The sequence below is a fragment of the Hippoglossus hippoglossus genome, chromosome 6 (genome assembly GCF_009819705.1).
Source record: "Hippoglossus hippoglossus isolate fHipHip1 chromosome 6, fHipHip1.pri, whole genome shotgun sequence".
Taxonomy (NCBI): Eukaryota; Metazoa; Chordata; class Actinopteri; order Pleuronectiformes; family Pleuronectidae; genus Hippoglossus; species Hippoglossus hippoglossus.
In genome coordinates, this window is record NC_047156.1 from 2,967,153 (window position 1) to 3,038,710 (window position 71,558).

The window sequence follows — 71,558 nt, forward strand, 5'->3', positions numbered from 1 at the left end:
AAACAAACAACACAGACCACACTTGACTCCTGCAGCCACAGTTTTTGCATCGACCAAATTCAGAGCAACTCCTTCTCATTGCTGAATATGGTCGACGTGGTGGATTATGTTGAAGTGAAATAATGCAGCTCGTACGTACACGGGTTAGGAGACGTATACTTGTATCTAGTAAGAATTACATTTTATCTGTTGATCGAACGATGAAAATTCTTAGATTTATATGCGATTCAACAGTATTGATATTGTCTGTAAACTGTTGACTGGATTGCTCAGGTTGGTTGTAGAGCAATATTTGAAGTATTTTTCATAAACGATGGGTTGTTATTATGTTGAGTAACAACTGCTGTCGTCCTTCGATTGTGCAAATGTTCACGTGTTCACTGTTTTTCTTTTCTTTATTTTCTATTTCTATGTTTGTTATATTGGGAAATTCTGGATTCACACTCGTGTGGAAAATAATAAAAGAAATCTGACATTTGTTTGAATAACTTAAAACTTAAGTCGTTATTATTTTTCAACTAAAGATTGGCAATACTACACAAATACTGTTGACGTGTTGCAGGTAAATGTGTGTAATGTTGACAGAGAGAACTTTACCACTAGAGGCTGCCATTGTCCTGCTGGTTGTGTTGAACAAAGAGGGATGTGATCAGCTGTTGACAGAGCAGAGAAAAATGGTTTCAAATGTATAAACCTACAGATGTGGGTCAATAAAAGAGACAGAGAGATAAACCTTACACGATGAGTTCATCAGTATTTACTGTTACTCCCCATAGAGACTATACAGGATGTTATTGTAAATTCTAAGAACAAGCTAATGTGCTATCATTTCACTGTATATATGTTCACACTGTACATATTCTGTTTACACAGTTTATATTAGATTTTACTTAGTTTATATTAGATTTTTCTTATATCTCCTTTCACTTACTACTTATGAGTACTTGCCTGGTGTTTAATCCTGACTGGCCTCATGTTGCTGTAACCTGAGGGACTATTGTCTTATCTTATCTTGTTTTTCCTTATCCAAACTTATCTTATCTTGTTTTTATCTTATATAATGTTGACTGACAGAGATGTGGCCACCAGGAGGCGCCATTATCCTGCTGGTTGTTGTGTTTACACGGAACAAAGAGGGATGAGATCAGCTGGCGACAGAGCACAGAAGAACTGACAATTCTAAGAACCTGCAGATCACAACCACATGAATGAGTTTATGAATGAATAAATGCACATGGAATTATCTGACATCCTGTATTTCTCCATAGAAACCGCGCAGGATGTTCATCTAGATTCTGAGGATAATAAAAGGAAACAACTTTTTCAGGTCACTTCCTCCGTGGATGACGGAGCGTGTTATGAATGAAGGTCTCAGCTGATCCTGTTCAATCGGACATTTTGAACAGAAATCGCTCAGTTGTATAATTTCTTGGATCGGGCTCCTCTCGGGGAGGCTCGCGGCCGCGGGCTGCCGGAGCCTCGGGAGCGAGTCGGGAATGTATTGACGTCACAAGGAGGCCGGACACACGCTCTCTGTAGGGGGCGTGCACGCAGCCCTGTACCAAGTGTGTGTGTGTGTGTGTGTGTGTGTGTGTGTGCGCGCGCTCATAAAGCTCGAGCCCGGGGGGGGGCGGGGATGGATGTGGAGAGAGGTGCCGTGCGTCCTCGTGGAGCCGCGCAGTGAGGCGGCGCAAGTCTGTGCGTCCTCGTGGAGCAGCGGACTCTCCTGTGCGCGTGCGAGCCGCGACGCCGAAGTGCGACAGTCCCGCGCAACAGCTATGGTAAGTTAGCGCCGATCTGTCCTGCGGTTCCACTGCGGTGCGTCCGCCTGTCAGCGGCCGTGTCCCGCAGGTCCGTGTGTGCGGGGTTGTTTTGGAGCTGCAGCCCGGAGGACGGTGCGTGCGTGTGCGTGTGTGTGCGTGTGTGTGCCAACTGGAGTCCGGGACTGCAGCCGAGGGGTGAAGCCTGAAGTGTGGAGCCGCGGGATGTGATGCGGCTGCAGAGTGGGGGGGGGGGGGGTTACGCAGTGTTTGGGGATGTGGTGAGAAGTGAACCGTGCGGCCTGCTGGAGTCCGGCCGGCCCGGTGGAGCTGTCAGCCGGGATTCGAACGTGTCGGAGGAGGCTGTGGTGAAAACAACAGCGGGCCTACGTGATAACTGTTTGAATGGGGACCGTGGCGATGGAGCTGAACTCGTTAAAACTCACCTGTGCAGACTGGCACTTCGATTTCTTATAGTTTTGAATGTTGTTCTGCTGAGTATCTGGGTTTCCTCTGGTGTGCAGATGCACTCACATGCACGCAGGCAGTGTGGGTGTGTGTTGGGTTATGATTTTTTTCTATACACATGCACTGACCCCCTGAGCAACACAAGTTCAAAACAAAGCAAGTCTCCAGACAGCAACACAGAGAATGACAGCTTCAGAGCAGCAGGTAAAGTCTGAGCTCTGAACAAAAACCATATCCTGTGTTGATCAGGTCAATTCAGCTCTGGACAGAATTCAGAGACCATCTCAGATTAGTCATGAATCTGCATCTCTGTGTGTGTGGCAGCCATTTCATCCCAGTGTCTGTTGAGCTTGGGAGAAATGTTGTCAGTAGTTTTAAAGAATAGAACAGATAAAACCAGAGAAACTGATAATCTTGCAGTGGTCTCTTGCATTTTCCTCTCTGATTTGCTAACCTTGCAATTATATAAACAATTTTCACCGTGTAACTCAGCAATTAATCACTCAATCAAATGTGCATATATATACACACACACACACACACACACACACACACATATATATATTTACATCTTCTGCCCTTAACCTTCAGCAAGAGAGAAAAACTATCAATAAACCCCCAAATCTTTTAACAACATTGATGAGACAAAAGACGGCGTCCAACATGAACTGAGAGGTGAATCAATATTTAAAGTATCAATACAAAAGAAAAGGTCGGACAGCGACAGAGGAGCAGTATTGACAGTTGTAATGAGATATCGTCAGTAATGGTAGAGTAATGGAGTATGTGAGGAGGCATATTGTTTATCTAAGAAATCTGGTTGTGATCATAATCCACGATTTGAAAGGTGCTGCAGAAATAAGTTTATTATTATTATTATTGTTATTATTAAAGTTACTCTGGGGAAAATCTCATGGTGACATCACCCGGTCTAATGACACCTTTTGACCCTCTTAGCAAAACTAATGACACACACACACTTACACACACACTCTCACACACTCACACGTACATTAAGGTTTCCTGTTACAGTATTGATTAGAGGAGCCATTTGTGCTGCATGCATGTTATTTGAGATAGAGACAAACACAGCCCCTCGGACAGTGAAAGAATATTTTACCCTCTGTTGCTTTCACGGAACGATAATCTTACACATTTTAATCTGTTCGTACTTGAGAGTTAAACCTCTTTCTCGTCTGTCTTGTGAAACATCGGTAATGAGGCATTAGCAGCAGCTGACCTCACCTACAGTGAAGACCTTTTTCCTTTTGATTCCAAGGCCAAAGTTTTGTGGATCACAGTGTTGCCTCTTTGTTGTCTCAACAGACGTCTCTCCACACCTCAGCACCTTCACCGGACTCTTCTCCACCTCCTCTTTCCCTCTGCACCTCTGTGTAAGCCCTCCAGCTCTGTACCCACCTCCCGTCCAAATCCACGCTACGTGTCAAACATGGACTCCTCCGGGGAGGTGGCCGCCGGGCAGGACGGACACCTCGACCTCAGGAGCAGCCCCGGTCGCTCTGACCTCAGCGGACTGTACCACCTGGGTCGGACGTTGGGCAGAGGCCACTTTGCGGTGGTCAAACTGGCTCGTCACTTCAACACTGGCCAACTGGTGGCCGTCAAGATGATCGACAAGACGAAACTCGACGTCATGGCAACAAGCCACCTCTTACAGGAAGTGAGGTACGCACAGAAAAGATTGTGGTCAGAATCTTCAACTTACTTACTTAAATTCTTTTCACCACCATCATGATGATATATTTTTTTTTAGGTGCATGAGGCTGGTGCAGCATCCCAACGTGGTTCGACTCTACGAGGTCATCGACACGCCCACCACCCTGTACCTGATCATGGAGCTGGCTGAGGGCGGCGACCTCTACGACTACATCCTCCGCCACGAGGCAGGCGTGGCCGAGGGCACCGCCAAGCGCCACTTCGCCCAGATAGTGCGCGCCGTGGCCTACTGCCACCAGCTCCACGTGGTGCACCGGGACTTGAAGCCCGAGAACGTGGTGTTCTTTCCGCAGCAGGGCGCCGTGAAGCTGACAGACTTTGGATTCAGCAACTTGTTCCAACCAGGGACGATGCTGGCGACGAGCTGTGGGTCGCTGGCGTACTCCGCTCCGGAGATTCTGCTGGGAGAAGAGTACGATGCTCCGGCTGTAGGTAAGAAACCACACGGCTGCTGCAATGTTGCACTTTTGGCGACATTTGGAGCCAGAATTTGTGCAGTTGTGATCGTGGTGTCAAGGTTTCACCGTTTCATGGGCTCCACCAATCAGGAATCAGTCTCAGCTGTCATGGTGCTTTTATAGCCTCGAATAACGAATTAAACTCATCTGAAAAACGAACGCTTGAACAAATATCTGTTATATATAAATATGTAATAAGAATGACAGAAACCATCTTTGAGAAAAATCCGACGTGTAATATAAGTTTGGTCCATGTCCCATCTGCTAACATGGAGGAGGCAGGATTATGACCTTTACTGCAACCAGCCACCAGCGGGAGATCTAGATTATTTGGCTTCACTTTTAGGAGGCTTTCATGTCGTCCATCTTTATTTGGGTCTACAGTTTAACTACGTTCGTCAGGACTGCGATGATTCATTCAATGTCAGACAAAATTCTTGAGTCCCTAAATAACAACGTGAAACCAAAACTAACCAGATCAAATGGAAAACGACCTGAGAATTCTTATTGTTGACGAAGAGGTTTCACTTTGAGGTCCATTTAGTAGCAATTCTGGAGCTTTTGATCATCCTACAGGTTTTTAAGCAACATTTCATGTTCATGTTCAAGCCAAGGAAGATGTTTTTGTACAAAATAGTCATGTGATCATGTTTGGTAAGACTACAACAGATTGCTAACATGCCAAATAGTCCATATGCCAAATTCAGATGGACGGGTTTATTGTTTGTATTTATGCCAGGTGTGTGCGTATGTGTGTGTTTGTGTTTGCAGATTCATCCCCTTAGATCTATATGTTGAGAATCCGTGTGGCCATGTTTGTCCCTGTGACCCTGTGTATGTATTTCTGTGTTTTCTTGCATCTGTGTGTGAATGTACGTGTGTGTTCCTGCTCAGTGTGCATTCGCTGTTTGTGCCTTTTGTGTCTCTGTGTCCGTATAGGATTAGTGTGTGTGTGTGTGTGCGTGTGTATCTGGGTCAGTCTGATCAAGCCAGCCAGTCCTGAGCCAACTGGGCACGTTCTGCAGAGGAACCAAACGCTGCAGCTCAACACCACCGGGCTCCGACACTGCATAGCAAGCATTGTGTGTGTGTGTGTGTGTGTGTGTGTGTGTGTGTGTGTGTGTGTGTGTGTGTGTGTGTGTGTGTGTGTGTGTGTGTGTGTGTGTGTGTGTGTGTGTGTGTGTGTGTGTGTGTGTGTGTGTGTGTGTGTGTGTGTGTGTGTGTGTGTGACAAAGACAGATAGCAGAAAGAGAAAGTACCCTGCTTCCTTGTTTATCCACAGTGGAGCGGTTGGTCCTCAGGGGATTATCAGACATTAGGAGGTGAGGTTGTGGGATTTGACGATATGGAAACAGGGATTTTGGTCTCGTGAGACACAACATGTCCGATTCGGGTGGGGGGGGGGGGGGGTCGGTGGTATTTTGGCAAAACACTATTTATTCCGCTGACTGCAAAAGCATCTGCTGAATACAAATGTATCCCGGCGGCAATTAGTGGCTGTTCTTCTTCTTGTGAAAAACACATCCACAGTATTTGTTTCTGTTCAGAGGAAACTGCTGCCTGTGGATCAAAGCCAAGTTTCAACCCGTCGTCACCCGTCGGTTTGCGAGCTGCCATTTTAAAGCCTCAAGTTTGGCGTTGTGTCCGGCGCCATCTTGGATTTTTGAAACCAGAAGTAACCATATTTGGAGGAGCAGGGGGTGGAGCCTGACTCAGAGCTGGAGGACACTGCCCACCCACCTACACCTGGGACCTGCACACATAACAGGCTTCAAATACAGAGACTTGACTTCTTTAGATAAAGATGGACGACATGACAGCTCCCCAAAAATACAGCGTCTCTATCACCCCCTGTTGGCTAGCTGCAGGTAATAAACCCCGCCTCCTCTGAGTTAGCGGACGGGACATGGACCAAAATGAAAAGTCAAATACAGGTTTTTTTGAAGATGGTTTCTGGGATTTTATGTTTGTTCAAGTGTTTCTCATCAGTTTTGTTTTAATTAGTTATTTGATGATTCTGGGAGAAACATGATTGACAGCTGAGATGACTCCGGTCATCATGGCGTCAATTCTGCGTGGACTCATGCAGAAGATGGCAGCTTTTAGTGTGTTGCGCTTCATTTCTGGATATTGGGAGGAAGTGGAGACACGTCATCCATCTTTATTTACAGTCTATGTTGAAACCAGTAGAGTCGCCCTCTGCTGGTCATTTGAGAGAACACATGTTTACATCTACGAGAAACTAAATACCTTGAATCATCTCATTTTCATATCAAACATAGTATAAAATGTAACTTTGGCCACTAGGGCTCTCTCAATCGAAACAATTACAAAAGATGTAGTGTGATGACGTTGTGAAGCAGCGTGGGATCATGGGAGTTGTTGTCTTCACCACCGTTGCTGATGAAAATCTACCTGACGTGACTCAGGTGCAAATTCCTGGATCAGGTCATGTTTTGAGGTTTTATTTATGTCACGCAGGGAACTGACAATGAATAATCGCGAATGTGACCAATGGAAACAGTGGAAGGGAAACAAACCCGACTGGCTAGCTGGCTAGCAGCGTGTTTTCCCATCGTCATACGTCGTTTGCCCCGGAAGTTAAAGCACAGACAGACAAAGCCTCGGGTAAAGATCATATTATGCGATTTAAGAAGCAGACAAAATGAAACGCACAGTTATTCTGTATAAAATGTGGATTTTCTCTGGGTTTGAACATTGTTTGAGACATTTCAGATAATGTACAGTAAGAACACAAGTCAACACAATATATAAGTGTAGTTGTTTTTAGACATTTCAATAAAGAAAGGTGTCTTTAAACAGCAGCTGCGATGAAGAAACACGGGTCACATGCGTCCTCAACATGACTCACGAGTTGCGTTAGTTCCTGCTTCTAAAAGCGTCCGTGGGAAGGGGCGTCCATTTAAATCCATCTGTGAGTTATTTTTGCCTTTTTGACTCAAATGCACTTCTCTGTTCTTTTCCACTCAACCTGTGGACGTCGTGCTGATTATGTCACTCTGATAGACACGCACACTTCCATCACCCCCCCACACAGACATGAATATTTATGTGTGTGTGTGTGTGATAATCTTGAGCTGTACAGAGGAAGAGATGTCCCTTAGTGATCTCAGCTTAGTAAGGTGACTCATAAACCCATCTCCAAACACACACACACACACACACACACACACACACACACACACACACACACACACACCTAGGAACACACACACACACCCACACCCACACACACACAAACTGCTCTCTGTGTCTTTTCTATTTCTGTCTTGTACTAACTGGCTGCTGTTTAATTCACTGTGGTTCCTTCACTTCTGGGAGTCGTGCAGCGTATGTGTGCTCTGTTTGTTCGAGTGTGTGTGTGTGTGTGTGTGTGTGTGTGTGTGTGTGTGTGTGTGTGTGTGTGTGTGTGTGTGTGTGTGTGTGTGTGTGTGTGTGTGTGTGTGTGTGTGTGTGTGTGTGTGTGTGTGTGTGTGTGTGTGTGTGTGTGTGTGTGTGTGTGTGTGTGTGTGTGTGTGTGTGTGTTGATGAAAGTCATATGATGTGGAGGAGAGGCAGGAAGGTCCACAGGGTCTCTTGCCTTTTGAGATAGATAAACGTGGCCTCTGCCTTCAATTACATAATATCATCCTGTGACTGTGTGTACATGTGTGTACATGTGTGTTCAGTGTGTGTGTTGCATCCCCCCCCTGCTGCTGTTCCAACCTGCTCGTGGTAAACGCTTGTACTTTTCCCTTTTCTTGCCAAAATAGTTTTGTTTTGTTTGTCCACAGAACTCCGTGAACCAGGTCTAGGCCACAAAATGTAAAGTCTGTCAGTTTGTGTGAATGTGCTCCGCCTGAGGAAATTCTAAATATGACACTGATTGGGGAGTTCTGACAGAGAAGCTCTTCTGGCCAACACGTTACGTAAAAAAAGGGAAGATGAGAAGGGAGGGAGGCCTGAATCTGTTGGGTGTGTTTGGTGAGAACTCGACAGATCCTGTGAGATTCTCTGGACGTCAGCTGCACACATGTTCACCATGAGCTGTGAAAGACGTGGTCGTGATAGAAACTTTCACCCTCAACCTCATTAAGGTTGTTTTAAAAAAAACAGCTTAAGTTGACTTTCTGAGTTCGATTCCGGTGTTATTCTGTCGTCTTATTGAATTATTTGATTCCATAACTGAGCAAAGCACATATTGTAATATAACTTTTTATACTTTAATTTATTTTTAATGCAGCAAAAATCTAATGAGACAGGAGGACAATCTGCTTTTCCAAAACTTTACAACTTACTTTATAAGTTGAGTAGATCACAACAGTCCCTTAAATTTAATACTCACAGATATCAGTCCCCTGAATTTTCTCATCAAGATCCATGAATTATTTACAGAGAGTTTTGAAAAATACAATGTTCTCACAATGTTAAAGAAAGAGACGGTTTTAACATTTAGAGTCTTGGCCCATGTCCCCTCCTTCCACTGAGTTTTTAATTGAAATCTGTAAGTAAGACGTCAAAAGACGATCTCTCTCTCGCTGTGAGAAAGACGATCCCTGATCCCCTGATCACGACTCTTCCCTGACTCAGTCTCCATCCTTCCACCGGGAGCATCGACTGGATCTGAGACCCAGAGTGAGTTCTGCACAGCCATGAACTCTGGGGTCGGGTTGTGTTAAATCCCTCTGACTCCGCTAGATGTGATTCATTCAACCACAGCAAATAGCTTCATTCAGAATAATGACTTTTCCGTCCTTCCACCGCTTCACGCACTCGGCTCTCATCTCCGCTCGGGGGCGGATGGTTGATCGGAGCCGCGAATCCAACGTCCCCCATAAACATCCCGTTTTAGATCAGAGCTGCATAACCAGAGAGCTTTTCCAGACAAAAGCCCTTTGTCAGTGTTTTCATTCCGACCTGAAGGCTGCAGGACAGTTTATATAAACACAGACTGTTCCAAGCCTAAGGAGCTCAAATCTAACGCACCAACACTGTATGTAGGAAATTAAAGAACAAATCTTCTCTCCTAGCAACGAAATCCAAAAACAAGACGACTCACTTTGGGGATAAAGTTCAACACTTTATATAAATGAGCTTCTTATGCACAATGTGTGACATGAAAATATTCACCTCATAGATTCTGACTTCAGAGTTTAAATGTTTTAGCTCCAAATGATTTCTCTTGGTTCAAGCACATGTTACATTCAATGTTCAGGTTCAACTCATATTCATCTAGTTTCACACATGACTGATATGACTCCTCTTGTGAAAGCAAAACAATAATCGTATTCATCAAGATCCATGAATCATTTCCTGTGAAAACGTCCTGGATCTGGATCAAACTTTATTGGCTTCTTCTCTGACCCTTTCCACGTCTTTCCACCAAGTTTCTAGAAAATCTTTTTTTAGTTGTTTTTGTGTAATCTTGCTCACAAACAAACAAACAAACTGATAAATAGATAAGGGTGAAACATAACCTCCTTGGTGCCGGTAACAACAACTGAGGTCATCAGCGTTTTCTCTAAAATATGAATGCAAACCTTTACATTTGTAACTGGAGGCATTTACTTTGAAAATCGTGGAGTAGAAGACACAGACGAGGATCAACGGGCCGATGCCGAATAATCAAGTTGCGCTGACGACAGGAGACTCCGACAATCTCCTGCTTCTTCATATGTGAAAGTCCAGAAAATGCCAGGACACAATTATCTGGACATTTTCCAGATTTCATGTCTGTTTATGAGTTGATGACATAAAGTCATAGAATAGTGACAACGGTGCCTCTGTGTCGCCTGCAGCCACAGTCCAGCTTTGTCTGGATCAGTAATCATATCGGAGTAATGACATTTGTCAAGATCCTGAGAAAAATGGCTTCGTAACAGTTTATCATCAGTGACTGTTTATCATAAGTGACGGCCGCGTCTCCGTTCTCCAAATGTAGGCAAAACAAAGGGCTGCATGCTTTGTCTGAACTTGGAAGACCCTTTGGAACGGGGCCGCATTGTTGACCCTCAGTGACGCATTTGGTCTTGAAATGTGGACTTCACAGGAGGCGGAGCCTAAACGAGGGCCACAGGTGGCCCCCAAACCCAAAACCACCCCCCCACCCACCCTTCTTCTAAACTCTGAACTTTCATATCTCCAAACTTTTACAGTTGAATGTCTTTGCAATTTTAGATTTAGCTCGTATGCATCTAGACTCCTTTGAAGGGTCAGAGTATGAATTAGGTGTGTGTATGTGTCTTGTGTTGTGTTGTGTTGTGTGCACTCTAAGCACTGCAGTGTGGTGAGAATGTGTGATATTCCCCAGCGAGCAGAGAGAAGCTCTCTCCCCGTCGTCAGCGGCTTCTCCTCCCTGTTGCATAACGCTCCTCCGGACGGAGACGAGCGCGCCCCGAGAGCGTGCACGTGAATTTTCCATTGTATGGCGAGAACTGAGGGCCGTTGTTTGGACCATCATGAGTGTGATGTGGGACAGGAGCTGAATGTTCATCACACATGGGACCGGTACGTGTGAGAATCTCCAGATGGACGTGGGTCTGAGAGGTCTGAAGGACTTTATTGACACATCAGGCGTTTGACAAACCCGCGTCTGCTGTCGACCGACAATATTTAAAAAAAAACTCAACAACCGATATGAAATCTTGTTGTGTTTCGAGCCGCAGGGCCTCCGTCTTTCACTGCCTCCTGAAACAGACGAGATCTCAGCAGAGGCAGCGTTTCTTTATGTGATATCTGTTCTTTTTCTGGTTGTTTTACGTCAGCGTCGACACACAATGCGACACACAGCGAGCAGTGTTCTGGTCTCCAGTGTTTGGGTGAAACACAAGGAGACAACGTAAAAAGGAAAAGAAAGATCGTTCTCAGAATAGAACGGCAACACAACAAGGCCTCTGTTTGTCACGGCCCTCAGCTCCCTGTGTGTGTGTGTGTGTGTGTGTGTCCTCGCCTGGTTCAGGCTGTTCTCACATGGTTACCCCTCTCGCTGCGTCCGAGTACAAGACAGAGGAGGGAGGGTGGAGGGGAAGGAAAGGGAGGAGACAGGAAAAGAACACACTGTCAGCATGCCTGTGTGTATGCGTGCGTGCACTAAGCCCGGCCGTCTGCAGCTTTAGCCCTCACGCTTTAAACTTGTAAAACCGGACATCCATCTGTTACTCCTGCACATTTCCTCTTTAATTTTTCCTCCCAGTTCACTGAGGACTAATCTAACGTGACCTCGAGGCCTCGGCGAGGAGACCACTCCCTCCCCGACCCCTGACCTCTCTGTCCAGGCGCCAGGAGAATTTATTTCCCTTAATAACGCCGTCATTTTGACCTCGATCCGCAGCTGATCCCTTGATGTAGATTTGTTGGACAGAATCCAACATTTTCACCCTCATCTCTCGGCCGCTTCAGAAAATAACCTCTGGTTGTTTTTAGAGTCATTTTAAAAAGGGCAGAATATTTTTGAATGTCCGTCATGAACGATGAAGCTCACAGAATTCCAAATAAGATCAGAGTGCAGAGGGATGGTGCTCGGCTATTTTAAGGCCTGAGATGATTTGCTATTTAAGGCTAATTTTTGTGTCTCTCTGTGCGTGTGTGTGTGTGTGTGTGTGTCTGTGTGTGTGTCTGTGTGTGTGTGTGCGTGTGTGTTCCAGATATCTGGTCTCTGGGGGTGATCCTGTACATGTTGGTGTGTGGAGTTCCTCCCTTTCAGGAAACCAACGACAGCGAGACTCTGGTCATGATCCTGGACTGTCGCTACTCCATCCCCGAGCGAGTTTCAGGCGACTGCAGAGAGTGAGTACCGAGGAACGATCACACGCTTCACTTACAACATGTCTGACCACAGTGTGTCTGACCACAGCGTCAGGGCGGACATGTGAAGATCCACAAAAATGTTACACATCTTTCTATCTCACAATTAATGAATAAATGCAACTGCTAACTTTGTGTGTAGCTCAGACGCTGCACAGTTTAACTTGGTGCAGCACAATCGTCCCTAAAGTCTTTCCTGTCTTGACCTCATAGCTTCAGCTGCAGTTGTGTGACAACCTGCAAGTGGCATCAGTACAGTTCCTTCTCTCACATGAGAAAGTGTCTGTCGCTCGGGATCTGTCGTGTGTGTGTGAGAGGGACGTTCGTGCGCGTGCACGTGCACTGAATTCTGTGGGAAATGCTGCAGCGAAAGGAAAATATTAGTCTTGGATCCACCCATTTATTTGGGTCCTCTCTAAATTTAAATGGGTTGTTTCCTGATCTTTTCCTGCTGCATCCTTCCACCAAGTTTCATGGGAATTCATCCTGTGGGTTTTATTTTAATGTTGATGAAAACAGACAAATAAACACACAAAGGAAATCTCCTCGGCGAAGGTAAAAACACACACAGCAGCTTGACTGTCTTTTTCTTCTTGACTAAGTAGATTCTCCATGTGAAGACTCACTCTGACTGTTTCAGACTTGGTGGGCAGCGCCGTCTTAACGAGTTACTGACCGTAACATCATCTCATTAACGTACATTTCACTGGATCATTTGAGTGCCCTACTTTTCTCAGACGCCGCTTTCAACTGCTGCAAATACAGAGAACATGAAACAGTGTGTGTGTGTGCGTGTGTCCATCTGTTAAATACTGATGTTGTTTTAAACCAAACCTTAAACAGTCAAAGACACAGACACACTCTTTATACATCTCTCACACACACACACACACACACACACTGTCCTCAGGTCACAGGACAACCGGGTAAACTGGGACACAGAGAAATGCTGACTGTTTCTCCAGCTCGCTGTCGACTTAACGGAGGAATAGTCACAACAGGAAGAAGAAGCCAAAGTATCGTCTGTGGATACAAAGCACAACGTTGCTTATTCCCTGGTGCCGCAGTCAAAGATAACAAAACAGTACAGATTGCACAATAAAGAAAGTTGCACGTGTGAAACAACCGTATCTTTGTGCAGTTCTTGCATAAATAACCTAAATTTAGTGTTTTGTGGATAATCTGAACCCCAACATCTGAGCCAGCGCTCGTCAGATGACTCGGTCACCTGACGCTGCTTTGAGAAAATGTGCAGCGGGGAACAGAACAAGCTTCTGGTCATTAGACATTATGGGTTTCAAGCTATTTTGGTTCATAGTTAAGTGTTGAGCTGAACGAGCTCTGAATCAGGTCATTGACTCTGGTGATCACCTCATGTCCTCTTTACAAAACAAGTAATCCTTCTGTCTTTCCTCTCAGTCTGATCTCCAGGATGCTCCAGAAGGATCCGTGTCGTCGAGCCTCGCTTGAGGAGATCCAGGCTCACGACTGGCTGCAGGGTCTGGATAACGTGCTGCTCAGCCCCGAGGCCCCGCCACACTGGCTCTCAGGGGCCCTGTCCCTCAGCTCTCCCCGCTCAGGAGTCCCCGAGTGCGGGGACCTGCTGGCTGCGAGGCCCCCACCTCAGCAGGCTTTCCCCGGGCCCTGGCAGCCGAGCCTCACCCTCACCCTCCGTCCACCTCCCGCCGAGGAGCCTCCGGTTACCAAGAACCTGCCTGCACTGCAGCAGATCTGTGAGGAGGAGGAGGAAGAGGAGGAGGAGGAGGGAGAACGTTTGGCGTCTCTGTTAATGACAGAACCAGTGACAGAAGCTGAGCAGATGCTTGATGACGCAGATCACGTCATGGGAGAGGAAGAGTCAGGAAGCTCAGCAGAGACAATAGAGGAGGAAGAGGAGGAGAAAGCAGACGTGAAGATGGAAATAGAGAGAAAAGACAGTGGTTGTGTTATTTCAGACCAACCCGTCAGTCATGGAGACAAGTCGGTCAGTGAAACTCCTGAAGGCCCATCGTGGTCTCTGCCTGGGTTGGTGGTCCCGTGTTGTCAGGGGCAACCAGACTCCACTGCAGAGGATGGCGAGGAGGAGGCGGAGCCTAACAACAACACCAACAAACTGCCTCCCTCCGTCCCTGCATCCTCCGCCAGCCTCGACTGCAAAGAGGCGTCAAAGGCAGCGAGAGAGGGAGAGGAAAAAACCGAGGACGGGGCACGAGACGACCTGTTGACGGACAGATCGCAACCCCACAATGCACTGGGGGAGGCGGCTCCGCGGGTGGAGCAGGGGAAGCGACACAGCTTGAAGCTGCGTGAGAGACTCTTTCAGTTCCCTCTGTGTGAGAAGGCTCTGGCCCTCAACATGCCGGCACACAACAAGCCCAAGATCCTGCCGCTGGCTCAGTACAACTGCTGCCATGTGCTGTGAGTGTAAACCAGCCGGGGCGCGACCTGGGATGTGCCGCTCGACCACTGGGGACACGCCGGCTGTTTGGCATTCGGCAGGTGGTCGACTGCGGAGCACGAACCCTGGGAAGCGGCTGCTGAGCTCCCTGCTGAGCCCCTCTGCTGCAGAGACCTTGAGGCGTGAGAGCCGAGGCCGTGTGCGGCTTCATACTAACACTCGCTCTGTAGCGTCACGCTCACGTGCTCACGGTCAGACCTATATCGTTTCAGACATGGACTGATAGAGGTCTGGACGTTTTCCAGAGTTTGTCTTTCACATGTGCAGAAGCAGCAGGAGTTTGAAGAGGGGCGGGGCCTGTGTAGAGCAGCAGGAGGCAGGACGTGGCGTTTGAAGTCTGCTGCGGAAATCACAGTGATTGAGAATTTCTGCGTCGGCCCCTTCTCGTCAAAAGCTCTCGAACCTCGTTGTCTTTTCAAGTTGGCGTCTCCGTCAGCGTCTTCTACGCGTGACGCCTCTTTCGTCTTCAGGGAGACGCACGCTCCACGTGTCCCACAGCGAACATTCCACAAGTCTTTGGGTTGAAACTCAATGCAGGTTTTGATAGTTTGCTGACCATCGATACCGTTGAGACGCTACTCGGGAGTTTTAATGTCCCTCGCTGGGCAACAGCAGTAAGGGCGGGATGAGCTGGTTCAACATCCGTTAGCTGTTCGCTTGAGTTGAAGCCTGATACTCAAACATCGGACGTCTCATCGCTCGCCGGCGCCATCGAATCTTTGAAAAACGGTTTGTTTCTGGGATGAAAGCTGTGACACAGTCGGTCCTTAAATGCAACATCTGGATCGAGACCCCGCTCTAGATATTTGTGTTCTTCCAGTTTGGCGTCCACTGTGTGATTATAAACGTCACCAACTCCCTCACTCGCTGAGAAGTTTCCTGCTTTTCGTTCCTGCTGTATTCTTCACATTGGCTCACACACTTGGGGGGGGGCTGGCAGGAGAAGTTCCAGAAAATATCCGGAGCGACTGACCCGGACGTTTGTGTTCTCACGTGCAACCGCTCCGGATGATTTGTGGAACAAAATGCTCCGCTGTCAGTGCATGTCTGAAATCAGCTTCAGTAGAACCTCATCCATTTGCTGCTGTGCACCGGAGCAGCCGCAGAACGACCGAGTCGACGGAAACTGAAAACGACGCCGAAGAAAGACGACGAGAAAGAGACGGACGCCTGCAACTGTTTGTACTGAATAAGCTATCGTCTGTCGTTCGTTCTCGAGGTGCCTACAATGATAATTTTGGATCCGACTGCAAGGAGCCGTGGAAAGGTCGAAATGTTCTCGCACGTGCACTTAGTAGAACCATGATTTCATATTTTATAACGCATTAGAATAAACGTTGAGAGACGTTTCCTCTTCCCTTTGCACAACCTGCGTCTCGTGTTGCTTTAAAAGCTTTTAATATAAACTTCATACAGACTGAGACTGTTAGATATATATATATGAGATATGATGCACAGACTGTGAATAAAGATGGACGACAAAAGTGAAGCCAAATCATCTCGTTCGCCCCCTGGTGGCTGGCTGCAATATAGGTCAAAAACACCTCCATGTTAGCAGATGGGACATGGACCAAACCAAAATAAACATGAAGAAATATTCTCAAAGATTGTTTCTGTCACTTTAGGTATTTGTTATGACACTGATGTTTCAGATAAGTTTGTTTTTCATTAGTTATCTGATGATATAACAACAGGGTGAAACATCATGATTGACAGCTGAGGCTGACTCGTGATTGGACGAGTGTGTGTACGGGTGTTTTTTTTTTTTTCTCTCTTAACTCACGAGCGTGGTTTTTCACTTTGAGAGCAGGATTTATTGATTTCACGTTCAGATTTTGTAATTCTTTCACGTCGTTGGTATTTTACTGATATTTTGGCTTCACGTCGTCGTCCATCTTTAATACACAGTCTATAATATGATATATGATGTTATATATGCTGAAGCCTGAGATGATATAATTTTCTCTTATTGATATATTGACTCGTCCTAACATATGTATGATACTGTTTATTGGACCATTGATACGGATGCAGGTCTTCCACCGTATTTGAACCTGTAGTTTTTAAAGACACTGAACATAGATGATAACAGTTTTATTTTGGATGTGCAGACATGATGTTCCTCTATTTGTTTTTTTTTTTATAAATGTGACAGAGATATTAATTAACCGAAGAGATAATGTGACTTTGTGCATGTTATTACTGTTATTTATCACAAAATACCTCCGTGTGTCTTGGGTCTGACGGGACGTCGTCCTGGTGTAACTGTACCTTCAGGTGCTTTCTACAGGCACAGACAGTAGAAACACAGTGTTGTGTAGCTGAGGAGTCCGTGTGTGGTGTTATTTTACCGCCGTGTGTTTCCGTCTGCTCGACCTCGGACGTGAGGTTTGCAGAGCAACAGAAGGCCAAAGCTGTACAGTAAGCTACATTCTCTCTTACACTTAAACTGAGATTATTCCCGTCGGTCACTGCAGCTTTGTGGGTTCGAACAAATTGGATTTTTAACTTGTGACCCGTGGTGGGTCGGTCGCTGTCTATATAAAGTGCGGACGTCACGTGAAATCTGATTATTTATTCGCATTTCATCATCTGTGGAAGCATCAAATGTGTGCAGACGAGGGATGAAATCCCATTACTCCTGTGTGACTGCAGCCGGCCTCTCCTCCGCGCGGCTGCTGACCTGAATTAGAACCAGGACCACGTCTCTTATGGAGCCATGAACCTATTTTTCTGTATTTATTTATTAAAAATGGATTAAATAAATAAAAACGATTTGTGAAGCGTGTTTATTTCACACAGACACTAGAAAGAAAAGCAACAACAAACCAGCAGCTGGATTAAAGTGAGTCTGATGTTTAAGTGAGTCAGAAAGTTTAAAGTTTAAATACACGTTTAGAAATGTAAAATTATTCAAATATTTCACACACGAAAAGAAAAACATAAATTCAACAGATTTTTCTCACCATTTGGACGAATGAAACTTTTATCCACTTGAAGTAGTGTTTTAAAAGCAGTGAGTTTATTTACTGCAGTATATTGTGGTAGTACTTCTCAGTACTTCACTACAGTGGGATAATCCTTCATTCTCTGCTTCAAGGTTAAAGAGCAGGATGTTCACGTGATCGTATAAAAATCTTAATTATTTTCATTATCAATTAATCTATCGATTTGTTTTCTCAAATTATTGAATGTTTGCTGTGTTGGGAAACTGTGTGAAATTCTCATTATGCTTTTTTTATTTTGAAAAAAATGACACAACAACTGACCATTTACCTTTTGTGTATTTATTTTAGCACAACCAGCAAACACCTGATTCTGACCTGCAATCCTGATCCTATATCCTCATTTACACACACACACACACACACACACACACACACACACACACACACACACACACACACACACGTTTACGATTAGTGCCACTAGTGGAAATATACGACTGTAGCCGACTGAGTGCATCTCACCATCACTCTGCATCTTTGCTGAATCAGTGTCTCTGCAGCCACCAGGGCTGGTGGGATGTTGCATGTTAAATACAATTAAAGGTGCACAGCGTCCCCTGGTGGCTGGAGGGGGAATACTGACTCCTAACAACAATAACTTAGACAATACAATGAACAACACAGCACTGTTCAGCAAGTATGGAAGTAATGGTGCCACGTCCCCCAGTGGCTTCATTTGCACACTCGTAATAATTCAAATGTGAAGAGTAAACGACACCAAGTGTTCAGCTGCAGGATGTGATTAGTGACCGCAGCACAGTGACGTCAGAGGCACAGCAGTGAGTACAAACTAAAATCCACACGTGTAAAAAATTATATATTTCTAATAACAAAGCAGGTGAAGGTTCTTTGGTTGCTCCGCCATCGAGTTCAAGGCAAATCTTAAATCTTGGCACGTAATCGGCTGTGTTGGCTTTAATTTACAGATTATATTGGATGTTAAGCTTGTTCCTATTGTCACAGCTCGTGTGATTAGTTCAGGAAATATAATAAGAGAAGGACAGTTTCATCAATGGGAGAAGAATTCATGATAAAATAAAATATGATTGTTTGGAGTCAAATTAGGACAATTTGTATTTATACATATTAAATTGCACAATACCCATAATATAAATTAAAAGCATTTATATTATTTGTACTGTAAAATACAGTCTACACGTTTAAAGATTACATTATACAGACTTTTAATTAACCGTGCCTTGGGACGCTGTTTTCTTGAATATTTTTCTATATATCTAGTTCTCTATTTGTGTGACATTTAATTTATATGACCCATATTAATACAGACTTGTATTTACATATCTAGAAGGTTTGTTCTCCAGTGACGATGCTGTCCTCTGATTATAGATCCTGAGCACTAGCTGCATTTCATCACGAGGTGGAAGCACTGAGCAAACAAAGGAACATTTTGTCAAGTACAGTCACATTAAATACTATTTCCTGTCCGGCCCTAAATATTGACATGGCGATTTTCAGATCTCTCTCATTCAATCTGAACAAACCCTCCTGTATCCTCACGTCGTCTTTCTAGAGGGCACATGTTCAAACCACCACTACATTCCACTTGCTGTGTAATATCGGGGGGGAAATACTTTAAACAGCTGTTTTTAATTGCACTTGCAGTCTGTGTGTAGAGTAAATAAAGGTGCATTCCAAAGTGTGTGGGCTGCAGAAGCACTCTGCTCATTAGAAAGCACAGGGAGTTTAAAGTTTACACAGGGAGTATCAGGCTACAGCTGCTTGTATTGTTGTCCCTGCAGGAGAGGTCAACTCAACACTGAGGAGTCGGACTGTATCTTGTGGCTGAAGCACAAAGCAGCGACTGGACACTGAGACACAATCATCGCTCCTCAGACTGCAGCTTCTGGAAGAGGAGACACAAACATGGTCAGGTGAAGGAGGACAGAGCGAAGGAGGGAGACACAGAAGCTGCAGCACGTTTACACCTCCTGCTGGGTCGATACTGTGAAGATGATATTTCAGAGTGATGACGTCTTGTCATTGAAACCATATGATGACTAATGATTGGTTGTTATGTCTCGTATCTTATTGGATTCAGAAGTCAATGCATTACTGCACAATATGACGTCATTTTCTGACTTCATGGTGATGTCATGATGACATCATTCCGACGATATGTTGTTTCTGGATCACTGGGTGATGTCGATACTTCTAAAGGAAGCAGAGATACCTGGAAAATGCATTTTTGAACAATGCATGATGTCATTTTCTTACTTCTTTGTGACTTTGTTTCAAGTATCAAGTTTATTTCTGTGATTCCACCGTGTCAGTAAAACACAGAGTGGACCAGTGTGCGCAGACTAACAGTTAAAAGACGCCAGCAGCGCTAATCTCAAAGTGAAATCAAGTTAAAATCTTTTTTAAATAATAAAAACATAATAACAGGCATAATAAATACTGTGGTTTAAAAGTAAAAGTAGCTTATTTTGACTGTAGGGGTTAAGTCTTTTGTCCTGTGGGAAGAAACTGTTGAAAATTGGCTGCTTTTGCTCTTTCATCACTTATCATATGACATCACATGATCAGATATACTTTTTGGATCAACATCTCTTCATTGTTTGCAGAGATTTCTATGAAAATGTGTTTTTTAGACCATATTCTCTTGACCTTGACTTTTAACCTCTGATCAATCAGCTCCAAAAGTTAAACATCTGGAGATAAACTGGTGAATATCTGTCCCGTGCATTTTGCAGAAAGTGTTTCCAGTGCGCAGGGTGATGATGTAACTTATGGGAGGATCGGGCTGACCTGCTGTTTCAGAGCCTCCATGGATGTGAACTCGATGTGCTCCCTCTTCCTTCGGATCCAGTCCGGTTCATCTGGGATCAGAACCGACATGACGAGCTTCACCAGGATCAGCAGATGCTGCAGGGACACAAAGAGATGGAACATGTTGAGAGAACGCACTCGTGTGTGTGATTATTCGATTTCTCCGTCGTCCTTCTCACCTCGACCAAAACAGCCAACAGCAGAATGTTCGTGGTGCTCAGCCCCCCCTCCTGTAACAGCTGCTGTAACCGTGGCGACAGCAGCAGCAGCCAGCAGTTGGACACGACGGAGACAAAACTCAGGACCTCGAAAGCGACCTGCAGCAGCAGAGGACAGAGACGTCAGCCGTTCGCTCATTAACTGAAAGACGTGGTGGAGTGTGTCGTGTGTTTCTGCCGACCTGCCACACGCCCATGCACGCCACAGGCGGGGAGAAGGGCTTGCGGAAGAGCTTGCAGATCTTGTAGGCGTCCGACCGGATCTCCGTCAGGTTGTTGATGAGCAGCAGCACGGCGGTCAGAGGGTACACACAGGAGAAGAGGCTCAGATACCCAAACTGCACCAGGAGCTCGATGTACTCTGCAAACAGGCCCTGCAGCAACACAACAGGCTCGATGTCACGAGGATCTTTGTGTTGACCGGCAGATTTAAGGAATTCTCAATACTGAATACACACAGGGAAAACAGGAAGGGTGCTTTGTTTCCGGAATTTGTCCTCCTGAGGGTCGTCTTCGTTGTCTGCCCTGTGGGGGGCGCTGATGAAGCGGTCCACCAGGAAGGGTATCACCACCTCGGTCACCTGGTTAAGGAGCTGGGTCACGATCAGCAAAGACGCCAGACGCTGAAGACACACGGACGAAGACAACATGGGATTTAAAGCATTTCTATAACCTTTGATGACTTTTCTTTAAATCTCGTCTTTAAATCATTCTGAAGATTAGCTTGTTCATAAAGAGCGTCGCTACAGCGCGGTTTCAGACCTTTAACAACAATAGATTTATTTAAGCTACGTACCAAACTACATACATGACAAAACAATTCCAAAAAGTGAGGACTAGATTAGCGTAGCTTTACAAATTGTTGTGAGTAGAACAGAAATAAAATACGTTAAATAAGGATCAAAATTACGTAATACTTTGATCTTTACGACAAATATACGGATCAAAATGCTGATTTAGTTAATCGGGCTGTTAAAACAATTATATAAAGTTTTATGTCTCTGAGGAATTTCTCAACCTGGAAATTTCTCCCTTTTCAGCTCGGAAACCTTTAGTTTTAAAGACAGTTTATGGGAGTTCAGTGTGATTCATTGTTTTCACTACACGTTAAGAATATTTCAGGCTTTGCTGCATTTATTTGCATTATTTCTTTATATGTGTGGTGTCATGTAAAGTTGAATAAAGTGCAGTATTGTTGGAGTACCACCTTTAGGAGCTGCAGTTACCTTACGGAGCAAAGGCACATCCTGCTTGAAGAAGGCGATGTGGAAGAGCACAGCGAAGTAGTTGAAGAAGGTGAACTACGGGGAGAAGAGAGAAGAGTGAACGAGTGTGTTTGGGTTCTTACTCATGAGATAACTGCCGATTAGGAGATTAGAACTGGAACCAACCACCAACACTTTGGACGTCAGATGCTTCTGGAAGGACGACTCCTCTCTGTGGTTCTCTAACAGGACACGAGAACACGTCACATCAGGCACTTGTAATTTAATGGATGGTATAATTATAAGAATTATGATAATATTAATAATCTACTCTCTCATGTCTTCCTCCTGACTGCGTCTGTGCCGCAGACTGAATGTAAAGATGGACGACATGACAGACAGGTACATAAAACCCACCTCCTCCATGTTAGCAGATGGGACATGCAATATTTTTCTGAAAAGGTAGTTTTATTTAGTTTTCTGGACTTTGAAACAACGATGCAGCACAGACGACTCAATATTTAAATACATTTAATGAGCTGTACCACATTTACCAAAGTGCTAACCATTGATTTATCATCATATTCAAAATACGTGTTATCCAAACTCCCCCTCTGACCAACCCCCCGCCTCCTCACTCACCATATTCAGTCAGTTTCTGTGCCGCCTTCTTGTAAGCACTCCCCAGCATGTTCGTATAGAGGATGTGAAGCACCGAGGGCACGTAGAGCAAAGTCTGGGACAGCATGGAGTCCCAGTCGCTGTTCAGCTGCTGCACCTGAGCTTCTGCCCAGTAGAAACAGAGCATCCCCAGAACCACCAGCCCTGCAGGAGGAGACGTGACGGTGCAGCAGAGGTGAGGAGGAAAGAGGAGGCTCTGATGTTTTCAAAGAACGAAGCAATTCACTGCATCAAAGTGCTTTTACTTGAGGCCTTTAAGCAGCTGATCGGTATCTTGTTGCCTTTCAGCTCAGCAACAAGCATCAATCAATTCAAAATGAGATTCTTACCCAGAAACAGCCCGACCACTGGCAGTGACACCAGTGCAATGCGCAGGTCTCTCTGCCATTCGGGAAAGAGGGGCTCCACGCGCCCCGTCACCGGGTTGACCCCGAGGTCACCGTGGAAACCAGGCCGGGGCTCCGCGAAGCGCTCGGCGAGGTGCAGCGTCCCCCAGCGGTAGGAGAGCGAGGAGCTCCTGCGTTTCCACATCTCCATGAAAACCGTGGACCAGAGCATGCTGAACACCGCCTGGATCATGTGACTGCTGGGTTCCGAGTCTTCGCCTTCGTCCGCGACCTGTGACCCGGGGGCCGATTCCACCGTCTCCTTCTGAACCTCACCTGCGATGGGCAAGAGGAGCTGTGAGGCCAGTTACTTTGTTTTTCAGGTTCGCAGCATCATTCCGCCCGGATTCTCAAGCAGGGCTGAGCCGAAACCGTCGTCTAGAACCGTGACATCAACATAAACGATGAATCCACACACCTACCTGAGAAGTACGTGATGGTCAGGCCCAGTATCGCTGGTGGGAGCAGAGACCAGGTGTAGAAATCCAGGAAGCTGAAGTAGAACGCCACAGAGCTTCCGAAGTACGCATTCACCGAATCTGGATGAACCAAAAGAGCAGCTGTCGCACAACAAGTCATCCATTGTGTGTGTGTCTGTGTGTGTGTGTGTGATGCATCTTTAAACCTACCCAAAGGCTGAACCAGCTGATTACCAGTGTACCAGGCTTGGCTGAGATCCTTCAGCTGCTCTGGGTTGTGAAGGGGAAACGTGTCTATGATCACACCGGCCGACCCGAGCTTCTGCCCTGCAACAGTTTCACAAACACAACAGCAACACAACACTTGACTTGAGAACATGGACGAAACGAAGGAGCGGCACTTTTCTAACAAAGCAATAATTAATTCATAATCATAGTCGTTTTAATGTTATTTGTTGACAGTGAGTAAAAGCTTGAATAAAACCAGCTCTATCTTTTTTAAAGTGGTGATCTTCAGCTTCACATTATTCCACTGACGAGTGATCCAATTATTTCAGTTTTTCCAGTGTGCACTGATCTGAGATCTGAAGACACACTCACAGATGTTGTCTCTGTTCTGCAGCGTGCAGGAGTCCATCAGACCCGGGACCCTCAGGTCTCTCTGCGCTCGCAGACCGTCCAGCTCATACTTCACGATGTAGTGTCGCTCCGCCAGCGTCAGGAACACTTCCATGTTGTCTGTCACGCACATGAACACACACGGATGTTAGTGTAGACAGTGATGCATGGCGACAAACACAGACAAATACAAAATACAAGAGAAGTATCTGAAGAGCGCTCCCCTCCTCACGCAGGCCCTGGTTCCCTTACTGTCAGTTTACTGTCAGTTTAATGACGTATCTATGATGATCCAATTATTAGTATTTTTTACAACACTTCATGTACAAAAGAAAATGTATCCACGCCACACATTTCACCACAGTACCAACGTTTAACCAAACCTAACATCTGGCACATGGACGATGCTTGTGCCGAACTGCAGCACTCCAGTAACACAGTTGGGATTTATATACGTTTCTTAAAACCCAGATATATGAGCAGCTGCTAAAGTTAATATTGTACTAAAGGTTCAGTGTGTAGGATTTAGTGACATCTAGTGGTGAGGTATCATGTTGCAGCTGAACACCCCTCACCTCACCTGGGCTACTGTAATAAACATGGCGGCCTCCGTAGAGAGGATCCGCTCCTGATGTAAATATAAAGTATTTAAATATAAAGTATTTAAATATAAAGGCCCCATTCTAGGGTCAAGAAAACAACAATTAGTACAATTTAGATGAAACACACTAGTGGAAACATCACTAGGATTTTTCTATATTCAATTTCTGCCATTAGATCCTTTCACCTGAATCGTACACACTGAACCTTTAAGTGTATTTGTGAATCCACTCCTCTGCTGTACCTAAATCCTTGAAGTTGTGTCTGTCGTTGTAGGAGAAGGCCTCCATGTCCCCGCTGTCGTAACGTTTACACAGACCCAGCTCCTCAGTGGCTCGTAGCAACGTACAGCGAGGGGCGGAGACCACGATGATGTCACCAGCGGCGTCCTCCCCTGGGTGGGCCAGTAACCCAGCACCTGGGGGCGGGGTGATAAAGTGCTGACTTCAGTGAGGAACTGAATTAGCCCCTTAGCTTAATTAAGTTTTTGGTCGTGCTAATTTAAGTTATCATCATCATTACATGAGTTTGCAGGACACCGTCAGATAGAATCATGTCTGAACTCTATGCAGAAATTGTCTCTTTCTTTATATTTACATGGAATCATTTCACTATCAACTCTCTGCATTGCTAACGGGCTTGCAAATGCAAATGCAATCAAATGCTGGAGACCTTCTGGTCAATGAATTTCTCTGCACGGTTGCAATCGATGGAGAGAGAGTAAACTGATCCCTGGATCAACGCTGCAGCACGTTCAAGCCCTCACCGCCATCTTTCTGAGAAGATCCGATCAGTCTGATGAGCCACCTCTTCGTCTCCGGCCGAACCTTTTCTCCGAGCTTCACCAGCACCAGCGGCTCGACTCGCTCCGACATGCAGCAGGGGCAGCCGACCTTGGTCCACCCCGGTCCGGTGGTGGCAGCGCTCAGTTTGCCCGGGACCTTTCCCTCGGGAGTCTCGTCCTCCGGCTGCTGGGCCTTTTCACTGCTGCTGCCACCAGCTCCTCGACCTTCATCACCTCCTGCCTTGCTCATGGTGACACTGGGAAGACACGTTCACAACAACAGCTGAAGTGTGCGGCTCATGTTCAACGTGGACAACAAGAGGAGTGCGAGGGGAAGTTCCCTTCTTCTATCGTACTGTTATTTCCTTGTCAAGGCTCCACTGATGGAAACGTACAGACATTATTATTCCCAGTGGATTCAGGCCAGACACTTATCAATCAATCAATCAATCAATCAATCAATCAATCAATCAATCAATCAATCAAACGTTATCAATAGTACCTTTTATACACAGCATTACATTAGTGCACTGATGATCGCAGACTTTTGTCTTTCCCAAGTCGGAGATTGACATTTTCATCTTTTGGTGAAATATGGTCAAATATCAATGGTGACCAGAGGATGAATCCCCTTTGAGCTCTAGCGCCACCAGCAGGTCAACTTTTCCTCTACCACCACGATTTGCAATGTTTGGTGAGATGTCTTGATTTTGAGACAGATTTTTTTAAACGATTCCTACAAAGTCAATAGAAATTCATGGTTCCCAGAGGATAACTTCAGCAGAACCCCGAAACCTAAACTGTGATTTAACGCTAACCACTTGCTAAATATGAGCATGTTAGCGTCCTGACTTCAGCGTTCACCCCGAGGCACTGCAGCCGCCTCACAGAGCTGCTGGCTCGGCTGTGAGGTCGAGGTCTCACACCTTTTCTACATCTAAAAACATGAAACAAGATGGAACCTAAAACCCTAGATCAGTGTCATGACTCGTCTATAATCATTTACCAAGCAGAACGAAGCTGTGAAGTTATGAGAAACGTGTTTTGAAAGGAAGATGTCAGAGCAGTTTAAGGTTAGTGTGTCACCAACCACCACATTATCACCTTCTCCCTTGTTGTGCACTGGACTTGTCATATTTACATATTTGAGTGCGGTGACACGGCTGCTGCTTTTATTCTTTGCATTTGCATTACCAGCTATTAAGTTAGATACAGAGGTTTATGGAGCTTTTGCATTTGCATGTGAGACTGAACTCGCAAACATATCTGGCATCACTTTCCAGTGATCTGCATCCTGTAGTTTGTCGCTCGCACTCGGGCAGTTAGTTCCTCTCTGAACCCCCGAAGATGTGAACTGACACTAGATGGTTGTCAGGGGAGGAAACATCCGTTGTTTCTGACCACAGACGAGACAGAATAAAACGACTCCCTCTGACTTGGCTGCATGTCAACAGGGTTTGAACTGAGCTACAGACGCACTCATGGAGGAGTGCGTCTGTAGCTCAGTTGACAGGACGAGACAGAAAGACTGAAAACAGAAAGTGGCTCTTCCTGTTGTGATCTGGAGGCTGTTTGAAACCTCGTGAGGGTAAAGAGAGGATGAGAATCCAGATTCAATACCTGGCAGGACGTTGATGATGAGGTTCCTACAGCGGCCCACACCCCCTCCAAACTCCTGTGGGAACACACACACACACACAACACAACACAACATCTATTCAGTCGTGCTGGAGAGAAACCAGGAAGGAACCGGACATTGTGAGTCTGCAGACACTTACCCAGCCTCAGTGTGTGGTTCCTCCCAGATCTCTGCCTGTGTTCATGTGTGTGTGAGTGTGTGAGTGTGTGAGTGTGAGTGTGTATGGCAGGAATGCGGAGGAACTTCCCAGTCACTGCAGGGTGTGGAGGGTTGTTTGGTTTCCATTCAGACTCCTCCCTCCACGCCTGCTCGCTGCCTTTACTGCTGCCTGTGCACCTCAGGGTCCTACTGCACCACCCGGCCGAGCTGCCCCCGTGACGCAGAGGCAGGAACTCACTGGTCTGAATGAAAGAGAGAAGAGGATGACGAGGTGTCGACAGCGCAGCTACAGTTTGGTCTGAGAAACACAGGGAATCTGCAACTTCAACAACATGTCAGGGGAATCAGATTTCCCCCCCGGTGACCTTTAATGTGCACACAGGGAATCTGCGAGGCTTCAGTTCAGTGACTCTGCACCGACGCTCTGACCTGCTGATAGTGTTTGCTCTGTTCTGAGTTAGTTCAAATACAGTGTCAGAGCTGTAGAGGGATAAAAACTCAAAAGAGCAAAATGCAACAGAAACGTGCTTAAAGGTCCAGTGTGTAAGAATTAGGTGAATTTGATCTATTGGCAGAAACTGAATACGAAATAATCCCAGTGATGTTCTCACTTGTTTGTTTCATCTAAATTGTACAAATTATTGTTTTCCTTACCTTTGAATGGGGCTTTTATATTAAGATACTTTATATTTAAATACTTTATATTCACATCAGGAGCGGGTCCTCTCTACAGAGGCAGCCATGTTTGTTTTACAGTAGCCCAAACTGGACAAACTAAACCTTTTGAGTTTTTTATGACAACTGAAGTCTACCACAGGTTCTCTGTCATGTTTGGAGGGGGAGGGGGAGGTGGAGGGGTGTTCAGCTGCAACATGACACTTCACCACTAGATGTCACTAAATCTCACACACTGAACCTTTAACAGTGTAGAAAGGTTCAGATTCATCAACACCATGTTCTGTGCTTATACACGCAAAGACAGCAGTTACTAACTTAAGGATGAGGAACCCGACAAGGGTATATATATATATATATATATATATATATATATATAGTTCCATTAGAGTAGATTTCATCTTTACAAACACCTCTCTGTTCGTATCGGTGACGTCAGCCTCCACGAGACACTTCGCTGCATCACTATTGATCCTTCAGACGTTAATTCAACTACTTTAACTTTCCCTCGGCTCCGAGTGTCGTTTATGCAATCAGCATCAGTAGAATGTTAGTGTGGACATTTGTATTTTTTTAATTTCAATTCTGATATATAACTGATAAAATAAAAATATATAAATATATATATATATAATAGACATGTTCGCTATGTTTATTTACTTAATTAACTTTTTCTAAGATTTGCTCTTTTCTTATAAAAAAGTGTATCTGTGTATTCTTATCAATATTCAAGTTAGGGTCTAAATAATTTTGAATGAAGTTATTACTAAATACCAGCATTACGTTTACTTTGTGCAAGTCAGCAAACATTAGCTAACACACTCAACTTAGAGAATAGTGGTGAACATTAACATATATTATATTATATATTATTTATTCCCGGCTAAACATGTACATTTCTACATTGGTAACAGAGTTATCATGTTTGGCACTGACACCTCACACCAAGAAGATTTTCCGTTTGAATCTCGTCTGCTTGTGTGTTTTTCTCTGGAAACTACGGCTGGATTTGAAAATACAAGGTCCTACATTTCCCACAATGCAACTTGAGAGCAGCTTTCAAACTCCATGTCCAGTTCGTAAAAAGTACACAGCTTTGAGAAAGTACAACACACACAGTACAGACCAGAGAACATCAGAAATATACAGACATTTATTTACAAATACGTTTGCATTTGCATAGAGGTTTACAATTCCAACAGGTTTTAGGATATTATAGTAAACAGATTTAGGAAACATTATTTTGTGCAGCATAATTTAGCACAAGGGAAAAACTTGTCACGATCAAAGATTACAAGTTGTTGTTTTAATCTTTGTCATCTTTATCATATAAATATACATAAGTAAGAATAAAGATCTGTGCCAAGCAGCCATCATGATCAATATGTGTTATTAGACTCATCTTCATCATCATCATCATCACCTTCATTAGGTTTGGTTCCTTCTGAAACGTCCTTGTGGTAGAAAGTTTCACATTTCATTAAAAGTTACACTTCATTAACCGACGTGTGTGTTGTTGTAGAAAACACGACACACTTTGTTGATAAAAATCAGTCGCAGCTCGACACTGGAAACCCGAGAGAAAACTGATAACACAACCCGCATACGAGTGACCTGACGACTTCACTATCGCTGCACTGTTTAGAAAACTGAAATCACTCAACTGTAATATTGAATTTTCGTCAAAAATGGTTATAATTTTCTATAAAAATTGGTTATTGCATGTTATCTGTGTTACATTTAACATATGTGCACTTAATATTCAATTAAGTCTCTTTTTCTTCCAAACTAGAAAAGTTGATAAATTATTTTCTGCCCTCGTAAGAATATCTTCACTGTTCTCTATTATTCTGTTGAAACAGTTTTGAATTAACTTTGTTCTGCTTCAGTTATCGGTGTTGCTGTCGGGCGTTGAGAGAAGACGTGTGCGAGGATCCGCCAGCCGCTGTCAGACCGTCCCGCCGCCGCAGTCAGAAGGGTCCTCGTCATCCTGCAGAGATCTGCAGGGTCAAACACCCCAGAGGCTCCGGATGGAAGGAGCGAGACCTAAGAGCTTTAACGTCGCCTGTCCGACGACCAAGAGACTAAAACCTTGGTCGCCTCGCTTCCCCCCCCCCCCCCACGTGACCTTTGACCCTGAGATCCCCAGCAGGAAGTCTGACAAAGCTGGCCTCATGCCTTCAGCTCCGCCCCTCCGTCCCCGTGACAACACTCTACATCCACACACATTGGGTATCCACGCACGGACGCATTCACCGTCCTCTCTAAAAAAAAAAAAAATCGTGCGACCCCTTCGACAACATAGAGCTGGTGCGATCAGAGAATCTCCTCTTCTGTACAAAGCATCTTATAAAATATCTTGTTTTACATCTTTGTTGTATCATTAATGACAAAAATAAAGAAAATGACACAGAGGAAATATTACATTAGACTTGCAAAAATACATCTCCACAGTGGCTTCAAACATGTAGAACTGTGCTTTCACACGACCTTAACAGCGCGTCACACACGAATGCACCTCACTGTCGCCTCCATTCTGCAGCTCGGGCTGATAATTAATAAGTTAAATCTTTACCGTCAACTGTCAGCATGTTCGAATATCTGAAACCAAATGTTTTCTGAGAGTAAAAAAACAACCTGTGAGAGCAAACGCAGAGCGGGGGAAGTTGTGTCGACTGTTACAGACGTGTAACGGCGAGCAGCAGCGAGCAGCAGCGAGCAGCAGCGTCCCGCACACACTCACAGACACCGAGGACAAGACGAGGAATATTAAAGCTGCAGATAAAGCAAAAGAGAGATAAAGAAATATGATGTTTTTCCTGAGTTAGTCGATTTGGGGCTTTTCTCTCAATCACAGTCTTCACGTACACTTTCTGTCACTTTTTCCTCCCCTCTCTTCTGTCCGTCGTCCACATTCACGCTCTCCATCTATCACTTCCTTCTCCCTCTCTCTCTCTCTCCGTCTCTGAGGGAAACCAGGAGAGTGCACGAGTGTGTGTGTGTGTGTGTGTGTGTGTGTGTGTGTGTTTCCATTTGTGCTATGATGTTGGCAAATGTCTAGAAATCAGAAAAAGCAGCTGGTGTTTAAGATAAAAAATAAGTTTCTAAATATATACGATTTTGACAAAGATCCACAGCTAAACCTGGAAAATGAAACCTGACACCACAACAATGAAAAAGACAAAGATGCGCACGTTTGCATTGTGTGTCTGTTTATGTGTGTGTATTGTGTGTCCCTCACTTTCTCTATGGCTGAATATGACAAAGTGGTGACTGGCGATCCGGTGGCGTCGTGGCAGGTCGGTGCAGTGAGAGCGCAGCAGTGACAGGTTTGGATTTAGTTATTAAAAAACAGAGAGGCCTTACAACTGAAGAGGTAATTGTCGTGCAGACTGGACGAGACACACACACACACACACAGAAGCAGAAGTAAATTGCGTTGATGGCTGAATTTTGAAAAAGGGCCGATATGTGTGATCGTGTGCAGGGACGGATTAGTTGTGGGAGTCTTCCGACGTGGATCTTCCTCCCCGGTGGGGGAAGCTGCGGCTGCAGAGGCTGAACTAGCGTCAGGGTGGATTGTAGCATGTGAGCTGGTTACTAAAGAAGGTGGGGGACAAGTCCTGTGGCCCTTCACAAGAGCCGGGTCTGCGTTAGAACTTCTCATCGGGGATGACTGTGTTGAAGGGGTGGTCCCAGAACGTGGAGGTGATTCCAAAACCTGGAGGAAAAATAAAGGGTTTATTAGATACGTTCTTTCTTCTATCCACTAATTCCAGAAATCTGTGTGTGTCTGTGTTCGATTTCCAGTGCTCACCTGCCCTCTGGTGTTCAAAGTGGTGCTTGACGTGGTACGCCTTCAGGCCGTACATGTACGAGCCTCTCTTCGGCGAGCCGTAGTGAAGGTAGTAGTGGATCATGTCGTACACCACGTAGCCGCAGAGTCCTCCGACGAACACGGACGTCCCGAGGATCTCTGGGAGCGTGTGCTGCAGGAGGACGTAGAAACTTCCCACCATCAAGGAGGCCAGGCCGGGGGGGAAGACCAGCCGAGAGCCGTCAAACGGAGACTGTGGGGAGAGGAACAGTGTGTCGAGCACAGAGAGGAAGGAATCAAGAAGCTTTCCTCGTCCAGCATTCACACAAATCAGACAAATAAAAGAAAAAACGGAAATAACCAATATAAACATAAGAGAAGACACTTCCTTATTGTTAAAACATGTAAGGTCCTGTTGGATTTATCTTTTTATCATCAAATATGACCATTTCTATTTGACATTTCAAACACTTTGATTTTACAGAATAAAAAAATGCAAATTTGTATGCAGAAAATGTTTATTCTGACTAATACAGGTTCTATATATTTGGGTTTTCTTTTCATTTATAGTTATTTATGATAAACTTTATGCTTAAACTGTAAAATATCAAACCTTTGTCATTAGGGCTCAATAACAACATCTTAGGAATCATTGACATTTTCTTAAACATATTACTCGGCTAATTTATCAGTATTTTTATTCTATATATTGTTCTGTAATGCTGATAGTTGCTGAGGTAAAAGTTTTGATGTTTTTAAATGTTTAAAATGTGACATGTGACATGTGACATAGTGAAAGAGTTAGAAAACTTTCACTGTGTGCGAAAAAGGAAATCCGCTGTTTATTACCTGCAATATGAGATGAATTATTAACAGGTGTTTTGTGCCACAAAGCAGAACATAATAAAACACACGTGTGTTTTATTAGCAGGTTTTATGATCGGCAGCGTGTTTGTACCTTGTGGTGCTGTCCGTGCAGGAGGAAGTGTAACGTGATGAGGTAGTAGTTATGGGCCGGCGGTTTCATGTGAAACACAAAGCGATGGATGCAGTACTCGATGAATGACCACATGAACCAGCCCATCAAAAAGAGCAGCGGGAAAATGGACTTATGGATCGAGAGAGAGACGTCTTCACACACACACACACACACACAGACACACAACAACTGGAGGTGAACATGATGCAAACAAAGTACATTGTGTTGTACGTCGGTGAGAGTATGTGAACGAGTAAATGAAGAGTCTTGTATATTGTGTATTGTAATATAAACATGCATGTTGTGGGGCATCGGTGTGTGTGTTACCTGAAGTGAGGACTATCCGTGTGGTGCCCTGTGCCAGGGTTGTGTAGCAGTACCAACTGAGATAAAACACAATAGGGAGCCACACCACTGGTACCCAATACCTGTGGACAGAAAACAGACCGACTCTTTACACAACACAACACAACACAACACAACAGTCTCAGTCTCCATCCTCTGATTTAAAATCTTTACTGCCTCCTTTAACAGAAGGAATCTGAGATGTAAGAGGAGCAGACGCCTCAGATGTGATGAGACAGAAGAGACAGGCAGCCCTGGTTTGTTTATCTCATGCATGTGCACAGGTGATGTAACAAACTAATCCACTGATCTAGAGGAGGAGGAGGCAACAGCTCAAGTTGTGCTGCAAAGCATCAACAGAGACGAGGAGGAGGAAGAGTTGCTCGTATTCGTGGATGAAAACAATGCTTGAGGTAAAAATCAGCGTTGAAAATTATTCACAAGGAAAGAAATGCACATTTAATGGACCTTGAGTATATAATCTTTCCTCATCTTGTCATATTCTCATCGGTATATTTAAATATTCCCCGTCTTACCAGGACGTCTTGGTGCCGGCCTCCAGTAAGGGGTTTCCAAACAGTCTGATTGGTCGGTCGACTGGCTGGTGAACCCAGGCGTCATATTTCTCTCCGAGGTGGCCCACCTGCCAGGCCAGGGGCTTCCTCCAGTCCACCAAGTCCTGTGGAGAAACACAGCAGGAGAGATCTGTAAGAAGTGTTTATATCCAGGTGATAATCTGAGGGAGGACGCACAGAGGAAGAGAGCAGGAGTCTCCAGGAGGCGGCAGCAGAGAGTTAAGAAACAGTTGACCTGCTCAGGGACTGGTCAGACCAGGAAGTGACTGCATGTTGTGTGTGTTTGTGTGTGTGTGTGTGTGTCTACGTGTGACTCTGCAGGTTTACTTGAGAAGCTGCCAGCGCTGAATCTGTTGTTCCGAGTCCAAAGACCAGAAACCTTTACGATCTTTTTTACGGGCTCCTCACACTCGATGCTCCACGTGAGAAGAGAAACTTTGCCGCGAGGGTCAACTCTGAACATGCAGCCCAGTCGTGTGTCTGATCTGTGGTCGTCAGACACGACACTCGTCACTTTGGTCAACATCTCATCTCCATTTCTTCAGAAGCACCTAACTGACGCTGATTATTACCTCAGATTTCCATAAAGCTTAGAAGGGATGGAACATGGGGCCCAGAAATAACAGCATTAACTGAACAGGACTTTATTTCTTCAACATTGTAAGACGGGACATTATCAGACGTTTTCACAAGTTTCTCAGAGAATAAATTATGGATCTTGACGAATGGAATCATTCATATTTAGACGACTCGTATCTATGAGTGTTTGGTGCAGCTTGACTGAATTTATTGGACTGTTGGCAGATGTGAGCTGCACTGAGTGACGTTAGAGTTCGGTAAGAGATGATTGTTGCCCAGGTGACGGCGTCTCCCCGCTTATGATGCCCCGCTGAGGATACTGGTATCAGGCACGGACTGACACAGTCACAGAACAGGTCCCCGCCCAGCTGATAACGTGTTTATCACACACACACACTGATTTAGCCACAAAGACCAGTAGAGACGCTGGTTTCTCTAAATCCTGCAGCACAATAAGTAGATTTTATGTGTTTAAATGAATTCAGTCACCTCAGGGTCACATCACCTCAGGGTGATTAACCAAAGAGCACGCCGCCGTGTGAGTCATGACACTGATTTCCATCTTTATTACAACGTCATTAAAACTCTTCAGTCGGCTTTGGTGCTGACAGGGACAAGAAAAACTGGAGCAACACTCCAGTAGAAGCTCATAACTCCACCAAGGCCGAACCACCATACACAGGATTCTTACAAGAAGAAGAAGTGAAGTGGTCTGATAACCTGAATGAGTCATTTGTCAAAGAACATTGTTAAAGACGGTGGATCCTCTCCTTCATCTGCATCCACAACCAAATGATAATCGGTTCTTCCCAGGCCCCTTCACCAAGTTTGTTAAAAATCAGTTCTGAGGTAGTTTATCAGATTTCAAACATCTTCCTCTGTACGTGTGCAACCTGTGGAGTACAATATGATGTGAAGTGAATCCATCTGTCTGATTTGACTTTGCATGTATTGTTAACAAAATACATTTTCATGTAAAGTGGAATACTTACACCCCGAGGTGTCGTGTGGTGGTGGAGCAGTAAAGACAAACTGTGAATGATGCGTCTGAATAAAGGTTTGATGTCTGCACAATCACAGTCATAAGAATAAAAGAGTGTTGCAACAACAGCTAAACGCACAAGTACAATCCACCGGCAGCTGTCGTGTGAAAACAGAGAAGTGAAACTCCCTCTCACATGGTTTGTTACACTTTCACCTGCACTGAACTTAAGACACAAGTTCGACGGCGTAAACATTACCGTCACTTCACAGACGAATATCACACAGATCGTAGCTCTAAACTCTAACATGTCAAACTAATATCAAAAATAGATCAATTCCACCCGAGCAAAAATAAACTAAAGAAAACACAAAAGAAGAGAAACATTGTGGAAGCTGCTGTTAAATAAATCACAATCACACCGACGTCGGCTGATCAGACTTTTAAAAGTCAGTGAATCGTCAGCCTGATGTTTCTTACCCCCAATTCTGATCATAACAACAAAGACACGCTGCTGGTTTCTGGGTCTGAAATTACCAGGTGACAAAAGACACAAGAAACTGGGTCATGTGCATTCCTGCGATGACACACACCCCCACACACACACACACACACACACCCACACACACCCACACACACACACGCAGGTGAGTATCTAAAAACAGCCTCAGCACAGTCTGTCCACACTAAATGGACCGTGACAGTGACACATTAAACTTTATAAAATAAAGGTTTAACAGAACAATGAGGTTTCGTCACATGAAGCAACACGTTAAACACCCCCCCCCCCCCCCCCCCCCCACCCCCCCACCCCACGTTAGAGAATAATAACAAAATATCGAGATACTTTCGTTGATCAATTTCTATCCTCCACCCTTTACAAATCAAATTATACCAGTTTACAGCTTATTATTATCATTATTACTTTAGTTTCGAGACTAAATCCCGTGTAATTTGCTCATGGGTTTGGTCACTGAGATCCAACCACAGTGCAGAACCGTGTGGTCGGATCAATACACTGACGTCTGGCTGGCAGAGCAAACTAGAAGGACTGGTTGACTCTGTTCTTCACACGGAGCTGTGGCCCGGTACGAAGACACAAGTGCAGCTTGAGGGAGAAACGTGAATTTGCTCGATCACGTGAGTCTGATTGAAATTAATTTTGGGGGATTTTGAGACACAGGAAACTCACATTCTTTGTGACTGTTGATGTTGTGCATTGGTTCAGTGTTAAGGTCAAAGGATCAGATGTGCACGTGAAGGTGAACGTCATTATTATAACATGTCTGTGTATTTGTGCAGGTTGCTTTGTGCAGCAGTGTGAGAACTTCGGAGCGAACTAAAAAACAACAAGGACATTTTAGGAGGTGAACGACCTGTCGAACGTTCACTCTTCATCTACCCACATTACACACAAACACACAAACACACACTCTGTCTTTCTGGAGTTGTGAGGGAACCCATTGATATCACACAGTCCACAGATGTGAGAGCCAGACAAAATGTCGTCATAATTTTTGCGCAGCACACGTGTGTTTTTTTGAGCTGGAAACTAAATAATATCACATTTATACCCACATTTTTAATAGAATCTACATTTAGGGGTTGAAGAAAATAGTGTTTTGCCTCATTAAGACCGGTCTTTGGTACAAGTACACACAGTTTGGTCCACGCAAAGAGATACTGGCATGTAGAAGTACACACTATCCTTGTCATCACATACCAGTTAACGCCAAACACACGGGCCAACGCACCTTATCCAGGTCTACAGGGCTGCAGCGGTTGTATGCGCCGCTCTGATCCTCCTCCTCCTCCTCTTCTTCATCTTCGTCTTCTTTCTTGTCCGTCGTCTTTTCTGCCTTCGTTCCTTCTGTCTGCTCGGCGGCGTTTCTCCTTTCTCTCAGGGTCTGAAGAAAACAAGATGAAAACGGACACGGTGAACAAACAGAAAAGGATTACATTACATTACATTTTATTATATTACATATTAGTGTGTTTTTAGGTCCAATATGATGATGAGCTACGTCAAAGTTAAAAAATAATTGTCTGGTCATATAAGAAAGGTTGTGCTAACAAGACACAATATATTAGGGACAGTAAACTTTGTTTGTCAAGGCTATGATATATTCTGGTTGAGAGGAAATTCCCTTTTCCTCAAACTATCATTTACAAAAGATAAACGTGTGTGTGTGTGTGTGTGTGTGTGTGTGTGTGTGTGTGTGTGTGTGTGTGTGTGTGTATGTGTGTTTGTGTCTCAGTCCATTATTTACAGGATTTGAACACGACCGCGTTCAACAACCGACCGATCACTGACATGTTTGGTTTCATTAAAGTGATTCTGACTTTAACATGTAAATTAATACTATTGAAGCTGTGTTGTATGTGTTAATAAAAGTGAAGAATTTCACTGTTACTGAGGTGAATTTTTCTATTTCTTCAAGTTCTATTCAAGTTTGAATATGAAGTTTTCATCTCACGTTCGAATGCATTTCTGAAAATCCAATAAAAAGTCATGCACTAGGTCTGTGACTTTTTATTTGCGTGCACACACTGAGGAGAAGTATTACACTGTTTGTAAAGTGCAGCAATTTACATAAACCATGAAGTGAAGTCAAGTTTATTTAACACATTCAAAACGGAGTTGAGCAAAGTGTTGAACAATAAAAACATGAAAAGAAGGAAAAGAATAGAAGCAAATAATAAAATAGGAATAAAAAGAGAATAAAACCAAATTAAACCAAGCAAACTGGCTGCAAACGCACCGTCACGTTTATTTCTCGACCAATAAACAGCGAGGATCACAGACCTGGGGCAAAGGAGCAGAGAAGCTCAGCGGTGTTTCTGGCAGCTGGGACATTGAACTTGCCTCGAGAGCACATATCTCCAACGAGGCTCATCGTGCTTATTTATCCTGATCCGCTCCAAATTCTAGTTTGATGAGTTCTCCCTCGAGTCCCACCTTCTCCACAATATGATTACAATTGGTTCAGTAGTTTTTGAAAAATAAAAACAGATAAAACAGATATCCAGCTGCTGTAACAGGCTTCATTCAGAGCCTCCTCTCCGTTCCATAAACAGCAAATCGTGGAGGAGTTTCTCTAACGTTATCTGGATCCCCATAAAGTCAGTGTTATAAAAGACGTGATGCAGCTGCTCATCTTTTCAGTCTGCAACCGGCTGTAAGATCCCGTCCGTCAAGTCAAATATTTATCAGCTGGCTTCAGACACAGCTACACATGGAATTAATGTAACACACGCACACACACACACACACACGCACACACAGGTCCCTTATGGTTTGTTACTAACATCACCGTGGCAATTCTACACCTCCAGAGGCAACGCTACACCCCCCCCCATTATCATTGTGCTAAAACAAAACATAGGAGCCACTCATCTGTAAAGAATGTGATGCAACTCTGACGTCTGGTAATGATCTTTTATTACCACGAGACCACAAGAACTTTGTCCAGTATATGTAAGAATAAAAATTATACAAAAACCACTACAGACAATAATACTAATTATAATGCCAACAATTATCATGAGCTCATTATCTGTTATAGCCTCGAGTTAGACCAATCAGCAAGCTCACCCTCAGATGGCCCCGCCCATCCGCCCTGAATCTGCTCGGACCAATCACCAACATTTATCTGCAATGAGTCGGGTTTGATTGATCAATTTTAAGGCCTTGCATCCAAAAACCTTTCAGAATTATCGACCTGGTAAGTTCCCTCTCGACCGTTGTGAGTTCTACCTGTTTGAAACCAACATTAGAAGGTAAACACTGTTTTTTAAACCTGAATAACCCCCCCCCCCCCAAAACCACTGATCAACATCACAAACGCACCTAAAACCAAGGCGCTCATTGGCTGTCTCGCCAAATTAGCGTGATCACCAGGGTGGCTCCGCCCCATCGCTGCCGATCGGAGCCAATTAAAACCTGTGTCGACTGCGGAGGCATCTGAGTCTGATTATATCTGACTTCTACTTTCATGAAGCGCTTCAGTAAAAACAATAATCACACACGTGTTACTGAAGTTAAAACCAGTATCAGTTTAGTGTTGCTGTGGATGATACTGGACGTCTTGTCACACACACACACACACACACACACACACACACACACACACACACACACACACACACAGAGAGAGCAGACACACCCTCTGAATCAACAGCAGCTCGGCCTACGTGAGCCTGTGAGTAACGTGTGATGGTGATGTTTTAAGTTTCTGGAGCGATCAATGAAACCTGCAGGTGCGTTCAGGGAGGAGCGGCTTGCGTCCGGAGTGAGAACCTCCCCCCCGGGTGGAGAGAGGAGGAGCCTGTTGAAAACAAGGTGATCCTGAATCCTGTTTGGAAACAGCTCTGACAGCTTCACTGTGTTTCTGGAGGATTACAGAGTTTGTTTAGGCCAAAAGGAAAAACTTCTGTGAAAATACTGTAAACTCACTGTCGACATTCTGCACCACAGCAACGTGGTCACGTCTAAAGGCTGCACTTATTGTTTTTGAAGTAGAACTCGACCAATTTATCAGTTGGCCGCTAAAAATCGTCTGATATGAGCCTTTCACAGAAATATCAGTATCAGCGTTTATGTTTTCCCACATTAAAACTTTTATTTTACACCTAACATAAAGAAAATTATGCTTATTTTCAAATATACTGTATATTGGTATCTTAATTAATACCAAGTAATTCTTAAGTAATTCTTAATATATATATTTGGATGTTTTCCTTTCATTTTGTTATTTATGATAAAGTTTATAGTTAAGCTGTAAAATATCCATTATTTTAAACGTATACATTTGCCGACATCATTGTATTGTTAAATCTTTAAACCCTTATATCGTTATCAGTGTTGTAATTAGTATTTAAAATCCGTCTGTAGTTGTTTTTCAGTGTTTTACATAGAACAGCAGGCTTTTGTGTACACGTGTTGTATTTTGACTTTGTTAAAACTAACGCAATTCTGTGAACTATTGCATTTTATGGCAAGAAATTTATGAAATCGAGTGCTGCTGTGAATAGAGAGTAAAATTATTTCTAAATTAATTTCAAAACAGCTATGAAACATAAACACATAAATTAGTGTCATATAGAGTTTTACTGTTAAAATCTTATAGAAATAAAGGATGTGACATAATCCACAGTAGAAATCAACATCTTCTCAGATTCACCATGGCAACCGCCCTGGTTACACAGCTTCACAGCCAATGAGCCGATATCTGCCCAACATTTCAATCTACTGACACACGCTTCACGTTCAATGACTGACAAAGACAGCTGATGCTAATCCCAACGATTCTGCCTCTTCAAATATGTGCAAACTTCAACAAACAACTTTCCAGTCAGGTTCCCCCCCCCACACACACACACACATACACATGCACCTTTCTTTAGCATAAAAAACTCACAAAGACAATGTGTTGCGCAGCGGGGACAGAGCTTTGCTCTCCAGGGAGCTGACAATGGAAACAAAGAGGTAAATAGGATCTGCAATCATCCCGGCTCACGAAGACCCGTCACGACAGCACGACGGAAAAACACCACTATTAGTTTGCATCAGTCACGATCCAGATCAGGTTGTAGGTTATTCACTGAAGAAGAAGAAGAAGAACAAAGCTGATCCCCGAGTGGTTCATGTTCCTTCTGGTTTGTCAACATGACGTGACAATCATCTGTGGCCGCGCAGGAACATAAGTCATTTCATGTTATATTTCAGAGGTGAGTCCAACGCTCAGGTTATCAGTAATTAATATTACCCACAACCCAATTAGAGCTTTCTTACACATGCTTTTAACACTAATTGGAAAAGCAATCAGTGAAATTACAGCAGTGATGTGAAGATGAAGATGAAGGCGTGAGCCGGTTCAGAGAGAAAGATCTGAGAAATGATTATTCAGATTTAATACAACTGAAGAAACAAGAAGGACGTCAACCTGTTGAAGATACTTTATGTGAATCTGACGTTTTGTATGTGTCCCTCAAATCTAAAGAAGCGTTAGAGGGACACGACACGACCGGCGCTCTGAAGCAGCCGCGGCTGAGATTCACCAACGCAGGTGACTTCGTCCATTACGACAACAGCGACACCTGATTCTCCAGTCGAACTTCCAAACCTGAAGAGATAAGACAACTTCCCTGGAAGACACAGGGGGGACGGGCTGATTAAATGGAGCCAGAAGTACAGAGCTGCAGGAGCGATAACGAGGGTTAATGAGTGTAGACATGGAGGAACTGGAGAGGAATATTACAGGAGTGAGAAAGACGAGTGACACAGTGACGGCAGAGTAAAGAGAGAAGGAGCCACAAGAGGTTTTCCTTCACATTACGAGTTCGGCAGAGGAAGAGGAAGAGGAAGGTGTGTGAGTGCATGAAGCTGATGAGGAGGATTTCAGTGGTTGGATCTGTCACTCGACCAGACTGAGAGTATCGCTTGTGATCTAGTGTGTTTGTGTGTTTATTTATGAACTACATATTTCAGTGATACACGTTAACAATATTTTACAACCAGTTACAGTGGAAAGGTCATAATGCAAAAGGCATAAACCTGCTGATAAGACTCTCTGGAGTGTTTTGTGCAGAGAACATCACTGTGTTGTCGGATGGTGGTGGAAACATTTATTCATATTCACGTGACTTGAGTCTCGGCCAGGAAAACTTTTATTTTATAGAATAAATCCTGCAGAAAAGATGTGCATTTGTTAAATTTAATGTAAAAATAACCTTCAATGTTCAATTTGTTTGCTTGTATTTGTGCTAGTTGTCTATAACAGTGAAGTAATAAGGGAAGAGAATGTGTCGGCAGGTTCGGAGAAGAGCGAAACCGAAAAACTAAACAAATCAGCTGAGTTTACAAGAAAACATGTGTTAATAAAGTCTAAAAATGGAAAAGTGAAAGCAGAACTTCGAAATGTGGGTCATTCCCCGATGATCTGCTGATTCTGTGTAGGAGGGTCATTCAGAACATTACAGACACAGTCAGCACTGACATTCTGTCAGTTGACAATCTTGTGACAGCAAAGTGGGAACTGCACACACACTGAAAAATGAAACCGAAGCATCACGCTGATGAAAACAAGTTAAAGTCGTACATTAAAAGTCTTATTTAGATAAAAAAAAGAACAAGTTGTGCAGTAGAAAGAAAGAATAATTAGTTGTTGCCCTAATTAGAAATGAGGGGATTTATAATCGATGATCTAACCAGCGTCTTACGAGGTTTTCTATTATCCATTAAACTGCAGCTGCCTTCAGTTGTTATCACCATGTGACCAAGAACATGAGGAAGAGCTTCGACCTTTGATCGCCAGAATAAAAGACCCATCGTATCAAACACAAATCTGGGACTGAGCCGAACAGGACGACTGAGAAACCAACGAGGAACAAAGTCACGAGTAAACTATGAGAGTTTGTGTTTGTTGACGCAGATAGAAAATGAACAACACATATTTAAGTTAAAAACTTATAAAATCTAATAAATGTATTGTGAGTTTAACACAAACCACGTTATTCAGAGCCGGAGCAATTTAATGTTTGGCCGTTAAAAAAAAGAGGAATCGTCTGTTATGAGCCTTTCACGAATATATCGGTACCTGTGAAATACATAGTTGGTGGGAATTGTGTTTTCTTTGTATTTATAGTTATATATCGTATAAGTTTATGGATGTACTGTAAAATATCAAGCGTCAACTACATGTCTTTATTATAAGGCTTTGGTAACGACATCTTAGAAATCATAGAGTCAGCTCTAAATCATAAAGTAATTACCTTATGTTGGTGTTAAATGATTATGATTTCTATTAGATCTGGTTAAAGGAAACACTGTGGTTGTTCCTGAGTTTTAAAAGAAGGATTAAAAGTTAAAGTTGAAAGAAGAAGGAAGTATAAGATGCATTGGTGGATATTTCTCTTCATATGGCTCCTGACATCTAAACACCGATGTCGTAACTCAGGTGAGGCGTTGCCAGGGCAACAGATCAACAGTATCCAAGGGACGTGAGGACTTTTAGGTGTCACACACCCCCCCCCCCCCCCCCCCACACACCTCCACAGCCCTTTTCCTCTCTGACTCACACTTCTCTCCGTCCTAGTCTCCTCCAGCTCCGACTCTTTTTTTCGACGTTATGTGCAGAGAACATCACTGTGTTGACGTCATGTTCTGGTTGGTAGGTAAACACTGGAGGCGGGAGGCGGGAGCTCAGGAGTTACCTGTTGGCCTTCATGTGTGTTTCTGTCGATCCAGGAATGTGTACACTCCTCGGGCCGGAGCCGAGACAATGGACGCTGCTGTTGACATTACTCTCACTTCACGTTCGGCTCATTGTCACGTTGAGAATGACTCCAATGTCCTGCGTTGCACTGAAGAGGGTAAAGACCCATTCATTATTCTAGGGCTGGGTCGTATCGGCAAATATGTTAATAAGATAACAATTTTCTTATCAGTCAATATCAATAATTATCACAATACAATTATTATATCACGTTATTAGCTTAAAGGCAGATTTTTTGCTCTATTCGAGTGAAGGTTGTGGCTTTAAACTCTTCTTTATAGACAGAGGACGACAAACAGTTTGGAAACAGCAAAACATTTTACAACTCCGAGGTGGAACTGCGGTGAGTTTTCACACCTGAGAGTCTGAAACAAGTGTTTTATATGTTAGTTTTGGTTTCACATTGTAATTTAGGAAGAGGTTTGAATGAGTGTACGACCTTTTCGTGATCACCTTCGTCGACTGCGTCTACTTATACTTGATATTGGGCGAATATGTGGAGACAGACAACCATTCACACTCACTACAACGTTTAGAAATCACGACGAAATGAAAACGCATCAGATTGAGGAGACGATTCAGAGATGCTAAAGGACGGCAGGGTAACGGAATTACTTCACCACACAAGAGGCCACTGTCCCTGCAGGACAGTAAAAATACAAGAATGAGAGACAAAAAACAAAGGAGATGGTGAGAGGAGGGCGGCAGCGTGCCCTGGTACCATCACAACACACAAACCACAGAGGAGGAGGAGGAGGAGGAGGAGGAGGAGGAGGAGGGCAGAGGAGTTAAATAAATGTTGTGAAGGAGAAGAAAACAACATTTTTGGTTGTGATCCCTTTCAGAGATTTGAATGTCACTCAGAAGAGCTCAGACCTCCACCAAGGTCCAACAGTCCCCTTATGAAACCAGATTTACAGTCACTAGATCCAGATTTGTATTTGGATCTGAACTGAACGGCAAACACTCAGATAATCATTCTCTGAGAAATCAACAAAAATGTCAAAAAAACGCCCTCAGATTAAATCCTGCTTTCTGCCTTTTAAGTGGTATTTTAATTCTTCCGTAACACAGATATCGTAGACGACCGTTTCGCCGTGTGTCGAGTTTCACAGCATCACTTTAAAATCCCATCTGGGTAAATGGGTGAACAGGGAAACATCTTGACAGTGGGGCTTACCCTGTAACACACACACTACACACTACACACACACTACACACTACACACACACACACACACACAGATTCCAGTTTCTCTGCATATTTGCAGATGTTTACCGGAGTATCAGGTTGAGTTGAGCGGTTACAGTACAATTGATGATAGCATATTTCAACATGTGTCAGCAATTTTAATTATTATAAAGCTCCTTGTGCCCAATTTACAAAAGAAAAAAACCCCAGCTTATTTAATCAAACTATTTACCGTTTGGAGGAATCCTGTTTGAGGAGCGAGGAGTCGCTTCACCTGCTAAGTTCCTCACTGAGGTATTGTTGTTACCTCTGATTTAATATCTCTATCCCTGCACGTTAAAGCTCCTGCATGAGGAAGTGAATCTTTCTTTCTGTAAAAACTCCTCTTCTTTTGTCAAGTGAGGACAAAACCACCTCACAGGAGGATTGTGAATCCATTATTCTTTCTGAACAATGACCTGCATCTGTTCAAAACCTTTTATAAGTATTGGAACTGGTCACACATTTGTATTTTCTCATTTTTCATTTTACTCCCAAAACCATATGGGATATAAATTTAGGAGCAGTTGAATTATTAATTCCACTTGCACAATGAAGTCTTCAGGAGGTGTGTGTGTGTGTGTGTGTGTGTGTGTGTGTGTGTGTGTGTGTGTGTGTGTGTTTCCATCATTGCTCTTTATGGCTGGGGATAGTGCTTTGGACAAAGGGTGGAGGAACGGTGTGTGGGGCAAAGGTTGAGTTGGGCTGCCACTGTGCAAGCAGGCTTGGTCACGGCTGGTTTGTGCAGTTGAGATTGACAATGACGACCGCAGCACATAGGTTGAACCGCTGCGGTCGTTCAACTCTTCCCTGAAATCAAACAATCGTAATCATTTTGAAAAGAAAAACACACCTCACAGGGAGACACTAATTGTGGCCCAGTCTCAAACTCTACGCCCTCCCGAAGGCAACATTTCCACTTCTACTGCCACTAAATTGTTGCCAGAATTTTGCATTCTGCATTTTCCAATTAATTGCCAGTCTCTATAACATTGTATGATTCCTGCTGGGTTTGTTAAACATAGACCAGGACATGAAAGCAGCGGCAGGTGAGCCTGGAGCTAGGAAAGCTTTCCTAACCCTCCGGACCTCCGGTGACACAGCAGATGATCAGGGTCAGTCCACCTGTGGAGCTGGTTTATTACCAAGCTCCTGATATGACAGTTTTGTAAGAATGACACAAGCAACTCCCAGAGCACAACATGCAGAACGTTCAGTCTTATATATGCACCAAGTGTTGCATATGCGTTCACTGTGACGGGGTCAGGTGCTGCAAACAATCTGTGGTAATCAGTTTCACTAGTTTCAGGTTTCTTATTCGCTGCTCTTCTTTCACGTCGGGTCGGTCTGACAGAAATACACTTCATTATAAATAAGAAAATACACTTTGTTTTCATATATAATGCAAACAGCTTTTATTGCATTGTTTATATCCTTAAAGTAAAAGCTTTCATATTGATGCAAAAGCTCATAAAGGATGATTTTCATCAGCCAACCAGTTGACGTGATTTTAAATTGAGACTTTAATATGTGGCGTTACTGAACTTTCATATAATTATATTTTTCCTACCGATGCATATCCGCAAAAAGAAACGTCCCAATACTGATGTGTCTGTGAAAGGCTCATATCGGCTGAAGTCTATTGTCAAACCAATAAATTGATTGAGCTCTAGTTTAAAAAATGTTTTAACATAAACCACAAGTGTCAGTGGTTTAATTAAAAATGAACAATTATTTAAATTAAACAAGTATTATATAATTATACTCCTGCTAAATTATACTCGTGTATTGCAACCTGGCACAAACCTGGTTTTGTAAGGACTGTGCGTGTGTGTGTGTGTGTGCGTGTGTGTGTGTGTGTGTGTTTGTGTGTGATTGTGAGGGTGTGTCAGCATGAATACATGTGGAAACAGCTGGGTTAAAGTTCAGTAACACTGTGGAGAGCTCAATAATGCCCGTGAGGCCGTGAGCTCTGGATACTGTCGCTCACGTGTTGCCCCGGCGACCAGCGACTGACTCACGTCTGTTGATCTCAATGCAATTATTTGACTAATTAATCAAATAAAACCACATCTGAAAATATTAAGAGGGCTTCATCAACCAGAGGAGAACCAATCAGTCTTATCAGCTCTTATTTAACACTGACGGCCACACACACACACACACACACACACACACACACACACACACACACACACACACACACACACACACACACACACACACACACACACACACACACACACACACACACACACACACACACACACACACAAGGTTGTGATTTATTACACAATCATACGTCTGTCGTGCAGATTTGATAACGATGACACTGGTGTCAGCAGGAACGTCACATGACGGTTTGTAAAGGTTGAACCCTCTCGTGCTTCACACTGAGACGAGGGGAAGATAGAAACACACACATCCCTCCTCTCCCTTTCTTTAGATATCAGCCACGGACATAATCATATCTGTACCTGGTTTTTATTTTAGTTGCTGTTCAGTAACAAATATCTATAATGATCAGGATAAATGTCAGATTATTGTTTTTATTATCTAAAGGGGATCAATTAGGTGTTATACCTCTTCACTGTGCTTACAGAAGGTATAAATAAGAATTATAACGATACTGGATCCTTGTTATATTGCTATTGATTGATGATAATTATATTCATTAATTATTGATTCTTATATTTCCCAGCCCTACTGTGAACTATATCAGAGCATGGATTATTTAGTCTGTGTTTAAAATGAGCAACAAACTGTCCGTCTCTCCCAAATAAAAGCAAACATGGTTTCAGCTCGGTGTTCGTCTGCTTTTCCCTGGCCTGACAGGTTGGTAATGGCTGATCTAGCTGGCAAAGTTCATGTGCAAACATTTCTGTCGTCCCTCTCTGGTGCAGAGTAAATGACAGACTGTAAACAACAGTCCAAAGAAGACAGACAAGACGACACAACAAATCCACGTGGTGTCACAGGGGTGCTGCTCTTTGACTGCCAGTGCTTTTCAATCTAATGCTGCACCGATCTGAAATCAGGAGAAGCGAGTCCAAGCAGACAGAACTGCTCCACAACAGACGTAACCACAGGATACGTCCACATTGATATGTTTTAAAATGCATCACTTCTGCGACTGTATGTTCACACCTGGCGTCCACATTGCTCCGGAGTTTTCAAGATCCTTAAAACGGACACATCTGGAAACACTGACGGCCCCTTTTTCTGTTTGAAAACGCTAGGGTCGTGTTTTAATCTGGACGAGCACAAACAGAGGCTTCTGGGAAACAATGATCGTTGTCTGTCCAATCAAAACATCCCTGGTCTTACTGTGCTTCATCATTTCTTTTCAATTAGGCAACGAAGAGCAGACCATCTGCTCCGGCACGTGAACGACCAGCGAATGGTCATGTGATATGGGTTTTCAGGCACGTTCTAATCCCTGTGGACGTAGCTGAAGGAATCAGGCTGGAAAAGATGGTTGAGGGAGATGAATGTGTGTGTGTGTGTGTGTGTGTGTGTGTGTGTGTGTGTGTGTGTGTGTGTGTGTACAACAAGATATCCTTCATCTCCCTCAACCTAAAAGAACCAGTCAAACCTGAATGACCAGGACTCAGGATTAAACCCTGTATCTCTCTCTCTCTCTGGGATATCAGTGTGTGTGTGTGTGTGTGTGTGTGTGTGTGTGTGTGTGTGTGTGTGTGTGTGTGTGTGTGTGTGTACGCAGGAATCAGAGGCTTCTTGTAACTACCCAGTTTGTGCCGAAGGTGTCTTGTTACCATACAGACAGTAACTAGCGAGCTCAGCACCATATAAACAACCACCCTCGTAAAGCTGCTGTATTCTGACGTCAGGCCACAGGGATTTTTTTTTTTAATCTAATAAATCATCTACAACACACACGAGTCTGTGGAAAGGTCAGCAGTAGTTGTTTCAAAACACGTCGTCATTGAAACACATCATCATATATTTGCTATATTCAGCCATAATTAACAGAGAAATCAAAATGTCTCTGACTCTCTACGTCTCCACAGTATGAACAGTGAAGGTGATGAACATTGAAGACACGCCTCTACCAGTGTTTACATTGTAGGACTAACTTTACTCCACTAATTGTATTATAATCCAGCTGTATGAACGGACACTGCGCAGTCTGATCAAACAGTGTAACGTGTAAGGGAGGCTTGTATTGTGCGTGATGCCTGTGTGTGTGTGTGTGTGTGTGTGTGTGTGTGTGTGTGTGTGTGTGTGTGTGTGTGTGTGTGTGTGTGTGTGTGTGTGGAGTCGTGCACGTGTGTGGGCAGTGCACTGTTTCAGGAGACAAGTGGCATCGCTGCTGATTCAAATGCAAATTGTGTTCAATTAAACGCTGCCAATATAAAAGAGATTAAAACATGTTAAGTGTTCACGTTCTTTCATATACTACATTTAAAAAGATAAAGCTTTATTTAGTGTATTTCCACAGATATATTTCCACCTGTGGTATGTACGAGCCCAAAGGTCGCTCTCACATGTAACAGATTCCCGAGTGACAGGTGAACAGACTAAAGGTTGAAAGACATGTTCTTGCACGAGAGAGATAACTGTGTTACATGTCATTTGTGGGAATGAGCGCAACTGAAACTGTGAGGACGGTAAAAACGTTACGGACCATAGTGAGTAAGTGAGTAAGTGGCATACAGGTGTAAAATGCAGCAACAGAGCAAACCATCAACTTTCACGTGTCATTATGAGAAGTGTAAACTGTGGTGGGACAAATTAGAATATGGTGGGATGCCGCAGTCTGGAGAATTAATGGGAAACGCCGGCTTTACATAAAGACGTCAGCCAGAGTCTGACCAGCGGGTCGGTCCAACTGTATGTAAAACCTCCACATGGAAACACTGTCCCTGTCCTGCGAGCACCACGACACCACGACTGAACTCCTTCAGGCTCCCATCACCTACGTGCCCTCCTCCCTCCTCTGGGTGTGTCTGAGAACCTCGTCTGTTACTCATCACACCTTCCAAACGTTTGTTTTTCTGCATTAACACACCTCAAAGTGTGTGTGTGTGTCTGTGTGTTACTGTGTGTGTTTGTTTCCCCCTGGGCTTTGAGCCAAACTGTCTACACTGTATACACTCGGCCCCACCGAGACCCACCTGCCCTGAGGATCCCCTCTCCGTCATTATGTAAATGTCCAGAGGCATAATGGAATAAAGACGGGCTGAAGCCATTCTGAAGCAAAGAGCCAGAAACCAGACATCCACATCTCGAATCACTTTACACGATGATGGAACTGCAATAACCAATCATCTGCACCATAACGTGCAAATATCTGCATTGATGAGAAAATGACACACAAAGACAAAAAACGAAAAAACTAATTTTAAAGTCGGATGAGCGATATGACTTCAAATCACGACCACGATCTTTTCAAACTTTTACCTCGAGTACAAATTGGCCAACACTATTTTAAAGGCATGACGGAAGTAGCATTAAATGAGTGTTAACATCATTAAGAACGTCCTAAACATATTGAACATGCTAAAGTTCAGATGATTGAATTTTAGACTTTTTTAGACCTTGAGTATTACCCATGTAAATCACACTCTTATTATTTGATTTAAAGTTAGTGAGGCCAAGCTGTATATTTTGTTTATATCATCTTCCAACTCAATGTGTCACGATCAAGCGATCATCACACCTTCAGTCAAATTTAAGTTTGTTCATTCAGCTCAAAATGGAACTTGACTTACACCATCTTTCATGATTAGTTTTAGTTTAACACTATTTTATTTTCTATTTAGTTTGGTAAATGAGAACTTACAATCAAAATGTAATGAAAGTAAATGTAGCAGTTAAAGCCTAACCCTATGTCATAATATTTGGGGAAAGTAAGTTAACACCTCAGGACTCCAAACAAACGAAGACAGAAAAGAGCAGCGTCATCGCCCTGGAGACCTTTGGCCAAATCAATTGCACCTTTCCAGCTTATGTTCGTCTCCATCCACCCCGACTGTCCATCCTCTCGCTTCTCTTCACCTCACCCTCTCTTTTCCAGGTGTTACCGTGGCGATGGGGGGGGGGGGGGGGGGGGGGGGCACCTTAGGCCTGCACCTGAGCACTAATTGCCGTGTCGGCAGTCTCCATGGTAGCAAAGATAAACAATATGCTGGGTAATGCATCACCACGGTGACGGACTCCGAACGGCTCTTCAGGCAGTTACACTGAGCAGCAGAATTATGGAGAAACAGAGGAGCTGAGAGATAACGAGCAAAAAAAAAGACCAGGGACTGTGTTAAAAAAATAACGTAATCATCAATTTGCTTTACTGGGATTTGCTATTATTAAATGAAAGTCTATGTTAAGCGTCTATGTTAAGCTGTCAGTGACGGAGTCTTTAATAAATAACCACTTCGCCAAAAACAGCAAATAAAGACAAAAGTTAAAAGAACCCTGAAGCTGTTTATGCAGAGTTCATTGATATTGGACGTATCTTGGTCCAAATCGCACCAAGTTCAACACCGCGCCTCCTCGGGCTCTTAACAACACACATGACGAGTGTGAAGCTGATAAGATCAAATGTTCTCGAAGGTTTACATTACGATTTCTGGAGTTATCAGATAAATGTTAATAACGTCGTCCTCGCTGCCTCCACAGCCCCCGCAACCATCTCCTCCTCTTTCCTGAGCCCTCTGATGAAGGACAATCACGTCATTGAGAAGAGAGACATCCATGCATGAGTCTGCATTCCAGCCCTCCGACCCCCCCCCCCCCCTCCTCCTCCTTCACATCAACACCCACCATCATGACCTCCACGCTCCACTCCAAACTACTCTATCACATTCTGTTTTAAACCAGGACAAAGACACTGGAGAGCACACCTCCAGTCTCCTTAGCACCTTAGCACCGCACGTGCCTATTGTTTTTTCTGTATATATTGTTGTTTTATGTCCGATTTGTATCGGACAAGGCAATTTCCTGTATATGTAAATATACTTGGCAATAAAAAGAATTCTGATTCTGATTCTGATTATGAAACCATATATAAATTCCCTAAATCCAGATTCTTTATTTGGATCTCTACCAAATTGCACACACTCCTAAATATCGTCCCCTAAACAAGCCCGTTTGTTTTTATTCATCAAGATCCATGAATTATTCTCCAAGAAACTCTGAATGGTTCTTTCCTGGCCCACATTGCATCCTTTCACCAAGTTTCCTGGAAATCCGCTGCACAGTTTTTGCGTAATCCTGCTGACAGACACAAAAACATAATCTCCTCGACGTCTTAACTGCTCCAATTTATTCAATTCCATTAAACGGTCTGCTCCAGATATTCCCAAATCTGCTGAGCCCCTCCACACTATCTCTGTTGTCCGTTCATTCATTCCACTCACAAGCTCACAAATGTGTAATTCCCTTCACTTAACAATAAGTGTACTATCTTCTCAAGTTCACGACTGTGCAGCTACATTGTCCTCGAGCATATGTTTAACTGCGTCGGCTGTTTGCTCTGTCGAAATCGTTTTACATTCCAGGTTCCTACGAGAGACAAACAGATCCCGTGAAACTGAGAAAATGGGACGCTCGTGTTCAGCGGGGTATTCCCACATCCCGTGCACAGGTGGATGGAGAGCGTCGTGAGATAGAAACTCAGCGCAAACAAAAGGTTCAGCCACGATTGACACAGTGATTGAGGGGATAAGCAGTTTTCTGCTTTACTAAGTCAACAATGAAAAATGTATGTCCAAACCCTATCTTTGCTTTACACTGGTGACCCATGGATCGCTGCTGGGGGGGGGGGGGGGGGGGGGGGGTTACATGTGAGTTTCTACTGTAGGATCAATGTTGCCTCAACATCATAAATATCTCTGGTACTGTCAGGGAGATAAACTGTATTTCACTCATTTCTTTTATCTGGATTTGGAAAACGCCTGGAGTTGCTTCTCTTAACCCAAAAGAAAGAAGACAATACTGGAAGTTAAACTTCTACGTTCAGCAGAGCAAGAACAATGTGGATGGAATAGTCACATATAACCAAAACATACAAAAGAGGAATGATTAACTTCAATCATTAGTTAAAGTTGCTTTCTATTTGACCTTCATGGTTCCACCCCCTCTGTTTGATTATAAACCTGCTCTCTCACACACAGACACACAACACGACTGTCTCTCCCGCTTCCTCCTGCTGCGGGTTCAGATCCTGCCTTATGTGATCACTGCTGCTTCCAAATGAAAATCAATAATGACCACAACTTTACATTTGGGCTGTCGGCTTCCCTGTTTTGTATATTTCAGACTTGTGCAGGATTTATCACAATATGTAGAGTTGAATTATACATTTCTATTCCCTTTTGGACTTCAACCTGCTGATAACTGGCTCGTCCCCTGAGATACAGAACAGTGCGGACTGTGTCTCCTGCGGCGTGTTAGGGATTTAATCCTGTGGGTGACGGGTCTTCCCTTAACGAATGAGACAAGGTGCTACAAGGCACCTACTGCCTTGAAAATAACAAATTAGCTTTTAATCATCTGAAAGTTAAATCACTTTACAGATGAAAAGTTCTGCTTTGTTACAGGATCTGATTAAAGTCACATTACGGCTTTAAAACATAGGATATGAGCGTGTTGTGGCCCCTTTGGTTTGTTCGAGCAACAAACAGCAACAGGAGCTCAGGTTATAACACAATACGACACTATGACATATAACCATCAGTCAAATCTTCAGTATCAGAGTAACTGAAAGTAAAATAAATCTCCTTAAAAGACTAAATCCTTAAATGACACTGTGTAAACTGTTCACTTTAAAAAGACTCAGATTAGTTCCAGCTTCTTAAATGTAAATATTTGCTGGTTTTCTATGTTAAGCTAAGTACTAAATCAATAAGTCCATGGTTTTTAACTGATCACCAGAGAAACTGATGACGTCAACTATGACTTCAGGAAATTATAACTAAATTAATATTATTGTAATTATGAGCAATTTTCACTTTTTTCTGACACTGTATCGTCCTCAATCATCTATATATCATAATCTACAACAGAAATGATATTAGTCACATCATAAAAGACACAGCGACAGGGAACTAAACGGAAACGCTGCTCGTTCACGTTGAATCTGGTGATGTCATGCGTCGCCAAACTGCATTATGGTTGCGTTGCTTCGCTTTGCTTGTGTCGCGTGTGGTGGTAGAAATTTAGAAAAGGTGAACTTTTCAAAAGGCAGTTCACCCTAACCCTAACCCCAGCTGTGAACTTGGAGAGTGTTCATCCGGTGGTGGAGATTGGACAACCAGGCCAGCACCGAGCGTCGGGCACGCCCACCGCCAAGCGCTAAGGCAACAGTCACAAACTGTGCGGAGGTCAGAGACACGTGTGGGCAGCAAAACGACTAAAACACATCTGGATTGATAAATTAGTGACGCTACAACAAAGTTTACAACAATATTGATCAATGAGTTTCCCTCAATGACTCAGAGATGAGATCGTTGCCTCAAGCTTAAAACTGTGACGTCTCCAAGTCCCAGTGCTGCTCCATGATGGACGATGATCAAATGAGTGAGTTATTATATAATGTTTATATATTAATAATGAGTCATATAAATAAATAAAAGAACCTCCACGGGCAGAGTTAAATGATTTCTCCCGCGTAGTCGAACTTTCCTTTGGATCCAATCCAAGCAGAAACCCGATTCCCTTTGAAGTCTCGGTGTTGCTGAAAGTTAACCCTCTGGTATTCGGTTGCTTAGTGAAAACGCCACTTGATTCCATCTGTGGTTAAAGAACAAAACGGGGGTTTGGTTTGACGTTCGCAGTTTGACCGAGGCGTCTCCGTGACGGCAGAAAGACAGGAGGGAAATCAAATTTAGTGTTGTTCATTGCAGCCGAACCTGCAGGTTGAGTAACGTTTCATTTACAACTGGAATGTCCCGGTGACTGAAAAAAAAAAATCAATGGATGGGGAAGTTGATATCACGAACTGTTTCCTGACGGGAACTCCAGAATATCTACATATTCATATACATAAAAACAGGACATTTATGTTTGTGTGTCGGCCCTTATCGGTAAAAGCTCTCGAATCTCGTGATTTATCCAATTTGACAACTTTCGTCTACGTGTTTTGGCACCGTGCAATTTGCATGGACTCACTCGGATTGCATCATATTACATTGTACTTTGGGGGGGCCTGCAGGAAAACGTCCAGAGCAACTGACTCAGACTTTTGTGTTCTCACATTCAGCCCCTCCAGAGAATGTCTAGATGTCACACATCACAGTTTGACCGACGGTTTCCTCCGAACACCCTGAGCTGACACTGACGACGCTGCTGAGTCACATCAGAACAAGCTGCGGCTGGAATAGAAAAGAAAAATTGTGTCTTTAGTTTCGTTTTACAGTCGTTAACCTGACGAGAGCAGCTAAAAGAGACGGACCACAAACAAACATCTCAAGCTGTGAAGAGCTTGTGTGACAACGTGTGTGAGAATGTGCTGCATTGTCACACTACGTTTACACCACTAACAGCATCACACACACACACACACACACACACACACACACACACACACACACACACACACACACACACACACACACACACACACACACACACACACACACACACACACACACACACACACACCATCCAGCCCATGCAAACACACAAGTGTGTCTCTAGCAGCTGACAAACATTTTAAAAACTCCAGAGAAGATAAAGAAAAAGCGATAACTCGAGAGCTTTCCTCCGCCGAGGCTCAACATTTAAATTCTATAGATTCTGATTCTTATTCTGATACGCACCAAGTTGTGCACGACCATCGACACCGACATCCTGAAGAAGTCTGATGTTTTTCATCGCAATCCACGATTTATTCCCTAAAAAAAAAACCCGGCAATGTTGACAAAAGTGATAGAAAAATTCTTGGATCTGCACCAAAATTGTATGAACTCTTTCTTGGCCCGCGACCCACCTGACCACCGAGTTCCGTGATAATCCGCTCAGGTGTTTACGTGTAATCTTGTTCACAAACACACAAACTGATTCCCTGGTGGTATAAATAAAAAATACCTTTTGCTACTGCGACTGTGTCGTGTGTGGAGGAGGCAGGAGAAAACACACACACTCACATGAGAATGGGGCCAACCATGTAAATGTCAACGTTGTCGGAAGAGATTTATGCAAACTCTTTGGGTTTGTCTCTCATCGCAGACACACAGACACACACACAGACACACACACACACAGACGACGCACTCAAGGGGTTAAATTGGGTGTGGATTCATCCGACAACAAGAAGAGGAGACTTTTGCTCAAATTTCCACTTTGTAGACTTTTCCACGTTGACTCCGGGACAAGATAAACCAGTTTTCTGTCTCTTGTCTCAAACACACAGACACACACACACACACACACACACACACACACAGACACACACACACAGACACACTTTTTGAATCATTCACAACACCGAGCCCCCTCCTCACACACCCACCCCATCACCTGTGCTCCTCCACCTCCACTCTGTGAGTGTCTTTTTCCACTCACTCCTCTCTCCCTCCCCTATAATCAATACTGACCTGGAGGAGGAGGAGGAGGAGGAGGAGGAGGAGGAGGAAAGCAGGGAGAGTCCCTGTCCTGCAGAAAACGCCCAGTAAAGTCAAGTGAGAGACACAATTATTCACTCTGCCAAATGTCCCAGTCGGTTTTCCACCTGTTTTAAAAACCACTAAGTGTGTGTATCTGGTTCCACAACGTGCAGCCAACACTTCACAACCTGTTTACCCCAAAACACTCCACTACAGGAAACCTCCCGCCCAGCGAGGGGAGATATGTGACTCCTCAGGGGACAGATGTCACTCCACCTCCCTGAGACAGATGTTGAGGACAGACACGTGTCATTTGAAACCAGGGAAGCGGAGAAAGTGGGTTTGATTCAGAGATAAAAGTTTGAAATGAGATAATCTGTGTTGTTTTGGAAATAAAGGAGCTTTGAGGTGTCTCCTCCCCGGGGGGTCATGGGGGTCAGGGGGGGTTAGCTAGCCGCGGGTCCGCCACCCACCTGCGCCTCGTCGCCGCCGCAGCTCCGGTCCAGCTCCCCGATGTAGTACTGCTCCATCCACCGCCGGGCGTTCTCCGAGTGCCGGTGCGGGGGTCCTTCCATCTCCCGGCTCACGTCGTGGCCCGAGCGGCGGAGGAGCAGCGCCTCGCCGCCCGGGTGCATCCGCAGGAAGGCGGTCACGTCGTACACCCGGGTCCCCAGCAGCACCCAGCAGGAGTCCTTGGTGCGGTGCCGGGACACCTCCCTCTCCGTGAAGCAGCGCGGGGACGGAGACATCCTGACAGCCGAGAACAAGTGGTGTGAGGGAGGGGAGCAGAGAGAGCAGAGAGAGACAGACACCTCCAGGGAGGACCGACGACTTCACGACCGGTCAGAGAGTCACACTCCGCCGTTTGCACCCGGAGGCTGCGGAGCCTCCTGCGGAGCTCCGTGGCGACAGAGGCGGGGTCTGTGAGGCGTTCAGCGGCTCGGAAAACACACACGCGGCCTCACACGGAAGCGTCCAAACAGAAACTCTCTCAGTCAAACCCCCTCTTCAGTCTTTCGCTTACTTTTAAACCACAATTCAACTGTTTTTTTATCACTTATATTCACATTAAAACTTTAAAAAAGTAAAGTTTTACATTAGCTGGGGAAAGATGTCGGATTTCTGAGTGTTCCCTGAACGCAGCATCCCATCCAGGCGCACCTGTAGCTGCTGAGCTCTGAAGTTATCTCCCAACCGGATGACGTCATCCAACTAATCAATACTTAATCATTTAAAAACGACAGAATCATCAAAATAACTTTATACTAAACTAAATAGTTTCACTTATTTAAATATTTTTTATAATTACAGAGTAAATCGAAAGGGAGGAGTCCTTTTTTTAAACAGCTGTCATCACTTCCTGATCAATGGATACAGATAACTGCTGACGTCAACAAACTAATCAATACTTAATCATCTAATAACGATATATATATATATACACACAAAATACATATATATCATCAAAATACATCCATTCGAACGTGCACTACTTTAAATTATCTTCAGTTATAGATTGACTCTAAAGGGAGACATCATTTTTAAAGATCTATCGCGTGTTTCCTCACTTCCTGATCAATAGATTCACATAAACTCAAATATACACAACGATAAATGGAGCTGAATACTTTCGTGATGTTTGTGCAGTCGTTTCTTAAAAGTGGAGATTAAAAACAAACCTTTGACACAACTTCCTCCAGGGTGGTTTGGCGCAGGTTATAAATTAACTGTCACATGAAAATTTAAAGAATATTTGACTGATGTGTGTTTATGTCAATGCTTGTTCCCCCCCCCCCCCCCCCGAGCAGAGGGCGTGTGTTTGTTCTGCGTCCTCTCAGCTTTATCTCCTGTGAACAGACCAACTCAGAACTTCATACTCATTATTCCACAGGTTACAACGCGGTGAACAAGCTGCTGCTGCAGAGCTGCCGAGGAACCCACATGTTGGTTTGAAGTGTGTTCACCTAATAAAACTACAGATAAAAGAGCCATTAGGGGACGTTTAGTGGTTAACTCGACAAAAACAGTGAAGTCACAAGTGGCCCTGAAAGCAACAGGAGTCTCTGCGACTGGTCCACTAGCGCCCCCAGGAGGGTCCAGGTGGGTATGCCATGTGCTGACAACAAACAAAACACAAGGAAAAGACATGAGGCTGTAACTTGATCAATTTAGAGACACTGCTCATGGCAGAAAATAAATAATAAAATAGGTCTGTTTGATAAAGTTTGATCATGAACTAAAATTAAAGTAAATTGAGAAATCTACTGAAGACTTCCTGGTAAAATATTAGGTCTCATTGATTGGTTAGTCCTGACAGACATTAAGATACTACTGCTTCTGCTTCTACTAATACTGATTATAATAATCATAATAATGATCATAATAATCATAATAATCATAATATTTTTTTAATAGTGTCAAATCCTAACATACATGGTCTCAAGGTAATTTAAATTGTAAGGTAGTTAAGTCTTTGGTCTTATACCTAAGACCAAAGACGTTCACTCCATCACCTCTCTGAATACTGAAACTCCACTTAACTCTTTTTAAAACACATTTTTATAATATTGCTTTTAACTGGATATTTATCTGTTTGACAGCTTTATTCTATCTATTGTCTCGTGCATTAACATTCAAATATGTAATTGCACTGCAGTTATTTTCTGTTTTTATGTCTGTGTAAACCTGTTTTTTTTATTTTTAGTAATGAACGAAATAGAATAGAACAAAACATATTGACCACATTTAAGTGTATATATAATTATAAAGTGACACAGGTTAACAAAACAACACAATTCAATATTTCTGAACCTGTAGGAACCTGCAGTTACGTGTGGAAACCAGCAGGGAGCAGAAAAGGACCAAAGATACGAACTGTGTGACGCTGGAGACTCAGACGTGATGAGAGTCAAACTCAATCTCTTCTCTTTTCTTCCACTGTCACAGTCGATTACTTTTTGCAGATGATCCGTCACATAAGCGATTATGATTTGTGTTTCTTTCTTTGTCTGACTTTGAATTGCAAATGTATGAGACATATGATCCCGCGTCCTAAGTTCCTGTTATTATCATTTCATAAAGCAACCTTATACTTAATGATCAATTTAGTTGAATAGCATTTATCGAAACAAGGTTACAAAGGGCCTCATTAAATACATGGTATAAAACAAATGAATACAAATAAAAGATGATTAAAAGCCAGGTTTTAAAGTTCTAAGCTTAAAGATTCAAACGCTTCCAGCTGCTCTCAGGTCCTCAGGCACTTATAAAGAACTGTTTTTAAAGAATTAAGAATTTAGTCCAGAGCTGTGGTTCTGTATTTAAAGATAAACAACATGACAGATCAGCAAAAATAAAGCCAAAGTGCCTCAGTCGCCCCCTGGTGGCTGGCTGCAGTATAGGTCATGATCCTTACCTAATCCGTGTTAGTAGATGGGACCAAACTAAACAAATCTAAGAACATCCATCGATAATCAACACTGCTTGTCCCTTGACATACATAGACAACATAGAGAGGAGATATCTCAACTGATGTTCACACTCACACCTTCAGTCAATCAGCGATGTCTTCGGCCTGTGGGAGGAAACCGGTGAATCCAGAGAAAACCCACTGAGACGAGGTGGAACTCCAGAAAGGAGGAAACGTACGACACCATGCAACCCACCTTTGACCCAGATAACTGATGTATAATCAATCAGTATCTGTTGGGTTTTAATTTGTCATTTGATGCTACAAAATCAGTGTGAAACGTCTTGATTGACAGCTGAGACTGACCAGGTTGAGCATGTGTATCGACTGCAGGATGGCAGTTTTCAGATTCCGGATATTTTAGGTGAAATTGTGGATAGTGGCAGGAAGTGGAGGTGCATTGTCCAACTTTATATACAATCTATGGTGGGGGGTTCCTGAAGGGCCCCTGGATCAACCTGAGGGGGTTGAAGGTCTTTTATTTTGAAACTTGGCATTTAAAAGAGCGAACGTTCACTCCTCTGGAACGGCTGCAGTCTGTGGATCTGGGTCCGTGTTGCACGAGTGTGAATAATGAGTGATGACAATGTGTTTGAATGTTAGTTTGATGCGTCGACACCTCAGACCTTCTCCTGTTTCCTCACAGGAGATAAAACCCGTCAGAGGGAGCGTGTGTCCGATCACCTCGTATCTCTTCCCATCAGCGATGTGAAGTATTCGACTGATTGACGATGTATAAACGCATCAGTGCGTCGCTTTGTTCAGGGACATCACCCAACACCGCGTGACGCATGCTGCCCTCCTCGCCCTCACAGCCTTCTATTCTACATCTGTTTTCTCTCTCTGGCACATTTTCTCTCCTCTTTCTCCAACTTTTCTCATCTTTCTCTTCTTTCTCGGAATCTTCTGCATCCCTCTTTTCCTCCCGTCATCATCGATGCCCCCCTCTGGTTTTTCCTCCTCATTTACTGCTGCTTCTAAATATACCCTGCAAAACAAAGGAGCCCTCAACATACGTGTCAGTGTCTGTAACCTGAAGCAACATGCAAGTGTGTGTGTGTGTGTGTGTGTGTGTGTGTGTGTGTGTGTGTGCGTGATGCTGGGAGTGACCTCAGTGTGGTGATGTCAGAAGTAGGCGGGGTTGTTTTGTGTATAAAAAGGCCCAAATTCTCCTGCTAATATCATTTCATCACGAGAGAGCGTTCACACTCATCCATGGCTACAGTTGTACCTGTAAGTATCTGTGTGTGTGTGTATCTGTGTGTGTGTGTGTGTGTGTGTGTGTGTGTGTGTGTGTGTGTGTGTGTGTGTGTGTGTCTGTGTTTGTGTGTGTTTGCATGTCCATCTCAAACCGCTGCATCACTCATGCAATTTAATTCTGTGTTTTACTTGTGGCTTAAAGAGACTTTTACATGATCTCATGCAGATCTGCAGGGGAAAGCAAACTTAAGTGTATAAAAGTGTAAACGTCAACATTTTAGGAAACTTGAATATAGTAGATTTAATACATTTCTCAAATATAATCGTGTTATTGTCGCTGTAGACATCTGATAGGATGAACGAGTATTGTTTTCTCTGTGCATGACAGTTCAGAGATACTGCAGCAGGTCAGTTATTATGAGTACAAGTGTGTGTGAGTGTGTGCGAGCGATGAGTAGACAACTGTTGCAAGGCCGGAGTGAACGATCCGGTGTCGCTGCTGTAAATGAATCTGCACTGAGTTCTCTCTGTGAGATTGATCCTTTGTGTGTTTATGTGTGTGTGTGTGTCTGTGTCTGTGTCTTGGGTTTCTGATGAAGTGGGTGATTAAGTCTGCAGATGCTAATTACAATGGGGTGATGTGTGTGTATGTATGTATGTGTCTATACATAGATAATCTATAGTGTCTTTCTACAGCATCTATTGTGTGTGGGTAGATAAACATGTTAGAGCTCTGGGGCCAATGATTGAATGATTAAAGTAAAAATGATTGTTTACTTTGTAACTAAACAATTATCAGTCTTTTTCATTATGCATCAGTTATCAAGTGATTTCCTCAGTGACAACGAATCAGTGTCACACACACTTATCACGCAGCAGATTCAATTCAATTCAAATAACCTAATTAACCCCAGTGGGGGCAGTTCACCCCCAGTGGGGTTAATTAACTGTAAAACAACATCAAAGCAGAAAATGGCTCTGAACAAGAGAATACAACGATGGTTTTGGTTGGTTGGGAAGAACCCAGTCTGGTTCCGACATGTTTACCACACGGTAAGACACAAGATACAAGGGAGTTCAATAACTAAAGAATAAATAACAAACTTAATGGCAATAAAAAAAGTTTTAAAAAGTGGATAAAGAATTGTGGTTAATTTCATCACAGTTCACATTGAGTGTTTATCACTGTGTTGATTTTATGGAACAACGCAGCAGTTCATGTGTTTCCAACAGAGGCTGGTAGTTGCACAGCTATGCAATGACATTTAGTGCATCTCTGTACAGTGCACACACAAAAAGATATAAATATAGATATGATAGAACAGACACAGCGGTCTGTGTGTTAACATCATATACTATGACAAAAAACAAGTAGAACCAGGGTGTTATTGCAGCTTGTGTGTATTTGACATGCTCATCTAATTCATAGCATCGGATTTACTTTATCCTGTTGTACAAAACTGAAGCTACAATACTTGCTGCTGGTCGTGATGACACCTAAAATTCGAATGCGATCCAAATGGTTCGGCTTCACTTATAAGGAGCCATCACGTCGTCCATCTTTAAGGTTGAAAGTCTTTATCCTGATGTCTAATTTGCTCATGTGTCTGTCTCCTACCAGTTTGCGTCCTGCTATGGCAGCGGTCAGCCCCTGTACCTGTTTGGCCGGGGTCCCAGAGGCAGCAACTATCTGTCCCTCTTCACGTACCGGGGCCCCCGATGCACGCCGAGGCCCCGCCTGGCGTACCCCCCTCCCAAGATGACCCTGCGGCAGATCTGTTGCATGCTGAAGGTGATGAAGCAGGTCAGGAAAAGAGAGGCTGCTGCCGCTGCTGCTGCCTGCAGGTGATAAACGACTTCCTTGCAAGAGACTGTGATTCATAATATGTCAAAGGCCCTTTACTTTATGAGCTGATACAAATACGAAGTACAGTCATCCACAGTCTTACTCCTGAGGTCCACAACGAAAGTAAAACATAACTTTAATTGGTAAAACACAAATGCATTAAGTTTTTTCAAATTAATATTTGCAATTGTGGTGATATAACCTTTTCCCTTCGAGTTAAATCAACTTAATTAATTTGTGTGTTACTGATTGAAGTATTAGGGGTAAAAGCTAATGGTCAAAAAGTAGAAATTAAATGACATCACTATTACTACTGAGTTCACACTTTCTAATGAAGCCTGTACAAACGGTTTAAAAGTTTTGACTACTGGGTTAATTCATGGTTAATAAATATTTACTTGTTACTTTTTAGATCAGATATTGATAAGAAGAAACAGTTAATTGGTTATAAAAGAAGAAGAATTGTTAGTAACATTTTATCAATGCTCAATAAGTTAATGGATAAACTTACTAGACTAGAATAAGTATAAATCCTGTTGTATTTAAGGAAGATAATGATGTGGCTGTTAGAATCCCCCCCCGCCCCGCCCCGGACTGTGATCCCACCAGTGTTTCTGTCGGCAGAGGCCACAGGAGCCTGAGGTTAATAATTAAGAGCTCTCGTGTCACTGCCAGAACCCATCTTCAATCACACTTCCTCCTCTCATCTTCCTCTTCCTCTGTCTCTGGTTTCTCCCTCCGCTCAGGAAACAAGGGTCCACATCTCCGACCCCAGCGTCGCCTGGCACCAAGTCGGAGAGGAAGTGCCTCCTGGGCTGTCCCAGACACAAACGCAGCATCAAACGCGTGGGCTGACTGCAGAGGCCCCTCACATCCCCAGCAGATTACACCATGTTTCCACACTCACAGTCGGGGATCATGGCGCGAGCCCCCTCCCATGGAAAGGTTAATTCAGATTATTCCACTTTGGACAGCGAGCAGAGCCACTGAGGACTTTGGAGGATGACGATCACTTGACTTGTGTTCTGTCAGGAGAGGATGACGTGATCTTGTCCCCATTTTTTTTAGGACAAAACAAGCTTGAGTGTTTTTATGTTATTGTTCAGCAGAGTGGATTTTATTCTTTGTATTTCTGTTGTGGTCGACTTCAGACTCTTCATCTACTCGAGGACCTGATGAGTAACATCATGCTCTTGATTGAAGCTTGTTTGACGTGTTTTAATGTCTTTCATCAATAAAACCAAGAAAAATGTTTAATAACTTTAACCAATTGAAAAAAACTATGAATCTGTTGGGCAGATGTGGTCACATTTACTGTAACTACAACGTCAAATGGTAACTACAAATGGTTTCTGTCTCCTCTGCTCGTTTTATGCTGTGTTGTTGAACATGTTTCTTAAATGTGGAATAAAATTTGAAGAACTTCGTGATAATAAAGAACATGACTGAATATATGGTCTTTGTTTGGTTGAATGAAAAGTTTGAAGGGACAACATTCTTTAAATAGCATTGACCAAAACTGTTTTGGGATTCAGATTCAAAAGTTACTAAATAAAGCACATTCCATTTCCAATGAATCCACAGCCCACTTAAAATCAGTTTGAAGCAAACGGAGATGCAGAAAACTGTGTGAAACATCGCGATTTGTTCAAGCATCGACAGAAACGGTTGTTGTGTTGATGACGAACACAGCTAATCATGTGTTTTTCGGTTTTAAATCATTACAAAGACCAACAACAGTGTCACTGAGTCGACTGCATAACCCCGAAAACGGCGAAAAAGTGACCGTATATTGTAGCCAAGCCAATTTATTTAGTTTACAGAATTTTTCATTAAGGTTACATCGTGTGCTTCTTCTTCTTTGTTGGGTTTATTTTATGTAGTTTTTGTTGTTTTAGAATTTTCTAATTCAGCAAAATGACTCAAAACCATCTGACAGTGGGACTCACTGGTCTGTCATGGAGCAACTGACCAAAGGACTGTGGTTCAAAATTAGACCATTTACATAAAAGTCCATCAATGTGTTCTCATAAATCAGAAATTCCAGCCTCCAACAATAAACTGTATCACTTCTTTAGAATGTCCCTTTACTTATTAAGAACCATAAAGTATTTTCTGATGGGATCAAAGGAAAACGGATCAAAGGTTCGATGGTGATCAGAGTGCAGTGGGCCTATAGAATAGAAGAAGTTTACAGCCTGGACTCACCAGGGACCAGCCAAACTCAAACTGAATGCCTGATCGCAGTGAACTGTTCTGGCTGAGGCCCATGGCGAAGGCTTGGTTCTTGAATTGTCCACCAGGAATACCCGGAAAAAAATAAAATCAGGTCAACGGTGTTCGAGTAGAGAGAGAAAGCTACGGCTGCAATGATCCGTCTAGTTTGCAAAATAACCAATCGCATGCGCACTGTGCAGCGAGGGGACAGACGAGGAGGAGTGAAGGACAACCAGGAGCCCTGTGAGGACATGAACGACCAAGTCAGTGACATCTCACGTGATAGAGAGTCTGATAATGGAAGCTTAACGGAAAGTAGGAGTTATGACGATGAAGACTCTCATAATGGACGCTCAGAGGAAAATGGTAATACTGACGATAAAGATTCCGATAATGGAGGCTCAACGGAAAATGATGGAGATTCTCATAAAACAAGCTCAACGGAAAGTTGGCATACTGATCAAGGAAATTCTGATAATGGACGCACAGAGGAAAATGAGGATGCTGATGATGAAGATTCTGATAATCGGAGCTCAGGGGAAAGTGGACATTCTGACGATGGAAGCTCAGAGGAAAGTTGGGTTGCTGATAATGAAGATTCTGATGATGGCAACTCAGATGATCACAGAACACTGGTTGCCACTTTCTCCGTCAACCACCGTGATACTGAGCCGGTACAAACGGCAGATGATCTGATGCTGTTTAGCCTTGTTCTCACCAGGCTTGTGTTGCACACCACGATGAAGGCCCAAGTACCAATGCGTTTAACGGATTTAGAAAGAATCATCGAAAATCTGATAGAGAAGGCCCAGCAGATCCAGGTCAGCCCCGGGAGAACAATCAAACACAAACACATCAAGTGGGCCTCCAAGGCTTTGTTCAAACACCTGTGCAGGAGGTTTGGCTCTGCGGTGGAGCTCCTGGCAGCCATGGAGAGACACAAGGCTGACGACGCCATTATTGAGGCTGTGAGGATCTTCACGACCAAGCCCAAACGGAGGAACATTCTGACCAGGTTCCTCTCACGTGTGAGGAAATTCATCAGGAGGGCCTGCTCCCTGTGTGTGAGAGTGCGTGCACGTAAACGTGAGCAAGGAGTCAAGTTGAAGAACAGGAAGCCACAGCTCTGGTTTCCTTACAGAGGAAAATGATCCTTCAGACCCACACACACACACACACACACACACACACACACACACTGAGCAACAACAGCTGATATTTATTGACCTGTCAAGGACAGCTATGTAATATAAACCTCTACACTATGTAGATTCAACCTGATAAATCAATAAATAAAAATAATAATAAATAATGTGAGTAATACAGTGAAATTGTTTACTGTACCGGATACTTTACTTTACATGGAAAACCAGGAAGGTCAAAAACAACAACTGACATGTGATCTGTGCTCCATCAGACTAACGGCTTTGTTCACCAGGACGGTGAACTCTGTCTTCACCCGTTTCCCCCTCGACACGTCCAGCAGCGCCGGTCATACGAACAAACATACGTCTTTTAACGAGTCTTTGAAATTTATTACCGTTGCTTATCTCCCTCCAACCACAACCTTATTTTTAAATAATCAAGTCCTTTGTGTTTCTTTTATTCCCAATGAGTTTCTGTGGGGAATCTGTTCCTGATCATAATTTAACTAATCTTGTTCAGTTCTCACTTAGTGCTACTGCTCCTTTTTGAGTGTTTGAATTTGTTATTCAACAAAGTGACTCAGAAACATCTGGCAGTGGGACTCGGTGGTGATCAAAACATCTGGCCAAACGTCTGCGGTGGAAGAACCAGCCCATTTACAGATGAATGTGCTCCTCTAAATAAATGAATGAAAATGAAATACATTGTGCAGTTCACATAATTGAGGAATGGCAGCCTGGTTCAATGTGGTGCTTTCAGTATTTCGGATATTTGCTGACTCGTGTGTGTCTGTGATTTGGTGCAGTGAGATAAACCACCTTCCTGTGGACGTAACGCGCACACACACACACACACACACACACACACACACACACACCATCCATCCCTGCAGCAGCTGTGAACTAGATGTGGCAGCTTTACACAACAGCTCAGTTTTCACACTCCAGCGCTCTCATTACGTCGGCTCTGCCGGAGCAGGTGCTCTTGTTTTACTGTATCGCGTCGTTTCCAACCTTTGGTCTCAGGTTTTGTTTTGTGTGTGTGGGCTGCAGAGGTCACAGGTCACATGGTGGGACGTTGTTTACCGATGGGAGCGATGCTGAGAGGGAGGCAGCTCATTCAGATAACAATAAAATTACCATAAAACTGAATGTATTGAACATTTCTCAATTTGTTATTTATCCCTTGTGGATTTTCTTAATGACTCTATAATGATTCTTTTAAACTCTTTTTCTGGGAAGCTTCATAATTGTGTTTTCTGCTTCATTAGCATCATGTTGTTGTTGTTCTTGAATCTGTCCTCATGTTCTGTTGTTGTGTTTTATCTCTACGCCTCTGGGAGAACGTTTCTAAACACAGTGTTCCATCTGTGTAATGATTTAACAAAAACTAATTTCACTCAGTTTTGGCACTGAAGTTAAAAATCATTAGTTACAGATCCACTGGCTCCTCAGATTTTCACAGTAAAAGCTCGAGGTAACAGTCCTGCCTTTCACTGAACCTTGTTTTTCATTAACAGTGCATCAGAAAAAGAAAACTAGGCAAATTTAGTGGATATTTATAAATGTGGATATCAATTTTTTCAGATTTCTCCAAAAGGATTTGTTCCACAACCTTTTATTGTTGTTGAACTGTTGAATTTCTACTTGACATATTTGTGTATAAACTATAATCTATCTTACACTGGTTGTCAGAACTATGTTCAAAGACAAATGATCATTTAGGTCAGACCACTGCCAAAGGAAGTTCTCTTTTCATCTGCATCTGTTGTTCAGCAGGATCACACAAAAACGACTGGACGGATTAACATGAACCCTGAAGCATGTGGTATGTGGATGAGGGAAGAACTCAATACAACTTAGTGTGGCTGCAGATCAGGGACAGGATCCATGACATCGACATTTTTGACATTTTCATTGATTTCCTACAGTCCATGAATCTGTACAGTGACACGAACATAATAAAGAAATTCACCCGTCACAGTTTGAGTTCATCTAAATAAAAATCATTTATTTTTTTCATTAATATTATTATCATCATCATCATTCTATCTAGAGAGAGTCCACCATGCCACTTTCAGAACGGGAGTAGTGCTAAGACGTCTGTCTGTCTGTTGATGTACATGGTGGAGAGTGGGGGGGGGGAGAGAGAGAGAGAGACGGGGGACAGACAGACAGACGGATGGATGAGGGGGTTGAGAGAGGAGGGGCTTGTACAGGCTCACGCTCCGGGGTCATTCTCCATGCTGATGCAAACAAAGAGGGGACGATATAAAGGAGGGATGGAGGGACAACAGAGGGAGGAGAGGAGGCTGAGTTGTCTTTAAAAGTTTGTCCCTGTCGACCTACATGAGACTGAGCTGGGAGGACGAGGACCATTTGAGGGGACGACGGGGGAGCAGCTTCAGGCTCATTGGTCAGGCTGCTGGACAGGGAACCAGGACAAGCCAATCACAGACTGATACAGAGGAGGAGGGTGTTTGTGTGTGTGTGTGTGTGTGTGTGTGTGTGTGTGTGTGTGTGTGTGTGTGTGTGTATAGAGGTGTGATTGCACTGCTGTGTGTGTGAATCCGTTTGCACATATCTGTGAGTGTGTAACTGGTCAGAGTTACTTTGATCCATTGTCACTGTACACTTGTCAAAAGTTACTGTCACAACCGGGTACAAAGTTGAGGTAACAAACATCCTTCTTCTTCTTCCTCTGTGAAGAAAAGAGAGAAGACGAGGATGAGTGTGAGCAGGAGGAAATAAGAGAGGAGACGTTATCACAGGAATCATTCAACACTGAAACTCAGAGTCTTGGATGTGTTTGGTTTTTCTGCTACACTGAAACAAATCAGCTGTCAATCATGAGGTTCAATCGTTATTAAAACAACAAATAACGAATTAAAACCAAACTGATCAGACTGACTTTTTTGGGGATTTGGGATCTTTTCTGTAAAGTTACGTGGAGATGCTGGCACACGTGATGTGATGGATTTCTGTTTGGTTTTTCCTTGTTTGCATTTGTCAAGTTCTACACGTAGCAGCAGAAAAGTCTCAATCAAGATACTAAATCATCTCCACACAAAGCCGTGAGTCATGTCTCCAGCCGTTACCTGCGTTTCACCGCGCTGTGGTGTTGCCACTGGAAACCATGTTGTTGTCAGAGTTTGACAGAGACTGTTCCTTTACTACTGGATCTGCAGGAGGAGTGAGAAACATCTTACAAGCATTCATGACCCGACACCGTTGATTCATAACTAAATGAATGTGACTTGTGTCTGAGGAGTGAAAGAGACGAGCAGACACAGATTTCCTCTTGTAGGTCAGATCCAAACGACAAATATTAATGCTGGACTCACCCTGTGTTACTTGTGTGTGTGTGTTATGTAGTGTATTGTGTTGTGCTTACAGAAGTATGGGTGCTCCATGGCCTCTGTCGCCGTCAGCCTCTGTTGGTGGTCGTAGCGTAGCAGCTTGTCCAGCAGGTCCAGAGCTTCTGGACTCACCAAGTGCTGGTTCTCCGTCTGCACAAACTGCTCCCAGCGCTTCCTGCTCTGCCTGCAGGGACGCACAGAACACACCGACAGCTTCACACCAACACCATCACCACTGAAGCAGCATCGGCCGACAACAGCAAGAGGAGGAAAATACATTTCACATTTTACAGATACACGATGTGTTGTGGTGGGAAACACTGATCGTCTACAGGAGACTCCACAGGGTTCCTGAAGAGGCTGTGTGGCTCAAACTGGTGCCAAAAAACATCAGAGCTGAAATATTCTACACTCTTGTTCTTCATCGATCAGTGGAAGAGTGAATGATACAACCACATATATCATTATTGAATATTCGTCAGGTCCGCCCCCCCCCCCCCCCACGCAGCTCTACAGCAGCTCCTGTTCGTCAGAATGACCCACAGGCAGAAACAGAGCGAACTCACTGTCCCAGCAGGTCTTTGAAGCGCGGGTCCAGTTCAATGTGGTATTTACGCAGGTATCCGAACAGCTCGTCCGTCCCCAGCACCTTGGCAATTCGCACCAACTGGAAAACACAGCAGAGGTGGGGATCAAACTCTATTCTCCACTGTTTGAACCGATTCTTCTGATCAGGCTTCTAACATTTTAACCTTCAAACTGTCTGACATTGTCATGAACTCGTAAAGCTTTAGTTCTACTAGAGCTGAAACGACAGCGCCCTCTTCCTGTTGTTACTATAAGTCACAACACAGGACATTCGTTTAAAGGTCCGGGTCACAAATCCAGGTTGTCTCTATTACATGTTTAGGACGTCCTCTGCCTAACTAGGACACAGGATTCTACAAACAGCCATGTGTAAGTATTTCCTCATTTGTTTCTCAGCATGTTTGTGTGCCTTAAATCATCTTATCCGTCTCTTTTGATTTGAAAGAGCTGCCGTTGTCGGTGTGTAGGAGCCGCACGTGTGGTGACTGCAGTACCTGATCGTAGTTGTCTTGTCCGTGGAAGAAGGGCTCTTTCTGAAAGATCATACTGGCCAACATGCAGCCCAAGCTCCACATGTCTAGACTGTAATCATACATCTGAAACACAAAATCATCAAACAGCACTGCCGATGATGAGAACACACACACACGTGTCCAGATTATCCACATGAGACTACAGCGTATTCTCATGAACGTGTGACCGGGAAAAGTCTGTTTGTTCAAAAATGAAAAAAGTGTCAGCCTTAGTGTGTGTGTGTGTGTGTGTGCGTGGGAGAGTGTGTGTGTGTGTGTTACCTGGTAGTCCACCAGCAGTTCGGGGCCCTTGAAGTATCGTGAGGCCACTCGGACGTTGTACTCCTGGGACGGGTGGTAGAACTCTGCCAATCCCCAGTCTATTAGACGTAGCTGTGGAAACAGTTTGTTCTCCGTCAGCTTCACTTCACAGAAAGTTTTTAAAACTCAACATCATCAGCCGTGACTTCATGTCACCTTCAGTTGAACCGCCCGCTGCTTCCTGTGACAGTGGGTGTGTCTGCAGGGTTAATTTACACTTATGGTGGCCTCCTGCCCCCTGCTGGACAAATACGAGTTATATAGAAACTGTTTTTCTGCACTGCTCATTTCAGAAATGACTTATTTCTTAATATTAGATTCGAAAAAACATTTATCAATGCACGTTTCCTCTTAAAAAGAAGAATTTGACGAACTTTGCTGTCAGCTTTTTGGCAAGTGAAGCAGGGAACAATGAATTAATGCAGGGGGGCGGGGGGGCTGTCTGTCTGTCTGCCTGACAGCAGGATTACGCAAAAACTAAAGAATGGATTTTCCCAAAACTTGGTGGGAGGACAGAGGCAATATTGATTTCACGTTCGGATTGTGCAATGTTTTCACTTACAACCCTGCGCTTGCACTCTAATACACCCTGCTTGTGCTTAGATTTCTTGCGCTTCAGCTTCAGCTCTACTCCTTGCGCTCATGCTGCTTCAGTGCATGTACGAAACGTCTGCTCTCAGATTTC

General features: G+C 43.8%; 4 protein-coding genes across 10 annotated transcripts in view; 1 reads left to right on the forward strand and 3 right to left on the reverse strand.

The window, feature by feature from the left end:
• The first annotated feature begins 1,496 nt into the window (after positions 1–1,496).
• snrkb (SNF related kinase b) lies at positions 1,497–17,456 on the forward strand. 5 transcript variants are annotated; one of them, XM_034587561.1, is made up of 6 exons: positions 1,498–1,781; positions 3,555–3,914; positions 4,003–4,397; positions 12,067–12,208; positions 13,646–13,998; positions 14,110–14,774. In XM_034587561.1, the coding sequence occupies exons 2-6, from the start codon at positions 3,679–3,681 to the stop codon at positions 14,646–14,648; spliced, it is 1,665 nt and encodes a 554-aa protein (XP_034443452.1). In that variant the 5' UTR covers positions 1,498–1,781; positions 3,555–3,678; the 3' UTR covers positions 14,649–14,774. The 5 variants fall into 5 exon arrangements, with proteins under 5 accessions (XP_034443449.1, XP_034443452.1, XP_034443453.1 ...); XM_034587562.1 differs by having other exon boundaries at positions 13,646–13,984; positions 14,108–14,774; XM_034587563.1 differs by having other exon boundaries at positions 1,499–1,781; positions 13,646–13,985; positions 14,307–14,774.
• A 499-nt stretch (positions 17,457–17,955) lies between these two features.
• Positions 17,956–27,345, reverse strand: ano10b (anoctamin 10b). 2 transcript variants are annotated; one of them, XM_034587556.1, is made up of 16 exons: positions 27,172–27,343; positions 27,014–27,068; positions 25,376–25,650; positions 24,854–25,027; positions 23,992–24,129; positions 23,602–23,718; positions 23,395–23,511; positions 22,916–23,248; positions 22,548–22,730; positions 22,092–22,147; positions 21,927–22,001; positions 21,159–21,323; positions 20,883–21,074; positions 20,662–20,799; positions 20,462–20,578; positions 17,956–19,556 (listed from the first exon to the last, which is right to left on the reverse strand). In XM_034587556.1, the coding sequence occupies exons 3-16, from the start codon at positions 25,641–25,643 to the stop codon at positions 19,533–19,535; spliced, it is 2,097 nt and encodes a 698-aa protein (XP_034443447.1). In that variant the 5' UTR covers positions 25,644–25,650; positions 27,014–27,068; positions 27,172–27,343; the 3' UTR covers positions 17,956–19,532. The 2 variants fall into 2 exon arrangements, with proteins under 2 accessions (XP_034443447.1, XP_034443448.1); XM_034587557.1 differs by lacking the exon at positions 27,014–27,068 and having other exon boundaries at positions 27,172–27,345.
• Positions 27,346–30,651: 3,306 nt separating this feature from the next.
• Positions 30,652–57,126, reverse strand: fa2h (fatty acid 2-hydroxylase). The gene is made up of 7 exons (XM_034587564.1): positions 56,690–57,126; positions 36,898–37,050; positions 33,544–33,686; positions 32,990–33,090; positions 32,642–32,814; positions 31,684–31,936; positions 30,652–31,587 (listed from the first exon to the last, which is right to left on the reverse strand). The coding sequence occupies exons 1-7, from the start codon at positions 56,963–56,965 to the stop codon at positions 31,520–31,522; spliced, it is 1,167 nt and encodes a 388-aa protein (XP_034443455.1). The 5' UTR covers positions 56,966–57,126; the 3' UTR covers positions 30,652–31,519.
• A 10,957-nt stretch (positions 57,127–68,083) lies between these two features.
• The window catches only part of csnk2a2b (casein kinase 2, alpha prime polypeptide b), an 8,851-nt gene continuing 5,376 nt past the window's right edge, over positions 68,084–71,558 (reverse strand). For both annotated transcript variants that reach the window (XM_034588523.1, XM_034588522.1), the window contains 6 exons: positions 70,835–70,945; positions 70,535–70,636; positions 70,019–70,119; positions 69,488–69,636; positions 69,192–69,275; positions 68,084–68,794 (listed from right to left, as the gene is read on the reverse strand). In XM_034588523.1, the coding sequence (XP_034444414.1) occupies positions 69,199–69,275; positions 69,488–69,636; positions 70,019–70,119; positions 70,535–70,636; positions 70,835–70,945 (540 nt within the window). In that variant the 3' untranslated portion in view covers positions 68,084–68,794; positions 69,192–69,198. The remainder of the gene's footprint in view (positions 68,795–69,191; positions 69,276–69,487; positions 69,637–70,018; positions 70,120–70,534; positions 70,637–70,834; positions 70,946–71,558) is intronic.

Coding starts and splice junctions, on each gene's coding strand:
- snrkb (XM_034587558.1), top strand. CDS start 3,679: ATGGACTCCTCCGGGGAGGTGGCCGCCGGGCAGGACGGACACCTCGAC. Junction 3,915..4,002: donor CACCTCTTACAGGAAGTGAG/GTACGCACAGAA, acceptor ATTTTTTTTTAG/GTGCATGAGGCTGGTGCAGC. Junction 12,209..13,645: donor GTTTCAGGCGACTGCAGAGA/GTGAGTACCGAG, acceptor CTTTCCTCTCAG/TCTGATCTCCAGGATGCTCC.
- ano10b (XM_034587557.1), bottom strand. CDS start 25,643: ATGAGCAAGGCAGGAGGTGATGAAGGTCGAGGAGCTGGTGGCAGCAGC. Junction 23,249..23,394: donor GACCATCACGTACTTCTCAG/GTAGGTGTGTGG, acceptor TGCCCATCGCAG/GTGAGGTTCAGAAGGAGACG. Junction 19,557..20,461: donor TGGAGGCTCTGAAACAGCAG/GTCAGCCCGATC, acceptor CTCCTCTTCCAG/AAGCTGCAGTCTGAGGAGCG.
- fa2h (XM_034587564.1), bottom strand. CDS start 56,965: ATGTCTCCGTCCCCGCGCTGCTTCACGGAGAGGGAGGTGTCCCGGCAC. Junction 37,051..56,689: donor GCGGCGGCGACGAGGCGCAG/GTGGGTGGCGGA, acceptor TGTTTTCTTCAG/ACCCTGAGAGAAAGGAGAAA. Junction 33,091..33,543: donor GCCGGCACCAAGACGTCCTG/GTAAGACGGGGA, acceptor TTCTGTCCACAG/GTATTGGGTACCAGTGGTGT.